Source organism: Hibiscus syriacus, unplaced genomic scaffold (genome assembly GCF_006381635.1).
Source record: "Hibiscus syriacus cultivar Baekdansim isolate YM2019G1 unplaced genomic scaffold, ASM638163v2 tig00110472_pilon, whole genome shotgun sequence".
In the NCBI taxonomy this organism is placed as follows: Eukaryota; Viridiplantae; Streptophyta; class Magnoliopsida; order Malvales; family Malvaceae; genus Hibiscus; species Hibiscus syriacus.
Genome location: NW_024062752.1, coordinates 992,412 through 1,064,500, shown reverse-complemented (window position 1 = coordinate 1,064,500; position 72,089 = coordinate 992,412). Strand labels below are relative to the sequence as shown.

The 72,089-nt window shown below is 34.7% G+C and overlaps 2 protein-coding genes, 1 non-coding gene and 3 pseudogenes across 3 annotated transcripts; 3 read left to right on the top strand and 3 right to left on the bottom strand.

Moving 5' to 3' along the window:
* The first annotated feature begins 28,519 nt into the window (after positions 1-28,519).
* LOC120127692 lies at positions 28,520-30,044 on the top strand. The gene is made up of 4 exons (XM_039145552.1): positions 28,520-28,718; positions 28,964-29,148; positions 29,257-29,456; positions 29,762-30,044. Exons 1-4 carry the CDS (start codon positions 28,546-28,548, stop codon positions 29,948-29,950), a joined length of 747 nt encoding a protein of 248 aa, XP_039001483.1. The 5' UTR covers positions 28,520-28,545; the 3' UTR covers positions 29,951-30,044.
* Positions 30,045-31,323: 1,279 nt separating this feature from the next.
* LOC120127813 lies at positions 31,324-32,190 on the top strand. Its single transcript, XM_039145630.1, has one exon. It carries the CDS (start codon positions 31,443-31,445, stop codon positions 31,905-31,907), a length of 465 nt encoding a protein of 154 aa, XP_039001561.1. The 5' UTR covers positions 31,324-31,442; the 3' UTR covers positions 31,908-32,190.
* Positions 32,191-36,318: 4,128 nt separating this feature from the next.
* Positions 36,319-44,947, bottom strand: LOC120127732 (annotated as a pseudogene).
* Positions 44,948-45,705: 758 nt separating this feature from the next.
* Positions 45,706-50,044, top strand: LOC120127933 (annotated as a pseudogene).
* A 9,301-nt stretch (positions 50,045-59,345) lies between these two features.
* On the bottom strand, positions 59,346-60,703 carry LOC120127731 (annotated as a pseudogene).
* Positions 60,704-61,252: 549 nt separating this feature from the next.
* TRNAM-CAU lies at positions 61,253-61,326 on the bottom strand. Its single transcript has one exon. It is a non-coding gene; the product is annotated as a tRNA-Met (tRNA).
* Between the last annotated feature and the right edge of the window lie 10,763 nt (positions 61,327-72,089).

Here is a 72,089-nt window from a genome sequence, read left to right as displayed (position 1 = left end):
TATTTCGTGTCGTGTCGGGTCGGGTTTCTAATTCATATATTGAATAAAAATAGTTTTTGGTATATTTTTTGGTAACTAATTAACATACTCCGATTGGAATGTATCGAAATATTGCTCTGTCTTTTGGTAACTTATTAACATATTTTGATTGCGATGATTTTAACTTATGATGTTTATTAGCATGATTTTTATAATTTATTGAAATGAATAATCAATCAATAAAATGAAAATTTAATAATTTTTAATTTTTATAATATATTACTACATGTAAATTGTAAAACAAACTGAAATAAAGCAAAAAAACAAGAATGACAATTCTGTCATTTTATATTATTGAAATCAAAATCAACTGACATGTCTGCGAGCCAAACAGAATATGGAATTGGATTCAAATTCCTGACAGATTTCAATTCCTTCACAAATTCTAATTCCTTCAGAAATATTTCAGCGAACCAAACGCCACCTAACTCTTTATGATATTTTTCTTCACCCTGTTTAGATTATGTAAGAATTGTTCCTGGTTTACTTTTATTTTCACAATGTTAGGAGTTTTCGAACTGTTTTTTTTCTTTTGTTGCTAGTGATATAAAAGAATCCGTGCATACAGCTGATTTCTGGGTTATCTGTTTGATATCAGGACTCTATTTTGTTGCTTAGTATATTTAATTCACGCAATAAGTTTTTCTTTTTCCTTTCGATAGTCATATAATTGTGTTGGCGTCGCTTGAGATAATTTTTACACTTCATATGGATTATCGGTTAGGATTAGTGATATCGTTTCGAGTCTAGGTTATGTGTTAATTTTTCATGAAATACTGCAAATAAAATAAAGCTAAAGGTATTAACCTTTAATCATATCAAGCCTAATGTTATAGAGCAAGTGAAGGATCCTTAAGCAAATTTAGATTGCAGATTCCAGAGTCGTATGAAAACCATGGTTTACTTGAATGTTGTCCATGGATTTTGGTTGGTTGGTGTGCAATATATTTTGGCTGGTAAGAGTGCAGGATGGAAAGCATTCTCTACTAATGATAATATAATCGAAGGGGATGTTCTACTTTTCCATTTGGTCAGTTCTTCAAAGTTTAAGGTACTGTTCGTTTTTTTTTTTTGTATTTGTATGAAGAATTCTCTTTATTACCATCTCAAATGAATTTGCTTCTATTATATTTGTATAGGTTTACATAGTTCGAGCATACAAATCAAACTGAGTTGATATCTCTCGAGGAAGGGCTGTTTGAGAGCATTCTCTCGGCTGAGAAGAGAGAGTTTCTGGGAAATATTGGAAATGAAGTGAGAAGAGGCTTAGTTGGACATTTATATACGAGGGACCGGATTGAAAATATGGGATTCTTAAATCCTCTCTGCAGTCCCTCGTATTTTGATTCGCTTCGCAATTCAGCCACCAATTGTAATATGGCCTCTGAATTTCCAATTTAAACAATTTGATCCCTGCTTATATTTTTATATTTTGTGAATTGATCCCCTAACTTTTCTCTCTCTCTTTTACAGTCCATTTTCCATTTATTTCAATTTAATCCTCTATTTTATTTTATCATCATTTTCTCCATATTGTTTTATTGCTTTTAAAATTTAACCCTTTCTTCATTTTACCCTTTTGATTTCTTATTTTATTTACTTCTTTAATATTTATTTTTATTCATCTTTATCCATTTTCTTTAATTTTATTATTATACTAATATTTTCTCTTTCCTTTTCGGTATTCATTCTTTTATTTCAATATAACATTTTTCTTCTTCATTCTCAATAGTAATTTCAATCAATCAAAGGTAATTAATTCGGATTGAATTTTTGAATTTTAATTTAAATTTCAATTTTCGCAAATAAAGACAACCGGAAAATTAATTGGTACCGAAAGGGCGGTTCAAGGGTGCTAATCCTTCCTTGACCGTAACCGACTCCCGAACCCGACACATTTCTGGTACAACGTAGATCAGGTAAGATGGTGCCCGACCCACCTAAATGTTCTTAAAATGGTCGGTGGCGACTCCAATCCATATATTTCAAGTCGAAGCCCAATTCCAGGGCCCAACTGAAAGACGATTGCGACAGCTTGGCGACTCCACTAGGGACAGGTAAGTGAGTCAGGCCATAATTAATTTTTGTTGTCTTTTTTAGCAAAAATTACAAGTTTAAATTTTAATTTATTTATTCGATTCCAATTATTTATCTTGGATTATTTTTTTTCAAGTAAATAGTTGTACTAACCATTTTCTAATGATTTCAGCCCTTAAAGATTTTTCGTCTAAGGCTCTATACCCGAGCTCCGAACCCTATTTAAGTGGGGGTGAAAGCGATGCCTTCGTGTGAATTTATTCACCGTGCGGGCCTAGCAAGTAGCCTTCGGGATTCATATACCTTATGTCTTCGTGTGAATTTAGTCTCCGTATGGGCATAAGGGAATGTTTCCTCTCGAGTTTAACTTAGTCTACACAAGCCTGTGATGGGTTTAGGACTAAGGGTCTGGTAAGCCCAAGGGGGCACCAGCAAGGAGAACTCGGGTACCGTGTTTTAGAACCTAAACTGGGAGACTTTGAAGGAGTTAGAGCCCACCCCAAAACCTCATTTCAAACCCTAGGATGCCGGAATTATTTCCTGCTTTATTTTCTGTTCAAAGCATGCGAACTAGACAAATATGCGGTTAGGATTTGTTTGAAATTAGCATGCGGGATAGAGATCACGTCCGGGTAGGAATAATAAGCATGTGGGGTAGATATCATGTGGGGTAGGACTTTTCATTTTTATCATTTTTTTATTGTTATCCTTATCTCATTAACTTTTTTTTCCTCCTTTCATTTTTGTTCCTTGGCATTTTTTTTATCATTCGCATCATTTAAAAGAGGTGTTGATTCCCCAAAAATGTGTTTGTTAAAACATGAATAATCAGCATTAATGGACAAAGGGGTTGTAATACAAAGAGATGAAAAGTTCAGAAGCCCAGCCGTGGTCAAAGAATACCCAGAGGCAAAGGTTACTGACTCGGACGCTCCTTTCGAAAACTACGAGAACAAGATGGTGAAACCTTAGCAAAGCTAGATGACATTGCTAACGAATTCAAGAAGCAAGCTTCGGATAGTCTCTATCGATGAAGGGCTCAAATGGTGTTGCTGTTAGGGAACATACTCGGCATAGAGTGAAAGACGGGGATGCAGTCATTCGAGACCTTTTTGGGGCAAGCAGCTCGTCATCTGCACAAGTTTAGCCAAAGGAGTCGGAATGGTTTGACAGGATATTCAACCGGTGAAAAAGACGGAAGACGAATCAACTTGTCAGAAGCTGTCATGATATTTTTGTCTCTTAAGAGATAAAACACTTTTGTCCCCAATAAGGATTATTTTTAATAACAGACACATTTTTCGGATCAATGCCTCGAACATTACATGCATCATGCATTCTTGCATATTTCGCATAGTTTTCCTTTTTTTCACTGCATTCACATGAACTAATAAGATATTTTCATAACGGAAGGGTACAAACACTGGACATACCTCCACAAGCCTCGGACACGTGTCATCCTCATTCAAACCGAAAAGAAAATGGAAGCCAGAATTACTCAGATCGAAGAGAACATGTTGAAGCTCCAGAGAGAGTTAGAAGAAAAGATAAATCAGAATAGCCAGAGTACCCTAGATGCAATCACGAAAGGCCAAGAGTCTTTGATCGATCAGATTGTTGCCAAGTTAGTTGGCTTACGTCAGACAAGTGTGCCTGAGGCAGGCTCATCGGAAGGGGTAACCATGCCACCTACCCCGCGAGTGGTTGTCTCACCCAGAATCTTACCAAGACTTCAAGATAATTCAGATAGTTATCACATTCCAAAATTTGAAGAAGATGTCAAAACAACGAGGGTAGAAATTACCATTAACCCAGGAGGTAGAACGGGTGGAAAGACTCCCCTGAAGAAGAAAGAAAGAGAGATCATCAACATTTCAAAGTTGTTTCCAGTCGTACCATTTTGTAGGCAAAAACCAAGGAAGGAAAAAGAGCATTTTGATCTCATTCCCATGACATACAAGAAGCTCTACCAACAACTGTTTGACGCACATGTGGTGTCACCCTATCCCGAGACACCTCTAAAACCCCCATACCCCAGGTGGTATGACAAAAATGCGCACTGTGAATATCATGGCAGTGTTCCAGGGCATACTATCGAAAATTGCCTCCCCTTTAAGAGGGTTATCCAAAGGATGCTCAACAGGGGTTGAATTCATTTTAATAATTCAGAATCACCCCACGTTGCACAGAACCCCCAACCAAATCATAAAGAGAATAAAGAAAGTGCAGTCACCGAGGAAAATGGTAAAAAGGCCAAGACCAGAGTTTCCGAAGTGAAGTCGCCTCTTGCTTGGGTATGGAGGCAAATGATAAATGCGGGGTTTCTTGCACCACATCTTAGCACATCAGATTCCAAAAGTGACAGTTATTGTTGTTATCACAATGAAGATGGACATGATGTACAAGAATGTGCCGAATTTAGAGCATTGATCCAACTAATGATGGACAGGAAAGAGCTGGAATTTTACGATGAAAGCGATGACACTCCTAAAGAAGAAAGAGCCATGGCAAGTGGGGCATCCTGATGAGGCCTTATTCAATTTTGAGACATCCTGTTTGAATTTGTTTTTGATTTTTTTTTTCCATGTTTAGGACTTGTTTTTGAACTTTCTTTGGATATTTGAATAAATTTATGCTACTTTAAAGATTGTAAGCAATGAATCACATTTTCAAACTTGCAATTCTTTGAATATCATTTGAATTAAGAAACTCTGTGAATAGTTCAAAGTTTCGGATCTTTGACAAAGTAACATGTTTTAAAACAAGGACCTTGACCTTACCAGAATATACCCTCAAACACCGTACCCTGCTCTTACAATTAACTAATACAACACTTTCTTTTCATAAGGTGCGGACAACACGGGGCATCATTTGCATATGACAATTACTATGTTTTTTTATTTAAGACGTTCAGTGATGATAATAATCTTCACAGATGGAATAGTCGAGTAAGCAAATCTAGTTTAGGTCAGTTGCTTGGAAACTGAACTCTAAAGATGAGATTCCATGACTTTCAAAAACACCTAGACTATAACAGGTTCTTCTTGACAATCTTAAGAAATTAAATCCGTAAAGCTGAGCTATTCCACTAAGGCAATTGGCCATAGAGGAAACTTGAAGGCCCTGGCCTTATGAGTAGATTACGTTCAAACCATGACATTGCTCGGATACTTGGCAATTCGGTGTTTGCTCCACTGCTCTTGTCAGGCCGAAGACGCTGTGATGAGATGAACCCTTCAGTTAACTTGATAAGAGTGATTATAATATTAAGCTGTCCCACTAAAGCAATTTGTTAAACGCCCCAGTTTTATGGATAATATTCAGCTAACCTGATAAAGGTGTTTACATATTGGGTTGCCCCTCTAGAGAAATTGGTTAAACGCCCCGACTTTATGGATTTAGCTAGCAAGATAATGGCAATATTAAATAAGGAGTTTCGGTAAAAATGGACTAAGGGAGTTAAAGAACACCTGTTATAGTCAACTTCACACGAGCACTCAAGGATTTTATTTTTAGACCGATATTTCTGCACTACCTTTGTTAGATGAGCCTACAAAACTTGAACAAATGGAAGATTCCGGAGAACCGAAATAGAAGATCTAGTAATCGATAATGCTAGTTACGTCATTTTGTCCGCATCCAATTAAAAAGCCAAGCCAAGGAAAAGAGTCTGTTACAATGACCAAGAAAAATGACATTTTTTTTCCTTTTTGCCAGAACCTTAGAAAATATGAGGCTAACCTAAAGCCGACTCATCCCTTTGAACATTTGTCAAAGAACCGTAACTTTGAAATCATAAAAAGAGCTATTGATTCCCTTGATATACTTTGAACTCATGTTTACAATTTGATTCAATGACGAACAATATTTTACAGAATTTTCATCCTTTTCCCTCCTAAAACAAGAAAAAGGAGGAAAAACATTTTCCAACAGGACAGTCTCTGATATGAAAGGTCTGTAAAGCCAAAACCCGGAAAAGAGAATGGGGCACGATCGATTCCAAGAACCAGATTGGCAGACAAAGCACGAGACTCTAGTCCAAGAGATAAAACAGAATTCATTCATGTTGCATGCATCTTAGACATACTTAGGTGCATCACATTCATCATTTTAGCATACATAATTTTTGCAGCTTTTAGAGTCAAGCTTCGACTTCAGGATGAAGGCTACTCGACTTGCAAGCACCTTTAAAGAACGATGGTGGTTGCTTAACTCAGCAGTGAGAAGCTACACCTCAACCGACTTGACTGACACATCTACAGATCTCAGAACCAATTCCAGATAGGTTTGAGAACCAATTCAGATCAAATTCAGTTCAACTCAACAATGAGCAGCATGTTTCCAGTTTATGTTTTCAAGCCAGATTTCAATTCCACAACGAAAGATATTCGGCTGTCAGAATCCATCAGTGGGCTTTTTCGTAAAAGGGGAATCATCCAAATATCGTCTCACTTGGTTCAGACTCGCTAAGAGGAACCACCTGAAGAATCATGACCGGCTTCGACCCGTTAAGGGAAGCCTTTTTAAAAAAAAAAAACAAATCATTTGCAGTACAACTTAAGTCTAGAAGGGTTGTCTGCCAACAAAAGACCTTTGAGTTCGACTACGCTCAGCTCAACGGCACATCATTTGCAGCATAGCTTAAGTCGAGAAGGGCTATCTGCCAAAGACCCCCGAGTTCGATTACACTCAGCTTCGAGGGCATTTCATTCGCAGCATAACTTAAGTCGAGAAGGGTTATCTGCCAACCAAAGACCTTCGAGTTCGACTACGCTCAGCTCCAAGGCATATCATTTGCAGCACAACTTAAGTCTAGAAGGGTTGTCTGGCAATAAAAGACCTTTGAGTTCGACTACGCTCAGCTCAACGGCACATCATTTGCAGTATAGCTTAAGTCGAGAAGGGCTATCTGCCAAAGACCCCCGAGTTCGATTACACTCAGCTTCGAGGGCACATCATTTGCAGCATAACTTAAGTCGAGAAGGGTTATCTGCCAACCAAAGACCTTCGAGTTCGACTACGCTCAGCTCCAAGGCATATCATTTGCAGCACAACTTAAGTCTAGAAGGGTTGTCTGGCTACAAAAGAGCTTTGAGTTCGACTACGCTAAGCTCAACGACACATCATTTGCAGTATAGCTTAAGTCGAGAAGGGCTATCTGCCAAAGACCTTCGAGTTCGATTACACTCAGCTTCGAGGGCACATCATTTGCAGCATAACTTAAGTCGAGAAGGGTTATCTGCCAACCAAAGACCTTTGAGTTCGACTACGTTCAGCTCAACGGCACATCATTTGTAGCATAGCTTAAGTCGAGAAGGGCTATCTGCCAAAGACCCTTAAGTTCGATTACACTCAGCTTCAAGGGCATATCATTTACAGCATAACTCAAGACTAGAAGGGTTATCTGTCAACAAAGACCTTTGAGTTTGATTACACTCAGCTCCAAGGCACATCATTTGCAACATAGCTTAAGTCGAGAAGGGCTATCTGCCAAAGACCCCCGAGTTCGATTACACTCAGCTTCGAGGGCATATCATTTGCAGCACAACTTAAGTCTAGAAGGGTTGTCTGCCAACAAAAGACCTTGGGGTTCGATTACACTCAACTTCGAGGTCATATCATTTATAACATAGCTCAAGGCAAGAAGGGCTATTTGTCAATAAAATTGTCGAGTTCGACTCTATTCAGCTCAATGATACCTCAATCACACTACTGTCCGGCTGCAATCAAGGTTTTCAAGTCGAGAAGAAAACCTGGTTAACCGTGCCTTAGTGACAAGAAACTGTTTTCCGGCATTATAGCTTAAGTCGAGAAAAGCTATATGTCAACGAAGACCTTTCGAGTTCGGTTTCATTCAGCTCGAGGTCCTATCAAACACATGGTGGAGTCAGAGAACTACTTTACAGCTAATTTTTTTTTAACCAAAAAGAAGATCGAAGTTGACTACAATTGGGTAACAAGAAGCCGCATTCCAATTCAAATTTCAAACTACGGTTTCAATTCCATATTATTTCGAGATGGACTCGACTTCGCGACGGAGGGGTCATCCGCAACTCAATTCGACAGGGAGTTATTCTTCAACTCTACCGAGCGAAAATTTGTGTCTTTTTATCTTTGTCCTAAACATACTGCTCATGGTTGAGTTTGTGTCGAACTGGATTTGTTTTGATCTGGTTCTGATATCTGTAAATATGTCAAGTTGGTTGAGGTGTAGCTAAGCAACCACCATCGTTCTTTAAAGGCGCATGCAAATCGAGTATCCTTCAACCTGAAGTTGAAACTTGACTCTAAAAGCTGCAAAAAATCATATATGCTAAAATGATGAATGTGATGCACCTAAGTATGTCTAAGATGCATGCAACATGAATGAATTATGTGTTATTTCTTGGATGGAGTCTCGTGCTTTGTCTGCTAATCTAGTCCCTGGAATCGATCGTGCCCCCATTCTCTTTTCGAGCTTTGGCTTTACAGACCTTTCAAATCTGAGACTGTTCTGTTTGGAAATGTTTTTCTCATTTTTCTTGTTTTATGAGGGAAAAAGATTTCAATTCCACGACGAAAGATATCCGACTCACAAAATTTGGCGAAAGGGGCCATCATTCATTTAAAGGAAATTTACTGCACAACTTAAGTCAAGAAAAGTTGTCTGTCAACAAATAATTTTCCACTTCTAGAGCCAATTTCAACTTCACAACGAAAGATAGTGGACTCCAGACAACACAAGTTCAACTTCACGACGAAGGGACCGTTGGTTGTCAACAAACAACTTCTCAATTTCAGAGCCAATTTCAACTTCACAATGAAGGATATTGGACTCTAGACAACGCAAGTTCAACTTCACGACGAAGGGACCACTGGTTGTCAACAAATAACTTCTCAATTTCAGAGCCAATTTCAACTTCACAGCGAAGGATATTGGACTCCAGACAATGCATGTTCAACTTCACAACGAAGGGACCGTTGGTTGTCAACAAACAACTTCTCAATTTCAGAGCCAATTTCAACTTCACAACGAAGGATATTGGACTCCAGACAACGCAAGTTCAACTTTACGACGAAGGGACCGCTGGTTGTCAATAAATAATTTCCCAATATCAGAGCCAATTTCAACTTCACAGCGAATGATATTGGACTCCAGACAACGCATATTCAACTTCACGACGAAGGGACCGCTGGTTGTCAACAAACAACTTCTCAATTTCAGAGCCAATTTCAACTTCACAACGAAGGATATTGGACTCCAAACAACGCAAGTTCAACTTCACGAAGAAGGGACCGCTGGTTGTCAACAAACAACTTCTCAATTTCAGAGCCAATTTCAACTTCACAACGAAGGATATTGGACTCCAGAAAACACAAGTTCAACTTCACGACGAAGGGACCGCTAGTTGTCAATAAACAATTTCCCAGTTCCAGAACCGATTTCAACTTCACGACGAAGGATATTGGACTCGGAGCAATACAACTTACTTGGATTTCAACTTCATGATGAAGGATATCCAATTCCAAGGCTCAACTTCACAACGAAGGGGCCATATACGGTTTCAACTTCACGACGAAGGGAATCGTGCTCACCATTGTCTCTCTTGAGACAGTTTCCCTTGAAATAAATTTTGTCTCCTTGAGACAGTTTTTCTTGAAACATAAGCATTGAAAACATTTCCCTTGAAATGAATTTTGTCTCTCTTGAGATAGTTTCCCTTGGAATAAATTTTGTCTCCCTTGAGACGATTTCTCTTGAAACATAAAACTTTGAAAACGTTTCCCTTGAAACACAAGATGTTTGAAGCAGTTTCTCTTGAAACAAATTTAGTCTCTCTTGAGACAGTTTCCCTTGAAACAAAATCTTTGAATCTGTTTCTTTGAAACTAATTTCGTCTACCTTGAGACAGTTTCTCTTGAAACAAAATCTTGTCTCCCTTGAGACCGTTTCTCATGAAACAACAAATATCTTTGAGATCGTTTCCCTTGAAACGAATTCTGTCTCTTTCGAGACAATTTCTCTTAAAGCATCATCTGAACCATGTCATTCAGATCGAGGGCCTGTCAATCACATGTTGGAGTCAAAGAACTACTTTCCAGTCAAATTCTTAAACCAAGGTCTTTAAATCAAGAAGAAGACCGAAGTGGACTACAGTTTGGCAATAAGAAGTCACATTCTGATTCAGATTCTGAACTGCGGCTTTAATTCCATTTCAAGATGGACCCAACTTCACGACGAAGAAGTCATCTGCAACACCGAAGTCTTCAGGACAAGTTCCACCTTCACGATGAAGTATCTTGGGCTAGAAGACGATCCATGAGTTACTTTCTAATATTTTGAGTTCGATTTCAACTTCACGACGAAGGATATTGTGCTCGGAAGTTTCCAGTTCAACTCGACCTCACGATGAGGGAGTCATTTCATATTTCAATTCCAATTGACAAACCAGTTTTAGCATTGGATTTCAACTCTATGACAGAGGACATTCGATATAGATGGAAAGTGTGTCTTTAAATCTTTGCCCTATCCCTGTTGCACGACTATGGGCAAAGAGGGGCAGCTGTAGACCCACTTTTTAGTTCACCCAAATAATAGGGCCTAGCAGAGCAAGCCTTTGACAGATTCAACCCGCATGACTCTTGGAGAGCCCCAATTCCGGTGGCAACGTCCTCCGATCTTCCCGGCGTTTGAGGATCATGTGAAGACTGAAGACAAAACAAAGAGTTTTAATCTCAATAGAACTCTAAAACCACACAAAATAGGCTTTTATTTTTGCTATAAATAAAGCTTGTAAATCCTACGATTGGAAAGGGGAGGAGGATTTTGGGGAGAAAAACGTGAAACGAAAATCAGGAGGAGGCACAGACAAAAAGGAAAACGAGGGAAGAACAAATGATTAGAAAACCAGAAAAAATGGTGGCTCGCAAGTTCCTGGTTCGCCACGACGACTCAACATTTAGCGTCGATTATGACACCGACGACGGTTTTGAAGTGTTTCAGTTCCAGCTCTTCTCCCTCACTTCAATTCCTCCCGATGAGCAAGAGATCGCCGGAGAAGAAGATGATGCGACGTCGTTGAAGGAAGATGTCATCGAACAACCTCACCCGCTTGAGCATTCATGGACCTTCTGGTTCGATAACCCACAAGCCAAATTACACTTTCCCAACCATCGAACAACTCTGGAGCCTTTACAATAACATGCATCATCCGAGCAAGTTGGCTGTGAGAGCAGACTTTCATTGTTTCAAACATAAGATCGAGCCTAAGTGGGAAGACTTTGTCTGTGCTAATGGAGGCAGATGGACCGGGACTTTCCAGAAGGGGAAATTAAATACATCTTGGTTGTACACGTTACTTTGAGTATGGTGATGAGATCTGTGGAGCAGTTGTCAACCATGTTACTGAACAGGAAAAGAGCACTGACAGGAGAAGTTGGTTTTTAAATTGAATTGCAAATGCATGAAAAAACTCCTGTACGCATGAAATTAAGCAAAACCCCACATGGTTTAGAACTTTGGCCAAACCCTCCCTTTAGTCCCTCAATTATTTTGGTTTCCTTCCTTTTATTTCGTTTATTTTAAATTTTTTATTATTTATTTGATTTATTTTATCCATTTATTATAATTCTAAACTTATTTTTTTTACCTTGCAGGTTACATTTATTTTATTATGGGCTTTTTCCTTTATTTTATTTTTTATTCTTAATTTATTAAAAAAAATTATTCTCCTTTGATTCATTTTTATTTTTATTTTTACTCTGTAGACTTATTTATTTATTTTTTGTCTAACGTTTTTGACCAATTTTCAGTAATAATCTCAATCGATCAAAGGTAAGTAATTTGAATCGGGTTTTTAAATTTAAATTTAAACTTTTTAATTTTCGCAATTAAGACAATCGACAAATTAATTGGTACCGAAAGGGCAGTTCAAGGGTGCTAACCCTTCCTTGACTGTAAACTCCCGAACCCGACACGTTTCTGGTACAACGCAGATCAGGTAAGATGGTGTCCGACCCACCTAAATTCGTTTTAAAGTGATCGGTGGCGACTCCAATTCGTTTAATCCAATTCTGAGCCCCAACCGAAAGACGATTACGACAGAAAGAACAATAAAAGTTCGTACAAAGTGGACAAAGAAACCCTCTAAGAAAGACAAGTGTTAGCGAAACTTAAAAAGACTACGCGTGAGCTTGATGTCGAGATAGAAACCCTAAAAGCAAATGTCAATAAGCATAAGCTCATGTTTCAGAAAGTGGTTATCGTCATATGGCGATCACTTGCATTCCTCATCGTTTTAAAGTTTTCCCAGGAGATATAGTTTAATGTTCTCCATGAAACGTAAATGTGTATTGGTTCATGTAAGCTTATATATGGAAGTTGTTGTAAAAATAGTTTAAGATCCTATTTATTGAATTAAATGCACCAGCAAGGAGTTTAACTACGTCTTTAACATGTTTGTTGGATATTGAAAATATTAATATGTTTTTGACTTAGTTTGTTATTACAAGTGTTATGATTTGAGTTTGTTTAATGTTATGATTTGAGTTTGCTTGGTGTTATACTTTGAGTTTGTTGATTATAGAAATTACTTTTCATATTATGCACACTTATATATATAAGAATGAGACTTTAAATTTTAATTTGACTTAGTTATAGAATTAAAATATTATAATATATACACACAACTTTATAAAAAATAATTTTATAATAATGAAATTAACATAATAAAAATTAAAAGATAAAAATTTATAATATGTTTTTAATATAATTAAAAAACAAATTTTAAAAAACATTTTCAATAAAAATTACCAAACAACGGAAAATAAATTACACAAAGTCATCCAAACATCATAATATACTTTCTACAATTCATTTTCCATAAATTATAATTAATTTTCTAAAATTTATTTTTTAGAAAAATAATTAATGTGAAACATATAGACCCTAATAAAAATGTAAAAAGAAGGTTTCATTGGAAAACGACAAAGGAAAAGGAAAATTAAAAAATAGGGTAAATTTTATATTTAGTACCTAATTTTATTTTCTCAAAATTGTACTTAATATTAAATTTTAATTCTATTTGATCACTTGTTAAAAAATTAACAGTGATATTGATGTGTCATCATAAAATAATATAACGTAATCATTAAAAAATAAAAGAATATCACTTTATCATTTTTGTTTTTTTAATGATATGTGATCAAAATGAATAATGTAATGTGTTATTTTGAGAAATATAATAGAGTGATTAAAACAAAATAGATTGTTAGTTGGAGGACTATACATGTGATTAACTTATAAAAAACAAAGTGGGATTTGACCGTTTATGACCGGACTGGAGTCCCACCACATGTGTAATATCTTACACGTGTCTAATGAAAATATTTTTGCATTTCCAATGTGAAAAAAATTAAAAAGTAAAATAGTTAATTTGGCATTAATGAAATCAAAATAATCTTAATCGTCGGATGAAAGAAAAATAAAGATGAGACGTTGTGTATGATATGTACCATCAACTAGTGGAGGATACTGAGGTATGAGGAATTTGATAGTTAGGGGTTTATAGAATGTAATATTATTTTTGGGAATAAGATTATTGAAATATTATATTATCTTACATATTATCAATAATGTTATATTATTATGTTTGGTTTGTTTGACAGAAATGTATAATTATAGTATTTGATTAAGGAAATACAAAATTATTAGAATACATATTTTATTAAATTGTCCTTATGATATTTTTTTAACAAGTTGAATTCTAAATATTTAAATGAAAGTATTTATATAAAAATTCATAGAAAATATGTTATTGTATTATTTTCAATTTATATTTTTTTATTAAATTTAAATTCATAAAATTTATATAATTTTTTACAATATTTAAAAGATAAATGGGCATATTAAAAGAGTAAATATACCATATATTCTTTTAAACTTAATTAATATTTAAAAGTTATGATAATTTGTGAAAATAAATTTTTGAAATAAATTTGTGAAAACAAAAGATTATAGCTTTTGAAACGAAAGTAAGGATATTTTTTAAACAAATTTTTTGTTTCAAGAGCATTTTAGTCCAAGTTGAAGAGAAACAAAAAATACATAAGAAAAGCCTGAGATTAACATTCTCGGTAAAAAGAGGAAAATTTTTACTGTTGGGAATATTTTATTACTCACTATTGGGAATATTTCCCATCTAAACGTGAGAATTTGAATATGGAAAAAAAATTCCCACTAGGAATTTTGAATTCCATGATCCAATCACCCCTTAATGTGTGTTTGGTTCACGGAATGTAATATTATTGGCGGGAATCAGATTATTGAAAATATTACATTTTTGTGTTTGATTCATTTAGTAGAAATGTAAGATTACAATATTTGATTAAAGATTATTGGAATGTATATTTTATCAAATTATCTTTATTATATATTTGTTTTTTAACAAGTTGAATTCTACTATAATTAATATATATATATTCTTTAAAAATTTGAAATTCATAAATTTATATAATTTTTTTATAAAATTGAAAAGATAAATAGGTTTAATGAAAAGGTAAAATTTTATTTTAACTCTTAAATTTTATATAAAATTCTAATTATGATTTTTTTATAAATCTAAAATAATTTAAGGATAAATTTATAATTTAATCTCCGTAGAATTTTTTTATTCAATAATATAAGAAGGATATTTAAAAAAAAAATTAAGGACATTTTAGTCTAAAATACTGGGAATGTAACAATACCTAAGGGAAGGAAAAATTATATTTCTGATAATAAATTCCAAAAATACCACTGTTAAAAATAAATAATTATCGAAGATTGAACGATCCAAACGGAAAATGACATTTCATCCCTCACTAATAGAAAATTATCTAAACCAAACGTTTCTTTAGGTCATCGTCATGGGAACAGTCTCTTCCCTAGGGATCATTATCTCAATTATGTTTCCAGTGATAAAATCCAACGGCAGAAATTGCTTTCACTTGCTTCTTCACCGCCATGTAACAACACCTCAATTTAATAGATATTTAAATATGATATTAAATTCTATGGGATTGTAATCCTGACTCATCAATTTAAATTAATTAAATTCAGGCTCTTCAATTCAATTCAATGTTAATTTTTATTTTTTAATCATTTCAATTTAGTCCACTTGCTTATTTTAATTGCTTTTAATTTCAACTTGCAATTTTATATTTATTTTATTTAGTTATAATATAGTTTCTAAACACTTAGATTAATACCCTTAGGTTTAGCTTTATTTTACTTTAATCCTTTAATTAGATTAATTATTCAATTAGGACTAAGAGAGTAATTTAAAATTAATCCCAATTTAAAATTAATTCAATTTGATTAAACTAACTTTATCAATTCATGTATGTATGTTTATGTATGATAGCTATGTATAATTTAAAATTAGCTGCATTTTAATATTACAAAATTTTCACTTTGTTTGTCAGATTTGTTTAGGGAAGTAAACCTGGTCACCGAACGGGAGTTGACTATGATGAGTCTGACCTTGCAGATTAGCAGCAGTTCCATAACATCATTGTTGCTTTTATGCATGTATGTCCAATCCTCATCATTGCATATGGAAAATTTAAGACGTCTTCTTTCAAAGAGACAAATGAACAAACACTCGGGGCCCAATTTTAGAACTCAAAGGATAGCTTGGGTTTGGTCCACTATTTCATTGTCAATGAAAATTCAACGTTTTTTTTTCAGACAGCTTTCTAGTTGCCAACAATCAACAAGCTTCTTTTGCATTCTAGGAACGGCATAATAATAAGGGTGCGTTTGGTTCACGGAATATAAGATTACCAGTGGGAATGTAAGATTACCAAGGAATAGCATTACTGGGAATGTTGTATTTTGTGTTTGGTTGGCTTAGCAGGAATGTAAGATTACCGTGTTTGGTTAAAGGAATAAAAGATTATTGGAATGTATATTTGACCAATTTGTCCTAATTATATATTTGTGTAATATTACAAGTTGGAAAATATTTATATATTTTCTTTAAAAAAATTAAATTCATAATATTTATATATTTTTTACAAAATTAAAAATAAAAAAAAGTTTAATGAAAGGGTAAAAATTTTATTTAAACCCTTGAACTTTATATAAAATTTTAATTATAGATTTTTTTTTTGTAAATCTAAAATAATTTAAGGATAAATTTGTAATTTAACATTCGTAAAATTTTTATTATTCGATGACAGAATAAATATATTTTTGAAAAAAAATAAAAATTTAAGGGCATTTTAGTCCAAAACGCCGGTAATCCAACAATACCTAAGGAAAGGGAGGTAATGACATTCCCGGTAATATACCCCAAAAAATCCACTATTGGTAATCTTACATTACCGGGAATAGGATTCCCGGGCTAACCAAACGGGGGAATGTGGATTCCATTCCCATGGGAATCCCACATTCCCCAATCCAAACACCCCCTAAGAGATTGTCTTAAGGTTTCGTCGAATAATTATAATTTCTTTAATAATTTAAATTTTAATGTTTTATTTTACATATGCATGAATCATTAAAAAATTATTTTTATAATATTTTATGATATCTAATTCGAATTAATAAATTAAAAGTCAATGATTATAAAATTCACATTTGCTTTCGATTAGCACTAGGTTAAACCTTATCTTATTATCACGATTATCCTCAATTACCAATGACTAAAGTTTGTCTAATATAATGACACGCTACAACTTTCTCCAATATCCATCATTTTCACGCATTAATACCCAACTTAGGCTCACTCACACTTTGAAATCATTTGATTGGATTGGATTGAATCGTATTTGAATATTATATTTTTTATTAAATTTATAATGTGGGTGAAAAATATTTTGGATAAAGAATAGATATATCAAAATTTATTCAATAAATGACCATAAGTAATAAAGAATTTGTATATAGATATATTAATTTTGTTTTCAATCATTAAATATTTTATTTAGAAATCAGATTTAAATAAAAATTAATAATAAAAAAAAAATCTCAATGATTGCTTATTCAAAAATGTTTTAGTTGAAAAATTGAAATATTTTCCGTTAATTTGATTATTTAAAAAATTGAAATGTTCAGGCCTAAATTATCAAAGAAAAACATTTTAAACCCCAATTTAAAGTCATAAACTTTGAAAGCTTTTTTTGCCTTTATGCCATTATTTTAGCAACTTTAGTGAATTGTTTGGTATATTTACAAATTGGGGCTTGTAAAACAAAAAAAATTAAATCAGGAAATTTTCAGCCTCTCTAACTAAAACAATCACCACCAGAACAAAGAATCATTGCTCAGAAAATTAAAGAAGGAAAGTTAAAAATCAACAGAAGGACCTACATTTTCTTGATGGTAGGTAATTTCCCCACATTTTTCGAAAATTAATTTTATTATTCGGTTTTTTTTGGGTAGTAGGAGTTGAATTGTGAATAGAACTTATTTCAGTTAAATTGTGCATACAATTCTATTATTTTTGTTGGTTTTGGGTCTTATCCATTTCCGTCTGATTTCATGGATCAAGATCCTAGACAGGTAGTTGTTTATAATTAAGCCACACTGGTTCTTGAATCAAATTTATGAAATTCAATCTGGGTTCTAATTTTGATTGCCAAAATCTTTGTTTTAGGTTTGATTTATTTTCCATTATTTTGTTATTTTGTTGGGTTAAAATAATTCGGTCACATTGGTTTCTGTGATTAAGTTAATGCCTTTTTGTTATCTTAAGGGTTGATGTGGGAAAAAAGTTCCAATACTTGCCACATTTACATTTTGTTAGCAGAATTTTGTTTTTCTGTTTTTTGTTCAAATTGTTAGAAGAATCCAATCACATTGGTTAAAGGGTTTTATTATTATTTTTGCAGTTAGTCGTTAAGTTTGTGTATTATCATGATTTAGAATCTTATTTTAGAAAGCCCCACATAATCTCAGCCTTTTTCACTGTACAAAAAAATTTGGAGAATTGGGTCTAGGCATTTGTTTCTACAATCTGAATCCAAAGTGCATTTATGGAAACAAAGTTATAATCTTTGTCTCAAGTGTTTTAGAGAAATAATTTTCTTACTATTTTTTGCTTTGTTTTTCTTGGCCAACCACATTGGTTTTTGAGGACAATCTGGAAAGGGTAGAGCCCTGAAGAACTATGTAATAGGTATATTGATTCATTGGCCAATATCATAGTGTCCTTTGTCTGTAAACAGATAATTGGGTATTTAGCTTTGCTTCTGAATTGCCATAGCAAAAGAAAAAAAATAACCTTCATGCTATAGTTTTTTGGAAGGAGAATCTTGTGCTCATGAGTGGTTGAGTGAATGATAGGGTGAAAGGAAATGGGTGAGGAGCTTCTTGTTGGACTTGAAATACAATGACTGGAGGGTCACTGGGTCTACGTACAGGGAGTTATGGGGTCCTGCAGAACATCAATGGGGCTTTTGCTTGTGGTGGAATATCTAGATCGTCACGAAAGAGTTCAACCAAGATGCTTTCAGGAATTAGGGAAAAGGAGAGGCCGCTCCTCAATGTTTGCTACCGTTATATAGGTTATCGGAAGGTTTCCATGCTGCTTCTAATTGTCTTTGCACTTTTGGTCCGTGTCTTGGGTTCTTTTGTAGTTAATAAAGGTTTGTTCCTTTTTCTGTTTCTCTGGGTTCTATGTTATAACTTGGTTGTGGGATCCTGATTCTTAACTTCTTAGAGCATTAAGCATTTTTGCTTCTATAGCTTGAAATTAGAATATGCATCTATAATGTGGTAGACATATACTTTGTTTTAGTGGCTCACTTAATGGTTATTTGATTGAGGCAATAACTCGTTTTGTACTGTAAATGAACCAGACAGCAATAGTCCAAATGTTCTTCAACGGATTGGAACCTGGGAATGGTTCCTTATGTAAATGGTGACCATCATGTTGCTTCGCAAATCCTTGGAAAGAAGTATAAGAAGAAAGATGAACATTATGAGATGGAAATATTTTTCAAATTCATGCTTTTAAAGGTGCAATTGTTTTGCCATTTCGCCATCCGTGTGCGAATTTCGCATTTCCTCCTCTTCACCTATTTGTAGGCGGCTTGGACCTCGACGTAAGTTGGATTTCATTCTATGAATTGTATTAAATATTGGAACATGGCCTTCAATGTGATTGTATTAATGTTTTCACATGAATGCATTAAAAGAGGTAGTTTGAAGTAGAAACAAACATATTTGTTAAGAGTAACATTTTAAAGCCGCTGAAAGCCATTGGATTATTCATATCATTTTTTAAGAAAGAATCATAATCTTGGACCCAAAGAAAGGATCCATGCATATAATTATAATAATAAGACTGAAATAACATATTTTCACCTTGTCATGCATGTGTCGATATGTATCATTATCATGGTACTGATTTTATTTTTGGTGACCCCTTTTTCAGCATGTCCAGTATGTTATCTCCATGTGGATCAGACCATAAGTAGCATGTCAAGCTCTCGATCAGCATCTCCAGTGCTTCATAATTTGACATACGTTCTCAATGAAAACCCTATCAAAAGTGAAGCACGATGGCTCTGAATTTGGTGGATATCCATCTTTAAAGCAAAGAAATGATTCATTTGATATAAAAGAGTAAATGACAGTGCATTGTGGGTAGGTTTTACTCTCCTTATCACTTTTTTTAATATATCATAGTCTTTGAGTACATTTCAGGTTGAAACTTATGTGATTCTTATGGTTTATAAGGTGCATGTATATGATTCAATGAATTCTGTCTTCATAAATAAGTTTTATTTATCTGGTTGCTATTTAATAATTGCAATTTGTACGCTTTGTTTGTCAGATTTGTTAAGGGAAGTAAACCTGGTCACCGAACGGGATTTGACTTTGATGAGTCCGACCTTGCAGAGTTGCACAGTTCCATGACATCATTGTTGCATCCGCCATATTTGGTACCGTCAGGAATTCAAGCTTCCACTTGAGCTTCTTGCATTTATGTATGTCCAATCCTCATCATTGCTTTATTTATTTTTCTCCAGGGAACTATGATATACAACAACCCCAAAACATTAGTGAAGAAGCAAAGAAAAATATCCCTTTCTACATGTTTATTGATTAAGAAACAGAAGCATAAATGAAAAATAAAAGTATTTTGAACAGCAGCAAATGGGTGGGCTTGTGGAGAATTGTTGTCATCCACAATGTTCCTTACGGTGATGCAAGACATAACGGGAAGGTCAGCATACTTTGGTTTTGTTTGGTTTAAACTCTTATTTTATCTGATCAAACAGTTGTTGTAATCTGATTCACCTTTGAGCATTTATGAGATACTTGTGTAATACCCCAAACATCGGTCAGTGACTATAATGTAAGGATTTAAAGTTGGTAGTTTTATTTGAATAAATTAAAAAGTACAAGGATTGATTTAAGAAATTGTGTTTAAGATTTTTTAGTAAGAATGGAAGAACAGAGGGGCATTATGGTCAGTTATTGGAGTTTAAAAACATATTTGCCTTGTCAAAGATGTAAATAAGAGATTTGGAGCATTAGAAGTGATTAAAAGCATGTTTGAATTTTGGGTGTGATTTTTAGTTTTAAGTGTTCTTTGGAGATTTTGGATGTTATAAGGAGATTTATGGATGTAAGTTAGTTGGGTTAAGTGATAATGAGTTTATGGCATGGTTGAAGATAAGAGTAAGAGATTTAGGTGAAATTTGGGTAAAAATCGAAGTGAAAGAAGTAAAATCTGAGTAAGGGTATCGGTACTGGAAGAACAGTACCGATACTATAAGGCTCTTAAAGCATTAGTGGCAGAGTTGAATAAGCGGGTTAACGATTTAAAAATGAAGGAAAATGCAGTTCCACGAGGCAGTCTTCTCAAGAAATCTGGATCCGCTGGTGCAGCCTCTTCATCTTACTCCGGTAAGGACAATCGTAAAATTGAGAATGAAAAGGAGAGGACAAGGTTACGGAAACCGCAAAGAAGAGTTTTTACCAGACGCTTGTTGGCCGGATTGAGACAGTTTGGTAACTTCTCTATTCCACCGAATGCTGCTAAGAACGATGTTTTGGCAGCCTTGGCACGTGAGGCGGGTTGGATAGTTGAGTCCGACGGCACCACTTACAGACACTCTCCTTCAACCCAAAATCAACAAAATTCGGGATCATTTTCGGCGAGGTCGGGTGAAAATCCACTATCATCCAGTCCTTTGAAGAAATGCTCACAAGAAGGGAAACATAGGAACGGAAAGCTGTCTTTTGTTCATGCAACACCAACGCTTCCAGTCGCTAATGTTGATCATGGTGGAGCCAAGGAGATCTATTCGAAAGGGTATTCCGATGCAAAATTTTCCGAAGTGGTGGGAAGAAGAAGAAATGGGTTTTATAATCGGTCGAAAGAAGGCCAACCAGATTTTCGCAATGGGTCCATAAAGGATTGTTACACGATTTTTATCGAAAACCTTCCAGAGAAGATCCATTGGAAGAAACTTGGATCCATATTTGGCTCACATGGTCAAGTTATTGATGCCTTCATTCCCAAAAAAAGAAACTCGAATGGGGTTCGTTTTGGGTTTATTCGCTTTGCTACAATTGAAGAAGCAAGGACATCGATTTCTAAGATGAATGGTTATCATATTTACGGCAACAAATTAGAGTCTCTTTGGCTAAACATAAACCCCGACAGTCTTACTGGCGAAAGTCCTCGAAAGTTGTTCATAGTAAGTCGGGGCTGGAAGTTTTTCCGACAATTAAACACTGTGAAGTTGAGGGTGTTGTGGACGCAGATAAACTTCATGTGTTGTCTAACTGTCTTGTGGGGTGGTGCAAGAACTTTATCAAGATTGGTAATCTTGCTAACCAAATACAAGCCAAAGGACTAGCGGGTTTCACGCTTATGAGAGCTGCTGGAAATGTAGTTCTAATGGTTTTTGAAGATTCTAATTCGTTGAGATGCGTGAAGGATGAAAAGTTAGAAACTCTTGCAGAATGGTTTTCCAGAGTGGAAACTTGGTCTGAGAGCCTTGTGGTGGAGAGCCGGCGCGTTTGGCTAGTTTGCGAAGGTATTCCTTTTCACGCTTGGAATTGGGATACTTTCAAAAACATAGCTACTAAGTGGGGCAAGTTAATAGCAATCGATAACAGTTGTGAGTTCCCTTCGTCTTTTGATCGGGCTAAAATCCAAATACTCACAAACGCTCAAGTGAGAATTAATGAGTTGTTGGAGTTGAAGGTCGGGGATCATTTATTCAAAATCTTGGTGCATGAAGTTGATCCTTCCTTCAAACCTAATTCTTGGGTTCCTGAAGATTGCGATATTTCTTTAGATCTTGATCCTCCAATTGGGTTGTGATTGTTCGGCTGCTGTATTCAGAGGCGTTTTTAAGTTTGTGGTTGTAATTGTTGGTTTTTTGTTGTTGTTATGTTATCTTACATCTTGAGGTGATTTAGGGGCTTTTTGGTTGACGATGTAAGATTTCTAGGTGATATGGGTTGTATTGGTGTTTATTCCCGTATGTGGGTTTGGTGTTACCTCATGTACTTAGTATTATATTTAATAAAATATGAGGCACTCTTTTCTCCCTTCCTTGTTCTTCAACATACTTCTAAGTATGTGGAAGAATACGAAGGGAGTTTTTAATGAGACCTCCAACTTCTATCAAAAAAAGGATTCAGATGAACAGTATCGATATCGATTTAAAGAAGTATCGATACTGAGGTGTAGGTATCGATACCAAGGGGAAGGTATTGCTACCGTAATAAAAAATGAAATTCCAGAAAGCAAAAATGGTATCGATACTGAAGTGGGTATCGGTACCATAGAAGAGAAGTATCGATACTATAGCAGAGATACTGATACTAGTCAGTCTAAAATTTCAAGTTAGGATGAATGTTAATAGAATTCGAAATTTATAGTACTTTTGAGTATTATTACTTTGGATAAATGTTAGTAAGTTTACTAACATCATATTTGTATGTGTGATTATGGATACTTGTGTAGATCGTAATCAAACTCCTGAGTCAAACAAACAGAAAGGCAAGGATAAGGTAGCAAAATAATCGGACATCATTAAGGAATAATAGTGAGGCATACAAGGTGAGTGCATTTATTATGTACTTGTATGTTACGAGAATGACTTGCGATGAGTCAACCTCGAATATTTTTATAAAAGCATGCTTTATCGTATTTCGACATATTTTCATAATGAGTTTTGAATTACCGTATCGACACTATATGTGCAACCCATGGAATTCATAATGAGTTTGTGAATTACCGTATCGACACTATGTGTGCAACCCACAGAATTCATAATGAGTTTGTGAATTATCGTATCGGCACTATGTGTGCAACCCACGGAATTCATAATGAGTTTGTGAATTACCGTATCGACACTATGTGTGTAACCCACAGAATTCATAATGAGTTTGTGAATTACCATATCGGCACTATGTGTGCAACCCATAGAATTCATAATGAGTTTGTAAATTTTCATATCGGCACTTAGGTGCAAATTCATGTACCATGCATTCTCATTCAACATACATTGGGCAAATAAAATAATAATTTAGAAAAAAAAATTACTGATTGATAATTATGCTAGGCATACTAAATATTGTTTCGCAGGTTATGTGAAAGAAACTTGGTTTACCAAGCCAGCTTTATATATTATTATGATTTATACGATTTAATTCGTATTTTGATAGTTTATGGATACCTTTATGTTTTGATTTCACCTCATTATTATTATGCCTCACTAAGTGAATACTTAGCGTGTATTGGTTTTACGCGTAGGTATTAGTACAAGCGGAGTAAGGAGTGCAACTGACATCGTCAATTAAAGGTTGCTTCATCAGTAACTGTATGACTATTATTTCTACTTTTGATATTGGCATGTAATAGACTTATGAAAATGCTTTGGAATGTATTTGACTTATGATGATTGTAATATTTAATATGTTAGAACTTTAAGACTATTTTACATACTAAAAGTGAATGAAAGTTTTAATTTTTATTACATTAAAATTTTTTATGTATAGAAATGTAGAAATCGGAGTAATTATCTGTAATTTCTTATTCTTTTCAATATGACAGATTACATATTTATATACAAAATATCTCTCTAAAGTATGAAACTCTAAGAAAGGAAAAATAATAATCTTAGGATATGATCCCTTAAAATAAGAGATTGTAGAAATCTATTTACAAAATCATATCTCTATAGGAATAGTAACAAATCATATCTCTATAGGAATGATAACAAATCATATCTCTATAAGAATGGTAACAAATCATCTCTATAATTCCTACACTCCTCCTCAAGCTGGAGAATATACATTTTATAATCCCAGCTTGAATAGGAATTTATTAAAAACAGGCTTTGGCAAAGCCTTAGTAAGAATTTCTGCAACTTGTTCTTCTAAAGGAATGTATGAAAGTGTGGCTGTCTTTTTGTTAACCTGATCAGCAATAAAATGCCTATCAATCTCAACATGTTTTGTCCGATCATGTTGAACTGGGTTCTTGGCAATTTGAATAGCAGATTGATTATCACACAAAACTTCAAAGTGATATTCTTGATTAGTGACAAGTTCTTTCAGTAGTTTAAGTAGCCAAATTCCTTCGCATATTCTCAATGCTAGTGCTCTAAATTCAGCTTCAGCACTACTTGAAACGACAAATTATTTCTTACTTCTCCAAGTTGTAAGGTTTCCCCAAACAAAGGTGCAGTAGCCACTACTGGATCTCCTTTCAGTAAGGTCTCCGGCCCAACTAGAATCTGTAAAGATCTTAACAGTTCTGTCTTGTGTCTTCTTAAACATTAAACCGTGTCCTGGAGTTTTCTTCAAGTACTTGAGAATTCTATTTGCTGCTGTCATATGCTTTTCAGTAAGATTAGTCATGTGTTGACTTATCACATTTACAGGAAATGCTATATCTGGCCTTGTCAAGGATAAATAAATTAGTTTCCCAACTAATCTTTGAAATTTCTCTTTGTCTACCAAGGACCCATCTTCTTTGTTAAATTTCAAGCTTGCCTCTATTGGTGTATCAATCGGCTTACAACCAAGAAAATCAGTTTCTTTGAGTAAATCAAGTACATATTTTCTTTGGTTGATTACAAGTCATTCTTTTGACCTTGCCACCTCCATTCCTAGGAAAATACCTTAGCTTTTCCAAGTCCTTGGTTTCGAATTCCTTATCTCTTATTCATCATCTCCGGTAAGAATTATGTCGTCCACGTACACAATAAGGATAGTTTTCTTATTTGTAGAATTTACCTTGATGAAAAGAGTGTGATCGGCGAGGGATTGCTTGTAGCCGTTTTTTAGGATGACTTTAGTGAACCTCTCGAACCAAACTCTGGGTGATTGTTTTAACCCGTATAGAGACTTGTTGAGCTTGCACACCTTATTACTTCCTTCAACAAACTTTAAGCCAGGTGACAACTTCATATAGACTTCTTCTTCTAGCTTGTCATTAAGAAAAACGTTTTTTTACATCAAGTTGGTGTAATTTCCAATCGCAATTTACAGCCAAACTTAGGAGTACTCGAACAGTAGTCAGCTTCGCCACAGGTGCAAAAGTTTCTGTGAAATCTATCCCATATGTTTGTGTAAAGCCTCTGGCCACTAGTCTCGCTTTGTATCGTTAGATGCTACCATTTGAGTTATACTTTACAGTAAAGATCCATTTACAGCCAACAACCTTTTTTCCTTGAGGAAGGTCCGTAACAGTCCAGGTAGCATTTTTCTCCAGTGCACAAATTTCCTCTTCAACAACCCTTCATTTTGAATCCTTTAGAGCTTCAGTTATGCTTGTGGGAACCTGTTCTTTATCCAAGTTTGCTGTAAATGCTTGAAAAGACGCCATCAATGAATTATAACCAGCAAATTTTTCAATAGGATGCTTGGTGCACTATCTAACCCCTTTTCTAATAGCAATAGGGAAGTCATCTAGAGTAGAGGAAGTGGACTTACTGATTTCTTCTTCTATTTCGGCAACTGGACCCAAATCCATTTCTCGACAAACATCAGATTGCAAAACAGCCTCAGGAATATGTTTTCTTTTCCTTGTATAGAAACGAAGGTGTTTGATTGGTGTTTTTTGTGGAATATTTTGAATGGGAGTAGGTGTATTTTCAGGAAGGGTACTTAAAGTGGGTATGGATGAAGTAGTGATAGGTACTACCGGTGGATCAATGGGAGTAGTTACAGGTGACAAATCTGTAGGTAAGGACAAAATTGGTGTCAATTCTAAAGGTCGAGAATGAAGAGTAGGAGGAGATACCTGATGTGGCTGAAAATCCTTCCATGTCTCCCCCTGAATTTCAGCCTGAGTGAAATAGGGATCCTGCTCATAAAATGTTATATCCATAGTGGTAAAAAATCTTTTTGAAGGAGGATGATAGCATTTATAACCCTTCTTAAGTGAAGAATACCCAACCAGTACACACTTTAATGATTTAGGATCTAACTTGGACTTATTAGGAGCAATGTTTTGGATAAAAGCAGTACAATCAAATATTTTAAGTGGAAGAATGGAGGAGATAAGTTTAAAATGGGGAAAGTATTGCAAAAATATAGATTGAGGTGTTTGAAGTTGTAAAACCTTACTAGGCATTCGATTGATTAAATATGTGGCAGTTAATAAGGCTTCCCCCCACAAATATTTTGTAATATTAGTGGTAAATAGAAGAGAACGAGTAACTTCAAGGAGGTGTCTATTTTTTCTTTTGGCAATACCGTTTTGTTGTGGGGTGTCAACACAAGAACTAATCTGAACTATGCATTTTTTCCCTGAAAAACGCACCCAAAGACTTAGCGAAAAATTCACTGCCATTATCAGATTTAAAGAGCTGAATTTTAGACCCAAATTGAGTGAGAACCATGTTATAAAATTGGGTAAAAACACATGCAGTTTCAGATTTATCTTTTAGCAAATAAGTCTAAGTTATCCTACTGTGATCATCAATGAAAGTGATAAACCACTTATAATTATCAGCATTCTTCACCCGAGAAGGATCCCAAATATCACTGTGGATCAAAGCAAAAGGGTGAGAAGACTTATATGTAGAAGGAGAATAAGTTGATTTAGTATGTTTGGCAAGAGAGCAAACTTTGCAAGAAAAAGAATTTGACCTTTTATGAATGAATAGAGCAGGAAAAACTTTTGCAAGATAGTGAAAACTAGGATGACCTAAACGGTAGTGCCATAACATAACATTATCAACTTTTTCTAAAGCGGTGAAAGATTTCGAGATTTCGATTTTAGTAGAGGCAGGAAGAATGTAGAGACTATTCTGCAAGCTGGCCTTACCAATCATCTTCTTCAAGTTCAGTGCCTGCAAAGTACAATCAATATCATTAAAAATTGTAGAGCAGTGCAAGTCGGTGGAAAGTTTATTAACGGAAACGAGATTGCAAGCCATATTTGGTACGAAGAGGACATTTTTAAGTACAATCTGGTCATTGGGAATAACAGTGCCATGTCCTTCTATTTTGCACAAAGAACCATCAGCCGTTTTGACAGCTTTACCAAAGTTTGGAAAAAAATTACAAAACAAATCCTTATTACCAGTCATATGATCCGTAGCACCAGAATCGAGGATCCAATTAGGGGACGATTGGGAGGAGAAAAAACTGTAGCATGAGGTTTACCTTCTGGTTCTTTCATGACCAGATTACCTTCTGATTGAGCAGCAGAACCAGAAAAATTTTCTGAATTTGAAGTGATCTCCGGAGTAGGAGAAGAAGTTGTGGACATCATCTAGGTTGGAAAGAAACCGTAACCTAAGCTGATACCATGTAGAAATCAGAGTAAATCTATGTAATTTCTTATTATTTTCAATATGACAGATTACATATTTATATACAAAATATCTCTCTAAAGTAGGAAACTCTAAGAAAGGAAAAATAATAATCCTAGGATATGATCTCTTAAAATAAGGGATTGTAGAAATCTATTTACAAAATCATATCTCTATAGGAATGGTAACAAATCATATCTCAATAGAAATGGTAACAAATCATATCTCTATAAGAATGGTAACAAATCATCTCTATAATTCCTACAAGAAACAAAAATTTTACTGGTTTTCAAAAGGGAAAATGTTTTTAAAAGTCATGTGACATATGTGACTTGTGTACGGAAACGTATACGAGAAAAGGGTGTTACAACTTGAATCTTAGTTTAGCTATTTATTTATTTTCGATATTCCGAGTATGTAAGCAAGAAAGTAGTAATTACTGTTGAGCTGTTTCTTTCTATAGGCTAGAAACTTAACATTCACGGTGTCAGTGTATTTACATTTTACATTTTGCTGTTTTGAAAGTGTGACTGCGACATAGTTTTGTTTGATCGTAATAAACAAACAGGATGAAACACACATCTTTGGTCATTGGTTCTCATCGTTGTTTCTGGTTTTCTTCTTCAAAATGAACCTAGATTTATGTACTTCAATCTACAAAATAAGAGTATACAAGGCTTATATTTGGTGAAAAGTTCAGGGATGGCTGGAGCATTAATCTTTCAGTGTTGTGAGTTTTTTTTGTGTGGATCTGGCGTGAATTTCTGGCTGGTCCCGAAGCTTTTATTACATAGAATTTTCCCAAATGTTCGCTACTCAATATGGATCAATGGAAAGCTACAGCTTGTTGTGGATCCTTATCAAGTTCTTGAGAGGTACCCTGCATTATATGGTTTTATGTATGTGCTGTTGATTTTTGAACTGATTATTACTTTCTTAGATTTTATGATTTCTATTCTGTCCAATGGTTTGCATCTCTAAGTTATAATGAAACATCAAGATCTTTTTGTCATTCTAGAATATTAACCAAATTATTGCTACATAGCTACCTAAATATAAGTTTTACTTTGGTTCAATATTTGATTTTCCCATGATCCCGTTTGATCTTTCTTCTTCTCAGATTCTTGTTGTTTCAAAATGCCAATTTTGCAATCTCGAGACACAGACGATTTGATGTTTTTGTGGAGGCTGAAGCTAATAAAGCTGCAGGAAAATATGAAAATTCCTCTATTGATGAGCAGGTGGATTTTTATAAAAAAGAGGGTTTAACACCACATTCTGTTGCCAAACTTCCAATTACCAGTGGTATGTACAATATCTTATGCTAATACAAATATGTCTTTTCTTTTTACAGTCTTTTAACCATTTTTACATTAACAAATCTAACTTTTTGGTACCGATGGTGTTCTTCAGATGTTCCTGAAGGTTGTGTGCTTATAAAGGAACATATTCCCATTACAAATCTGTTTACCTGCCTGTGGTTCAACGAAGTTGGTCGATTTACATCCAGGGACCAGTTAAGCTTTGCCATGGTAAGGGATAGAATAATGGCAAAACTTGATTGGAGTATCAATATGTTCTTGGATTGTGAAAGGCACAATTTCGTCATACAGGTATATTTTGTGTTAGCATTTTAACTTGATATAGTGTTATGAATTTAGGCAATAAAACCTAAATGTACCCTTTTTTACATTTTTACTGAGAAGACGGGGGATAGCAATCTTTTTTTTATATAGAAATCATTTATATATTCATACATGATATGCTTGGAGGAATTGGGCCTTTTTAGTCTTCAATTTTGTGTTAGATTGTTCCCATAGTCTTTTATTAGATAGTCTCTATGTGCATATGCTTGGATCATGGCATTTTTAGGTTTGATTGGAGAATGTAATCATTGTCTAGTAATTTTTCTTTACAGTCATACCATAGAGATTCGTTGGAGCCACCAGCTGCTGCTGTGGTTCGACCTCCAGCAGCTTTTCCTAATACCCACACACGTGGAAAAACTCCTGGGAAGAGGATTTCTCGACATGGAAGGTATAGAACATCAAGTTCAAGGCGTTGCCTTAGGGCTGTTGTTGGTAACAAAGAAACAAATTTCTTTTAAATGCGGTCTGAGCCAAAAAGATAAGAAGGATTTTAGCTTCTTTCTTTCATTTTCTTTAACAAAGTCAAATTGCTCCTAATTGTCACCATGGAATAGAAGGATGGTTATATAACTTTAGGATCATATAGGGAGTAATTTGGCATTGATATTTTGTCTGAAATTTTGATATCTAATTCTTCTGAATGAGCTATACAAGCTGTTGTCATTTTCCTTGCAATTGCTTGTTCAAGTTCTTAATAGTAATAGCAGCAGTTCATCATTCACCTACGTTACTCAAACTCGGGCTTGCGTCCAAAAATGTCTAAACATGTCTACTCAAATGTTTGTACATGATTGTTATTTGATAGGCTTACGAGCCATGCTACTCGATTAGCATGTGAATGTCGGATAATGGTTATATATCTGACACTGACATTTTCAAATCTTGTAAAATTTTGTATTTCGAGGGTCCTTGGAGATCCAGGTACGCATATGTCATATATGTATAGTTCAAAAAAATGAAAAAACAGAGGATTTAGCCCAAAGCAAGAATGTCTATGCTGATAGAGTTTGGTCAGAATTTAGACAGCAAAATATTACTGTGAAGAGACATGTTTTGTAAAATGAAAACACAGATCCAATTTCCAGATTGTCCATGTGATTTAATATTCATGTTCAAAATTGTTTTAGCATCAAATGAGTCTCCCCTTTATTCTCTGCAGCTGTAAGGTGAGAGAGCTTAGCAATGTGGGTTTCCATAACAAAAGTAAACGTTCTTGGTATGTTGTAAATCATGCAAACCACTCTTCAAACAACCAAAATCAACTCTTTTTTTTTTTATTAAAAAAAACCCCAAATTGCTAAATCTTAAACCCTAAATCTTCACTAATTTGATGGGACAAGATTTGACAAAGTGGAGAAAAGCCAAAGTGAACATAATATGGTGACCCATTATTTTCTATGTAAAAGGACCAATCAACCAACTGCATCTCCTCAATTAAAGACATAAAGTACTTTCTTTTGGGTAGCAAAATTTATTAGGCTGGTCGAGAATATCACTAAAAAGTCTAAAGTTTTGGCCCTACTTAATCTCATTCCATTTATAACAAAGATACCCCATAAACTATAGTCTCAAGCAAAATCATTAATTAATTGAAAAAAGGGGGAAAATTAATATTCACCCATTTCTCTTTGCTGTATGAGGAAGTAACCGAGGAAAAAGCATGGAGTTTTAACGCATGGTGGAGGCTAATGGAAGGAAGCTTTATATTTCTTTAAATAATTAAATCCAAATGAAATTCTCCAATAAAATAGTCAAAAAATATATATTCAATTCATTGTAAAGCTGCCTTGATTTCTCATTGGTACTTGTTTCCCTACTTATAAACTAACTTCCATATCCAAAATCTCAAATCCGGTGGTCAATGTTTTAGATCCAAGTCCTTCTAATAGGAAGATCATGCATCGATCATTGAATCGAATGTTTGAACTTCAATAGCTCATCTTTTGATATATGGTTTTTCTCCATTACCTTCACCGAGCAATGAGCTTACCAGGGTTCTTCATTATATGCATGCTCCATTCCATAGTTGCCATCACTTGTGGAGCTCTAATGGTGTTCTACACCAAGGAAGTCTCGGTTCTTGGTCACGGTTACGAGATCACGAGTAAGCTACAAGGCTCGACACCCCACGATCAACTCTTGATCCAGACATCCGAATCGTTTTCCGGATTGCTTTTGTTCACCATTGGTTTCGTGTTGTTCATGGTGGCATTCGTTAAGGAAAGGGACTTCCAAAGCTTCTTTGCCAAAGGGTGCGTATTGCTTCATGTTTCAATGGCTATTTGGAGAATTAGTTTTGAAGGGAAAGTTGAAGATCTTGGCCATGAATGGCTTAGGCAAGCTCTTGGGGATATCATGTTGGCTCTTTCCTGGGTTTTTCTTCTTGCATATTCATGGAGGGAGAAGTATGATTAAAGGGGTTGAGAAAAACAAGGATGACAAGTTGGGACTTTGTTTTATTTTGGGCAGCAAATTTTTTGGACAACTGATGCACACAGCTGTTTGGTCAGGCCATTGTCTCCTGCTTGAATCTTTCTTAGGAACTTGAACATCATGCTTGAATTCATAGGAAAAGTGAAAATGACAATGTCATATCAGGCTGGCATGTTTTGCTTTCAGTCCAGAGTCGTCTTAATATGCTTTTTAACTTCTAATCTTGATGCTTTAGTTGTAATGTAATAAAATGCCATGTAATTTTTGTCCCAAAAAGCAATCAAAGTTGCAGGAAATTTTTTTTGGTTGCCTAGTTCTTTTTGCAGGAATGGGTACAAATCAAACCTTGACATGAATTGAGGAAGTAATATTCCTAGAACATAGTTTTTCACAATTTAAATAAGGATAAAATAGTTTCGGAAAAATCTAAAATATATAATTGTTGAAGGAGTTGATGAACCCCAATATAATCTCTGAGATTTGATCATAACGTCTGTGTCGGATCTAAAAGGTTATCTGATCTATCTGTTTTCTAAGTTGTACTCTGTAAGTTCTGTGATTTTAACTCTGTTAATGACTTGAACTGCTTTGATATATGAGACTGCCATTTTTGAACCTTGAAAGGCTGGATTAGTTTTTAATATCTCTCGGTAACCTAGTCTATAATTTGCTGCTACACCAAGAATATCATACTTTTAGAATCAAAACATAGAAAAATAGTTATTCTAATAGTAATTCATTATTTTTATCTCTTAGCCATTACAGCACTGTAAAGGTGACACAGACAGACTTGAAATCACACAAAAACAGCAACGAAAGAACCGAATTTCATTATTTTTAGGTCCCAACTTTCCCATGGACTGGAACATAATTGACTTTATGTTAGCTTAATGACCACATGTGCAGTTTGTGCAGGTGCAGTTAGCTCCGCACTTGCAGTCGTTCTCCGCCAGAACCTCAGTCGCCACGGTGTTGATGTAGCTGCAACAAAATAGCACAACAGTTTATAATTTAGCACATGTTTAATGAAATTCAGGTATGGTTCTTTGAAGATGTCATTGCTTGAAGAGTTTAAAGCATACCACTTCTCAGTCTCAATGATCATGGTGTTTCCCTTCTTGCTGTAAGCATAAAAAAAGCCATTAAAAACACTTAAATTCATGGTGCAAGTTACCAAGAAACATTAACATAATCTAAAACCAAACACAAACTATGAACAACTCAGTCTATGATGGATGGGTGATTGTTTGATTACTTACACGCACTGGCTCTTGTCGCTGCAGTCGCAGTTGCCGCACTTGTCCGACATGTTGAAGGTTTTTGAAGACTCTGAAGTTGTAATTAGCTAGATTGCAATGGGATTGCTATGCTTTGCAGCATGAGCATGCATTGTATTTATAGATGAAGAAAGCAAAGGGCATGATGGAGAGAACACGTCTCTCGAAAAAGAGTCGGAGTCGAGTCGAAAGGAATCTTTTTGATAGTGGTGGGCGGACATTGCCACTTTTGGCTTGACTTGCTATCCTCCTCTCATGTCCATATCATTTCTCCCTTTTTCCAAAGGGAGATTATTCCTATACATGCATATAGTATTTATCTTTACTCGTGTCTGCTGAACATTAAAAGGAACCCAAGTTAATGGAATTAAGCGAATTTAATACTTTCCTTCAGTTTTTCTAAAATCCATATCTTTTAATAATTTAATCGGTAAATTTCATGAGTTATCCATATATATATTTCACATTTTTAAAAATATATATTTCTTTTATGTAAAAGAAATTTTATCGTTAAACATATATTTATAGAGATATTATTTTAGATTAACAGTAAATATGCCAAATTGATTTAAAATTTATATGCATAATAATTACAATGATATTGATCAATCAAACGGTTGGATTGTTACAAATATCAATTGTAGAAAAAACTTATGAAAGTATAAAAAATCCACTTAATTTTACACTAGTCTAAGTGAATCTATCTTTATTGATTTTATATAAAATCTACTTAATTTTAGGTAATAATTAATAATTTGTCTCTTGGTTTTTAGTTGTCCTTCCGATTTTCAAGAATTCGATTTGACTAATATTATTTTTTCTTTGTAGAGTGAATTTAAATGAAATTTGATTATTCCTATAAGTAAAAAAAGATTTCCCTGATTAAAGGAGAGGTTAATATATGTTTTTATTTAGTTTTTGATACACATGATTATTGTATATATAAATTAAAATATATTAAACTATTTTAATATTTAGTTTTAAAATTTTAGTTATATCTCTCAAAAAAGTATACTATAATGACACTTTTTTTAAATTATTAAAAGTAAAACATGTATAGTTGACATGATAATTTTATATTTTTAAATATATTATTGAAGATAATATAAATAAATAATAAATTATCCTTTTTAAGTGATTTGAATGTAACTTTAAACTTAATGGGTAAATTGTTTACTTTTGAAATCAAAATCTAAAAGTAAATATAGTATAAATGTTTAATTTTTTAAAACAACTCTATTATAGTGGTATATAAAATTAAATTTAAATGGTATAAACTAAAAATATAAAATATTATTCGTTTACCTCAAATCATAAGATTACTTTTGATAATATATTAAATTTTTTTCTTTGAATAAATATGATTGAAGATAATATATGATTTTAAGATTTTCATCCACAATTATAGCAATAAAAAAATATTGTCATTAGTTTTTTTCTTCATCTAATTTTCTCTTATTAATAAATCGTTTATCTCTTTTCTTTTATCTTTGTTGATCGATGACGGCATTAACTTTAATATTGATTATTAATTGTTATTATTCTTTATTGTCCTTTTATTTTATTTTATTTTTTATTTTTAATAAGTCTGTTTTATAGTACGTTTTCCTCTACCTTTATGACATATTTTCTTCTGGCTTTTAATATGTTTTTCAGTCGTTTCATTATTGTTTTCTCTCTTTTTTTTTCATAAGAGTTGATTAGACATCGCCATGACTGATCAAGATGATACTTATTTATTATATTGTTGATATTCCCTACTTTGGACATTGAAATTGGATTTGGATACCCATTGTGCATTCGTGGATGACATGTGATCTTAAATTGTTAGTTTTGTTTAAATGATTATATTAAATTATCATAATTATGTGTTTAATTTAAGATTATGATTGTAAATCTTTATTATAATTTAAGATATTTTAAATAAAATTAGTGATTTCTTAAAAAAACAATTTGCCATTATTAAATTCAGGAGCAATTTATAACTATGGCAACAGAAAAAATATTTAAGATTAAACTCAAAATTTAATATCAATTGAGAATTAATCAATAGCGTGTTTAAGTTTGAACATGACTCTTTTATTAAAAAATTGAACTGCGATGTAATTTATAAAAAAATCGATTTAATTATGATCATTAACGGATCTAAATTTTTGTTTTATAATGTATATATATTAATAACAAGAAGTTTTTATATGAGAATGATACAAATAAAATTTTAAAATTCACACCACTAATAAAATAAATAATTAATATAAAAAATTATATTTCAAAATAGATACATATTCGTCCTGAATAACACTTTGATCCGTAAGTGACCATGATCATAATTATTTATCGGGCCAATGATAATTGGCCCATTTCCTACTTACTGTTAGGGATGGGTATGGGTTGGGTTGGATCAAGTTTTTGGTCCACCCGACCGATCCGAGATCAAGGAATCCTCCACCAAAGATCTGACCCGACCCAACCAAAACAAGATTTCACCCGATCCGATATATAACTTAAAAACCCGACCTGATCCGAAATAATAATAAAAATAATATTTTTATTTAATAAAAATAGCGACTTAATTGAAAAAATAATATATAAAGGAGTATTATTGTAATTATTCCTAAATATATAAGGTAAAATTATTAAAAAAAATCGCGTCGGTTATTTTTCACCCTTAACCCGAACCCAACCCTGAATTTAAAAAAATCAACTCAATCAGATCGGGTCGAGTCATAACCCGTCGGATTTGAGTGTGATGTCCATCCTTAATTACTGCTTTATTTATTCGACCTAAAAAATGTTTATTATGATATCTTCATTATTCATTTCCACGTCAGCAATATTTACTCTTATTATTTAGGGTAAACTACTTCAATGGTCATTAATTTTTGTGTAAGTTTTTGTTTTCACCACTGATGTTTCAAAAGTCACAAATTAGTCACTAACGTTATCGTTTATTTCAAATTGGTTACTCGTAGTTAACAGACGTGACGGAAAACGCACTGGCCTGTTAACAATAGTTAACAGACTTACCTGGATGGTATAACTACACAAATAGTCCATGTTATTTATATGTTCTTTCAATTTGATCATAGTTTTAATAAATTAAAATATATTTATTTTTAATTCTTATAAATAATGATATCAGTGGCAATCAAAACCCATGTTTTGCCAGTCCGGAAGTCATTAACAACATTTTCATTCAAATTATAAGATGTCAGGACCAAGTAAATTTAAAAATTAGAATTCTTCTGTTGGTGCAGGCGGTAAACAAAACAAGAACGAATCCCACATGGTTAATAAGCATGGAAATAGCCTTTACCTGTATTTCAGATAATTCGGAATGGATGACACTAACTATAATATTATCAAATTTCAGCTCTTCATACAGTTCCTTCGCCCCTTTTTTGCTTTGGACAAAGATCAAAACCGGTGGATCCAATTTCAACTGCAAAGCATTTTAGAATACAAAAGCAAGAATAGGGTTAAGACATATTCCAGATGAAAAACATCTAAATGGATACCAAGAAAAGAAAATGGATTTTTTATGCTCATATCCTCCACAACTTCAACCAAAATATTGCTAATGCAATAAATAAAACAAGGTATATTGGTACAACCTATGTTACTCAGAGGTGTGTACGAGTGTCGGAAACAGGTATGGTTGGACTTTTCTTAGGTTTCCATGTATTTGAAGGATGCTTATCCCCATATCCATGGGTCAGATACTAGTCCATGAACAAGATAACCGAACACAATTTCTAAGGGTAATAAGGTGGATTGTCTATGATATATCAGAATGATAGGAAGTGACCATAATTGCAAGAGAAATTGCATTCTCAACATCCATTTAAGCGGCATACCTCTTGAAAACTCTGACGAAGTGCAAGGAGTTTCCCTTCTTCAGTTCCAGCAAAACTAAATTTTGATTAACAGAATCAGAGGCTGTATTCCTGGATAAATATCAAAAAGTTGAAGTATGTCAAAGAGGATTCATCTTCACTGTTGAGAGATAATAATCCTGAACTTACTTTCGTCCAATAATAACTCGAACAACATCATGCATTATGGTGCGTGCAAGTTCCTCAACAGAATCAGGTAAAGTAGCACTAAATAATGAGCGTATTATTGAAGGATTAAAACATGCATTGACCACAGCATCAATCTGCTTTACCAAGCCAAGCTTAAACAGTTTGTCAGACTCATCCAGGGCAAGATATTCAACCCTGAAGAGAGAGAAATTTTGTATCAAGAAAGCAGTTTAGATTCAAAATTAATGTTCAACCTTGAAACATTCAGACTGTTCTATCCATTCTGATAAAAACAAGATGTTCAAAGCATAGTTTTCCCAAAAATCATGAGCACTAAAAAACATTCAAATAAATAGTTATAATAGACCAGAAATAATCAAATAATTAGTGGTGTCGAAAGAGCTTTTAACATCCCCTTTCCTACATATTCATCCTATTGGTCTCTCTACAATCTAAAATGAGAAAATAAATGTTCTGGCAAGACAATTTATAGCCCTAACCTGCTCAAATCAAGTTTCTTTTTCTTGATAGCTGAACGCAAGCGAAGTGGTGTGGATATAAGTATATCACAATGAAGCTTTGATAAATCCCCACTTCTTATGAACTTTTTAGTCAATAATTTGATATAAAACTTATTGCCTTCAGTTGATGCATGCTGATAGATGAAGAAAACTGATCAGAAAACTTGGCAATAACTTCCGCAAAAAATTACTAAAATTTATTCGAAGGAAAGATACCTTGAATTTCATAAGCATGGGTGATAGTGATACAAAAGCCAAGGTTTTTCCAGATTCAGTTGGAACAAAAGCAAAGCATTCTCGGCCCTTCATAAACAATGACAAAAGTGTTCCAGTTTTCAGCCAATAAGAGACTTTACTGAATATATATAAAGCAAAAACAGTCAAATACTAATATTTTTACTACATAGCCCAATTGCCAACAAAAAATAAAAAATGAAAGGAATAAAAGTATCAGTATGTTGTGGAATTCGAGTTAATTTCCACCAATAATAATAAATTCACCTTGAAAACTATTATCTAGGTGACTAGTGTGAAAACGATTGTACTAAAAATCACACCAAGGTAGATTCTTAGGAAAGAGGAGGGGTCACAATGGTCCCTCTTAAAACCCACTTTCCTTAGACAGAACTACCAAGACAAGTAATTTTAATAGGACAATAATTAACAACAACTATGTCCGACAATAGCTATTAAATAGACATAACGAGAACACCAAATTTAACGAGGTTAGACCAAAATTATGCCTACCTCATCGAACACTACTAAAATAATATTTCACTAATAGAGGAAATATTACAAAGAGAAAGAAAGAATACAAATAGCCTTTAATATAGAAGAAGACTTATATTTGTGGGATGCTTAACTAAGGAGGAGAATGACTCTATTTATAACAAAAGAATTTCCCCTCCTCCTTATACACAACCAATGTGGGACTTTGCCAAAAAACCAACACAGTAGGTAAATAAAAGAACATACATATAGAAGAATCGGGATAACCTGCCGTTGAATTGGTGTTGGCTCTTTAAATATTGAGGACTCATTTGAGTTTTGGGTTTGATTATATTGCATACATGTGTTTAAATTTGTAGGTTACATATTCTATTCTGATTCTTAAACCATGTCAAATCCTAAACGACCTAGGACATTGTCTAGTCGCTCAAGTTAAAACCGACCTCTTATTCCTCCACCCAATCCAAATAACCTAAATATGACCATTTTGAACTTTTGTTTCACGTACCTGGTCATAGACAAGATCTATAACATAGGTACCATACTTGTTTTGAGTCATACAAAATCCGGGAAGAACGTATCCCTTCGATCCAAGCTATAGAAGATATGGACTTCCAATATCTTCCTACTCTTAAATCCTAGAAGTTTGATAAACTCTTTAAACTCAAACCTTTGGTTTGTCATCAATTAGTCCGTATTTTTCTATTCCAATGTGGTATGTGTCCAAAACGAGCGCCGATCTGAAATTATAGGAATTTGATCCTATCTTTTAGAACAATTCATTTTTATTGACTCTAGAACAATCGCTGCCCATTTTGGACTAGATAAATCGGGTTTAATGAAAAAGAGACTATGGATTCACCCTATAAGTCTAAGGATAGTGAGAGTACCCTAAGAACTCATCGTGATAAATTCCTTCATTATTTGATCTCTTGGTGGTTTAGACCATCCGGAGGTAGGTACTCCTCCCTTAGGAACATAGATATATGGTAGATATACTGTATCCAACATAAAAAGAAGATTAATCTTCCATAGATCATCTTTAGTGAGTTTCCATAAACACTATTCCTTCCAAGAATATAGAAACCTTGGTTTATGGTTGTCTCCTTAGTAATTTGTTTATCAAACTCGATCTTAGGGTCTCTTCTGATATTCCTATCCCTCTTCAAAACCAAATCAATCTTACTTTCTTGAAGAAAGCAAGATGGAAAAAGGATAAGGAAACGGGCCAATGGATTTACCATCCCGAACTCAGAACTTTGAATTTTGAAACATTTTGATGTTCATGGATTGTTTTATTTTGGATGTTTGAATTTGTTGGATAATTGGATATTTGAACTTACATGCTTATATATTTGGTTTGGTTTTAACTTTCATTTTGAGCTTAATGTTTATTTTTGCATCATTTACATATTAGTTGCATTATGACCAATTTTTGTCATTTCACATTATTTATGAATATTGAATTATGGAACTAATGACTAATCTTTCTCTTGATTATGATCTTAGCAGCTTACGTTATATTTAGTTATCAATTGCCTAATTGTTTTTCAAAAACTTGTTTAAAATCTTTTAAAGGTCTTTCTGATTTAACAAAAAGGGGGAGAAATATTAAAGTGATTTTTAAAGGGGAGAAGTGCTAGAGTAAGGGGTAGTAATTTCAAAATTTGATTTCAAAATCTTAAAATTACTAAAATGTTTTGTTATATCAAAAAGGGGGAGATTGTTGAAAACATTTTGATATTTCGATATAACAATTAAGATAAATGAATTTTAAGATTTTCCAAAAAGATTTTCTAAGTATATTCGATATAATTATTCGAATATCAAAATATTACTCCAAATCTTTCAAATGTCATTTTTAATCCTTACTCAAGTGTAAAATTAAGTTTTAATCTTAAAATAATTTCAAAACAATTTTACAAAGTATTTCAAACCGTTTCAAAGCCAAAAATTCCAGATTGTCCAGAGGGAACCGATTCCCCCCCCCAAGGGTACCGATTCCCCCTGAATGGTTTGGCTCCGAGAATTCCAGTATGCTCGGAGGGAACCGATTCCCCCCAGGGGTACCGATTCCCCCACTGTTCAACGGCCGAATATTTTAATTTTACACTTAGGGAACCGATTCCCCATAAGGGGTACCGATTCCCCCACGCTCCAAGCAGAAATATTAATTGTTTTCACACTTAAACTACTCCAATAACTTCATTAATGATCCCCAACATTCAGAAGTGATTCAAGGTGTATTTAAGCAAGCTTAGAAGCCATTGATCAAGAACAAGAAACATCAAGCAACTAGAATCAAGAGAGAATCAAAGAGAAAGCATCAAACCTCAAGTTTGAGCATTTCAAGCCTATTTTTCATTCAATATTCATTTTGCTTTCAAGAACACTTATTGTGCTCAATTGTATTTATTCTTGAGTGTTCTTTCTTTGTTTTAGAATTGTGCAAACATATTTGCCTTGTGAGGTTTTTCTTGTAAGTTTGCAAATTTGTAATCTTCTCTTTGAGAAAAGAGTGTTCTCAAGAATTGGGGTATATTCTTGAGGGAGTTGTAAGGTTATCTCTTTGGCCTCAAAAGTAAGAACAAATTAGTGAATTTATTGGGAAATCCTTAGTGTGGATAGCTAAGGTAGTGGACGTAGACTTTGGTTGATAAAGTCGAACAACTCTAAATCGTTGTGCAATCACTTTCAATTTTCTACAAAAGCTTCCAAAAAATTTTAATTGCCAATTCACCCCCTCTTGGCCGATTCCGTCAATCGATTAACTCAACAATAAACTTGTCAAATCGCTTGTATCACTGCCTTGGAGATTGCTTCAATCCGTACAGCGATTTTTCTAATTTGCACATCATCTCTTCTTTTTCAAAAACTTTGAATCCATCTGGCTGAGTCATGTAGATTTCCTTATCCAAGTCTCCATGTAAAAATGTAGTTTTTACATCCATCTGAACTAGTTCCAAATCCAACTGTGCAACCAAAGCCAACAAAATTCTGATGGAGGAATGTTTTACAACTGGAGAAAATACTTCATTATAATCAACTCCCTCCGTTTGAGCGTAGCCTTTAGCCACCAATCTTTGTTTGTAGCGGATGTTATTCTTGTCATGAAATCTATCTTTCTTTGCATATACCCACTTGCACCCAATTGCCTTCTTTCTCTTCGGAAGACTAGCTAGTTTCTACACCTGATTCTTTTGAAGGGATTGCATTTCTTCATTCATGGCGATCATCCACTTTTTATGTTTTGAACTTTGGACTGCTTCATTAAAAGTGGCAGGAACGTCATCAATTGCAATTGGTGATGCAAAAGAGACCATATCAACATAACGAGCAAGTTGTCTAATGGTACTCTTTCCCTTTCTGAGTGCAATTGATTCATGTTGTTGTGGAGGTTCTTGGGTCTGAACCTCTTCTTCATCTAATTCTTCTTCTACCATATGAGAGTCATCATCAGTTTCTTTACTGGCTGGGTCAATTCTGCTTCCTTCAAACTCCACCTGTTTGGGAGTTCCATCTGTCTGCTCTAATTTTTCTGAAGTCACCTTTCTCAACATGGTAGATTCATCAAAGGTAACATCCCTGCTGAAGATTATTTTCTTTGTTTCTGGACTCCAAAGACGATAGCCTTTCACACCAGAGGTGATCCCCATAAAGATTGTCTTCTTTGCTCTTGTATCCAGCTTTGACTCCTTAACATGGTAGTATGCAGTGGAACCAAACACATGTATGGAATCATAATCTGTAGCAGGTACTCCAAACCATTTCTCTAATGGTGTTTTACCACCAATAACAGTCAATGGTAAGCGGTTGATAAGGTGACAAGCATAGACCAAAGCCTCAGCCCAAAATTCTTTGCCTAACCCAACATTAGACAACATACACCGAACCTTCTCCACTAATGTCCGGTTCATTCGCTCTGCCACCCCATTTTGTTGTGGTGTAGATCTGACAGTGAAGTGCTTGACAATACATTCTTCTTCATAGACTTTTAGAAATGGATCATTTTTGTACTCTCCACCATTGTCTGTACGGAGACGTTTGATTTTTCTACCTGTTTGAGTCTCCACCATCTTTTTCCATTTAAGGAAAAATCCTAGCACCTCATTCTTTGTCTTCATTGTATACACCCAAACTCTACGGGAAAAATCATCAACAAAGGTGACATAATAGTGTGTTCCTCCCAATGAAGTTGTCTTGGAAGGCCCCCATACATCTGAATGAACATAATCTAAAATACCTTTAGTATCATGGATTGTTGTTCCAAATTTCACCCTCGTCTTCTTCCCTTTGATGCAATGCTCACAAAAAGATAATTTGCAAGCCCGAGCACCCTTCATTAATCCTTGATCTATTAGAAATTTCAAGGATTTTTCACCAACATGCCCCAAGCGCATATGCCATAACCTGGTTGCTTCTGACTTCTGTTCATCAGTAGAAGCTGCCACTGCTGTTGTCCTAACAATTGTACTACCTAGAAAGTAATACACATTGTTTCTTTTCCGGGTTCCCTTCATTATCGCCAGTGCACCAAAGATAATCCTCATAATCCCGTCTTTTGCCCTCACTTCTAAACCTTTTGACTCTAAGGTTCCCACAGAGATGAGATTTCTCATTAAATCTGGTACATAATGGACACCTATTAAGGTTCTGATTGATCCATCCTGATTCCTCAAGTGAATTGAACCAATCCCAAGTGTGTCAAGAGGGGAATTATTTGCTATGTAAACAATTCCACCTTTTAGTTCTTTAAAATCAAAGAACCATTCTCTATTGGGGGTCATATGGTGGCTACAAGCTGAATCTAACAGCCATGAACTGGAACAGCTGGTTGATGGCGTAGCAGCGAATGCGAAATTTGAATCTGTATCATTATACTCGACCACATTTGATTCTGAGACAACCTTTCCCCTTTCAGGTTTGCCTTTATTCTTTAGCCTGTGACATTCTTTCTTCCAATGCCCTTTTTCTTGACAAAAGACACATTCATCTTTGCTCAATCTGGACTTTGACTTCGATCTCCCTCTCCTTCCTTTATTCTGACTCTTTGAATGGCCTCTAACAACAAGAGCTTCTGCTTCAACACTTGTATTTTCTTGTTTGTATTTCTTTCTCAATTCATAAATATACACGGCAGCAGTTACTTCAATGAGAGACATATCAATCTTCCCATGAAGTAGAGTAGTTTCAAGATACTCAAACTTATCAGGAAGTGATCCCATCAACATCAGAGCCAGATCTTCGTCTTCAAAAGTCACATCCATATTCATCAGATCAGTCACCAGCTGATTAAAGCTAGTAATGTGATCATTCATAGTGGTACCTGATACATAGTTGAAGTGGAACAATCTTTTTTTCATGTAGAGCTTGTTCTGACCGCTTTTCTTCAAAAATTTCTCCTCCAGTGCCTTCCACAATTTACTTGCAGAAGTTTCCTTAGAAAATGCATACTTCTGCTCTCTAGAAAGACACGATCGAATAGTACCACATGTCAATCTATTGATCCTCATCCATTCTTTCTCCTCAACATCATCTGGTTTCTATCCTTCAATAGCAATGTCTAGACCCTGCTGAAATAGGGCATCTAGAACCTCACTTTGCCATATGCCGAAATGACCGGTGCCATAAAAAATCTCCACTGCAAATCTAACATTTGTCACAACATTTCTTGCGGATGTTTTTATGTCGTCTGCCATTTCTGCTACAAATTCTATTTAATAGCTGTCAATGTGGAATGTCAATTACCCCAAGGAATTTTTTTTCTGATGTGGAAGATCAACCTAAGCCGTAACCACAGAGCATATTAAAATAAACCAAGAGCGCTGATACTAATTGTTATGGAATTCGGGTTAATTTCCACCAATAATAATAAATTCACCTTGAAAACTATTATCTAGGTGACTAGTGTGAAAATGATTGTACTAAAAATCACACCAAGGTAGATTCTCAGGAAAGAGGAGGGGTCACAATGGTCCCTCTTAAAACCCACTTTCCTTAGACAGAACTATCAAGACAAGTAAGTTTAATAGGACAATAATTAACAACAACTATACCCAACAATAGCTATTAAATAGACATAAAGAGAACACCAAAATTTAACGAGGTTAGACCAAAATTATGCCTACCTCTTCGAACACTACTAAAATAATATTTCACTAATAGAGGAAATATTACAAAGAGAAAGAAATAATACAAATAACCTTTAATATAGAAGAAGACTTATATTTGTAGGATGCTTAACTAAGGAGGAGAATGACTCTATTTATAACAAAAGAATTTCCCCTCCTCCTTATACACAACTAATGTGGGACTTTGCCAAAAAACCAACACAGTAGGTAAATAAAAGAACATACATATAGAAGAATCGGGATAACCTGTCGTTGAATTGGTGTTGGCTCTTTAAATCCAAGTTTAGCAAAATTCTGCAATAAGTAAGATTCACATCCATATCTGCATAATTCAAGAAAATATCATCTCATGCAACCAAAAGACAAGGTCAATGTCAACTAATATTTTAAACAGAATACAAATGAGCACATGCAACCAAAAAACATTAATGACGAGTTTGGGTAAGTTTAAAAGTAGTTTACCCTAACATTAAAAAAAGTTAATTTTTTTGTTTTTATAACTAATTTTTTATTTCCTTTTTTTAAATCCATTGGACTTAAACATTTAATTATTTTGTATAATATATCACTATTTATAAGAATAGAAAATAAATATATTTTAATTTATTAAAAATATGATCAAATTAAAAGAATATATAAATAACATGGACTATTTGTATAATTTAACAGGCCATGTGTGTTTTTCGTCACGCATGTTAATAACGAGTGACCAATTTGTAACAAAAGATAATGTTAGTAACCGATTTGTGACTTTTGAAACATCAGTGGTGAAAACGAAACTTACCCAAATATTAGTGACCATTGGAGTAGTTTACCCTATTATTTATCTCCTAACTTTTCGAAATCTCATCCGTCCACGTTTCGAGAAAACTTATCAAACGGGTCAAAATCCTCGATACCGTCAATGTTTCAGTCATCTCCACACTGTCTTACACGGGAAGCTTTGACCTTTGATCCTCTATATCCAATTATACGGAAGCTTCTCACTGTCGTTAAAATTCATGCCACGTAAGAAAAAAAATTGAATGGTAAAATGGTAATTCGAGCATACAGGAGCTGATTATATAATTTACTCACAGACTAGGCGCGAAGCCACAGAGCTAGAAGAACCGATCTCTTCTGTTCTATTTAGTAATGTCGTCTATGAAGCCACTGCCACCATCGCCGCCGTTGACTCTACAAGCTTATTATGACACGCGAAATTCCAAGTCTCATCTCTTATATATATATCGTTGATTGTTTTAAACTATTAAAAATAAATAGAATTTGAGCGTCCTTTGCGGCTTCCTTTGATGATTTTTCTCTCACTTTCTCTCCTTACTTTCTCACTGTCCAAACAGGAAACGATTGATTCCCTCTACTCCGACTTCCAGTTTCTTAATGGACCCCGAACTGATTGAGATCCCTCCTCCGCTTCCTAGCACTTTTAAGTCTAGCAAGAAAAAACAGGTAACCATTCACTTATTTTTCTTTTAAGAAATATTTATTATCGCTTTTTTAACGTATTCTTGAAGAAGTGTTTTTTTAGTTATGAATTCGATTAAATACAATGATCGTTTGGTTGTCACTGTTTTTAATAGAATTTTGATTGATCGGTTTATTGTGGAACTTGGTTGTTTTTTTGGGATCATTTAGTATCGTTTTTTAGGGTTTAAAGGAGTTAAATTTGAACTTCTACAGCGAAAACTTATGATTTCACTTATAACTGTGTGTTGGGGACTTGGGGGGTGCGACTACGTTCTTCCAAGTTCCAATCATGATAGTTTAAAGTTACCAAATATTGTTGGTGCTGAATTGTGGCCTTTGAAATGATAATAGAAGGGAGTTGTGACAATTGTTGTGACTGTTAGATGCCCTCCCCTTGTTAGGGTGCTATTGCTTGCAGGGTCCCGAAGGTGGACAGTTTGGGACGATGGGTCCTTTCTTTTACACTGTCTCTGGGATTTGAAATAAGCAGACATTGCCCTTGTAATAGTCGTGCTTGGTAAAGTAGGTGATGATTAATGAGCACGTGTTCTTGGTTGAAATTTTATTTATCCATGCACCTTAACTATTTTTGGGTACTGTTTATGAGTTCTTTGGTTAGTAAGCTTGTAATAGTTTCAAATGGAGGGCTTTGAAGATTCATCTTCCTTTTGGTGTGGATTGTCTGATTTTTATACCCTTTTTATGCAATTAATAGAGAATTGCTGTTTGTTGGAGGGGTATAAAAATGACTTATTGTTAGTAGATGGTAGTACTAAGCATTTAAACAGGTGTTAAACTCTCTACCTGCTAATGTCTAAGGAAAATGTTCAATAATTGTTAAAATTTGGAACAGTCTAGTAACATTGACATTGGCCATGATCCGTGTGTTACTGGAATGGGAAAGAAAGACACCAGTTGGTCGTTTTTTTTTCATGTAGTGTGGCCATGGATTGGGAAAGCATTGTGGCCAACTCTACCCTTGAAGTTAAGGGTGACTTCATGCAATTGAGTGTTTTTAGACAAACAAACTCCAAGTCTAGCAATTTGGCACTAAGAAAGTATGCCTTACTTGCTTCCTCTCTAGAAATAGACACGAGTGCATGGTAGGCAAAGCCTTACATTCATTATCAAGTTATTGTGTTTTAAACTTTTTTCTCAGTCAATCTTGTGACTCTTTAGAAAAATCTTATCTCATGGTTAAGTAGAAAACTTCTGTTCCATATCTTGGTAGGTTGTTATCCATGAAGAAATTGATGTTGATAATGATGGAGATTCAAGTGATGTAATGATCCTTGATGAGATGGTTGATGTAAGGAACAAAGGGAAGGCAGTAAAAGGTAGCTCTGGCGTTTATAGTGCTATTCAAGCTGAGGTATGTCAGAGATTGAAGTGTTCTTTCTGTAGTTGCTTTTGTCTGTTCCTAACATCAAATGTGCGGGTGTTTGGACCTATTATTTTTTCGTTTACTTTTTCCTGATTTCTCTACAGGAATTTGTGGATAAGCCTCTTGGTTTGATAAACAAGGTTGAACCTTCTAAGCATTCTACGCAAGGATCACACAATGTATATAACCTCGAGGGTGATTTGGCCTATGATGATGATTTACTTGATAGCTCTCACATTAGTGATTTCTGGGATGTTGACGAGTATGCCATGTTGCAAGCACATTTTGATAATTTTGATATTCCTGCTGGAGTAGAGGCATCTGTCCCTTGGTTTCCTAACTTTTTAGAGAGCCAAAAGAATACTCCTCATGAGAACACTCAATCAAGTGTTAATGGGAATGACCAAACTCATTCGACTTGGTTTTCAGAGCCTGCTCATGTGAACAAGAAGCCGGCTTCAGTTAGTAGTTCAAGTTTCCTGACCCCAGTGGATCCTACAAGTCATTCTCCTGGAGGAGCAGGTGTTCTTCCTTCAACATTTTATTTCCACAAGGTTCACAAAGTAAGAAGTCAGCTACTTCACAACATAAATTGACTAGCCAAAATCTTCCAGGTTGGAATTCATTTCATTCTTACCAGGTCAGTGGTTCAACTGCCGGTAGTGACGAGGGTCACTCTGATTCAATGACACTCCCTCATGCAGTTAATCCAACTTATTGGAATCACTTCAGTTCTGCTGCAAAGAAGCATATTAGTGCTGGTAGTTTTATGCCTATAGAGGCATTTACTGACACCGTAGTTACTGAACCATCCATGTCTTGGTTGCCACCCCCTTTGAAACCAAAATATAATCTCAATAAGCATAATGTCTATTCAAGTTTTGCTGATCCAGTAGATGGTGCTTATATTACTCCTCAAGAACTGGCAGATATTAGAAACCAGAGAAATGTAAATGAAGCAGATATCCTCAGTAAGTTCCAACATTTTAAACAATTTGATACTGTTGAAGATTTTTCAGACCATCACTATGCTGTCAGTGGATCTTCAACAAAGCAGGTGAGTAGGCTTTCAAGATATATTATGGTCTTCCTTTTTCCGTAGTTATGTTATTGAGTTTTCAACCAGTAAACTTTGTTTTTGTGAATTCTCTTTGTGTCAGCCACCGAAGAACTGGGCAAAGAAGATTCAGGAGGAGTGGAGAGTCCTTGAGAAGGATTTGCCAGGTGCGTTTTAAGTTTTGCATGAAATGTTAATAGCTGAGATCTTCCACTTTGCTTCTGACAATTCCCTTTTACTGATGGAATGTATAAATAATATTGTTTCTTACTCAATATCATTTCTACTGTTTCAACAGGTACTATTTTTGTTAGGGTGTATGAATCAAGAATGGATCTCTTAAGGGCTGTGATTATAGGAGCAGAGGGAACTCCTTACCATGATGGTCTCTTCTTCTTTGATGTTTTCTTCCCTGCTAGCTATCCTAAAGGCCCACCAGTATGTAATTGTGGTTTATAAACTTGATTGCATCTTGTATGATCATATTTTCTGGTATATATATTTGGTCTGATTAGTAGGAATTCCTTGGCAGCATGTGTACTACCACTCTGGTGGACTCAGACTGAATCCAAATTTGTATGGTTGTGGAAAAGTATGCCTTAGTCTCCTTAACACTTGGTCTGGTGATAAGAACGAGAAGTGGATACCTGGTATGTCTACAATGCTCCAAGTTCTGGTATCCATTCAGGCTCTAATCTTGAATCAGGATCCGTACTTTAACGAGCCCGGTTGGGCTCATCGTAGAGGCACACAACAAGGTGAATTATTGTCCCAACAATACAATGAGGATACATTCATTTTGTCACTGAAGACAATGGTCTATTCAATGAGGAGGCCGCCAAAGGTAAGCTGAAGGAATTATTTTTTTGATGTTTTCAGTAGTGTATAAGCTGGAACGCTGTCAACTTGAATGAAAGCATTTATGTTGACTATAATATAGGGACTTTTTAGTACAGAATTTGAGTTGGAATGCATAATATACTACCCATTTCTTCTCTTCGGCTTATGATTCTAATGAATCCGTGTTTGGCTGCAGCATTTTGAGGATTTTGTCGTAGGCCATTTCTATCGGCATGGTCAAAATATTCTTGTGGCATGTAAAGCATATATGGATGGTGCTCAGGTAGGCTGCCTGGCAGAATGCGGCATTCAAGATGTCGATGAAGGCAGCAAGAGCTGCTCAAAGAAGTTCAGGGACTCTGTTGCTGGATGTGTAAATATGCTCGTTAAAGAATTTACAGTACTCGGAGTAAACGATTGTGAGAAATTCCTTACGGTCCCCAAAAGTCTAAATAACCGAGTTCGCAAGGTTTCAGTATTATGAACTACTTTTTAAAATTAAAATTTTGAAACTTGAGTAAAACGGTGTCATTTATAGATATGCATAGTAGTAGTTTAACTCGAGTTCATAGCAAGTAATTTAGAATTTAAGTGAGCAGTGCCATATGCTTTCCTTCATAGGATGCTCACATAGTCTCTGAGGTTGTAAATTGATGCATATATGGATGGGGGTATTGGTTCTTTACTGGATTTTCAATCTGTTAACAGTTTGAGCTTAGCATATTATTTTTCCTTACACATCCTAGTTGACCGAACCGAGCTTAATTCGCACCCTACTCGGATATTCTTGACCGAGGAGTATTGTATTCTCTTCTCAATTCGATATATCGAAAGATAGCCATACACCCTTTCATTTTCCATTATTATTATATATATACAATTTGTCAATATTGGATGAGTTGCTTTCAAGCCAATTCCACAGAAACCTCCATGGCATATATTAAAATTATTTACCAGCAGAAAACAAACAAGTGTTTCAGACAAGGTGACAATGCAGGCTGTTAAAGAAAAGCATCTAAGGTGAAAAATCCATTCCACTTGGTGGAGACTTTCTGAATTTTTCATGCTGTCTTTATCCATTATGTAATAAAAAAATATTTTGATTTTGGATGACTCAACTATTAACATGTATTCTAGAAGTGACAAATTCAATAAAATTCATTTATACATCAAAAACTGATTGTTCCTTGTTTGAAATTACAAGGGCAATGAATCTTTCAATGTTTCCATGGCTGTGTGCACTAAAATTTTCCTTTATGTTAATTAGTCTCTCAATTAAACCTGTCTAATCACTTGTAGGATCTTACTCAAAACACTGTTATTCGATTGTTCCGGAGTCGGTCCACAACTCCGAACCTTCGAATTTTGAGTTTGGTCCATTTGGTTGTCACAATTTCAATGAAGAAAATAATATAATTGGGGATTTTAGAAATGAAGAAAGTTGAAGAAGAATTGCATTGAAATCTCAACATAATTCTCAATTACAATTCTGTTGCATATATTTAATAACAACATCCAATTATTTGTTTATAGCTGTCACTGCATTTGTCTTGTAGTCTAACTGCTTGCTTCCTGCTAGATTCTTTTAACATATTTCTTCTTGAGCTTCACGGTTGGGCTGCCATCACCCACTGGTCTTCAATAGTTGTAGTTACTTGGGTCTCTCTTTCAGCCCGCTCCAATTCCACATCCCCGTCAGATTTGTTATCTCCCTTGGCCTGTTCCAAGACCACATTTCCATCAGGTAAATTAATCGATTCCTCTTTCTCCCAAATCCCTAGCCTCCGAGTTCCTAATTCCCTGAACCCTAATTCCATCTCCCCCCAAATCTCTTCTCCATTTCACCTGCCACCATGACAATACCCCACCTTCAGTCGATCCTTGACCCCAAGGATCAAACCCTTGAAACTGTGTTCGCAAAACAGTGTAGTCTTCCCATGTTGCATCTTCTTTTCCCAGATTCGTCCATTGAATTAGGAATTGGGTAACGTCCTGATTAAACGAGGATCAAACGAGGTAATCTTTTGTTCACCAACCTTTTTCTTTAAGAGACTAACATGGAAAACATGATGGATTTTCGAATGATCGGACAATTTTAATTTATATGCTACTGACCCACTTGTTCAATCACTGTGTAGGGTCTAAAAAATTGAGCAGTCAATTTGAGGTTCTTGAGAAATGCTAAGGACGTTTGTAGATACGGTTGGAGTTTGAGGTAAACACTATCCTTCCTTATCTGTACGCTTCTTGTCTGCATATGCTTTCATTCTTGTTTGAACCTTCTGTAGTTGTTCTTGTAAAATTTTGTTCATGAAATCTCTCTGTTCCAATAACTCCTGTACTATATACAACATTGACTGACCACCCCAAGATAAAACTTGAGGTTTATAACCATACATAGCTTCAAATGGAGTTATACCTAAGAGAGTGTGATTGTTGGTGTTATACCACCATTCTGCTTGTGGTAACCAATCAACCCATATAGTAGGTTTAATAAAACAAATACTCCTCAAGTACTGCTCAACACACTGATTTACTCTTTCAGTTTGGCCATCAGTTTCTGGATGATAGGCAGTGCTGAAGTGAGTTTCTGTGCCAACTTGTTTCATAAATTCCTTCCAAAAAACACTTGTAAATAACTTGTCTCTATCTGACACAATGGACTTAGGATGCCCATGTAGTTTATAAATCTGAGCTAAATAGAGCTTTGCCAAATCAGCTACTGTGCAGGGATGTTTTAAAAGAATGAAATGGTCATATTTAGTAAACATGTCAACAATTACCCAAATGCAAGTAAATTTATTTGAAGGTGGCAAACCTTCAATGAAATCCATAGAAATCATATCCCAAGCCTGGTGTGGAACTTGTAGTGGGTGTAAGAGACCAGCCTTGTGAGAATGGTCAACTTTAGTTATCTGGCAGACCTCACACTGAGCAATAAAGTCTTTGATCTATTTTTTTAATTTTGGCCAATAAAAATAAAGTTGAACTCTATAGATAGTAGCCTGAACTCCTGAATGTTCTCCCAAAGGAGATGCATGTAAAAGGGTCAAGATTTGTTGCCTCAATCCTCCAGTTTCACCAACATAAACCTTCTTATTAAATCTCAAAACTCCTTGAGTAAAAGTCTATTGACTGTTAACATCTGTGCAGATACTTAATTATGCAATTTTAGTCTTAGCAAAGTCATATTTTGTATAGCTTTTTTAAAGATCTTGAACCAATTGTGGAATAATAGCTATTACAATCTGCTGTTGTAATTCAACTTTATTTTTTCTAGATAAAGCATCAACAGCCAAATTGCTTCTTCCCTTTCTGTAAAGAATTGTATAATCCAACCCCAAAAGTTTTGTAAGTCCTTTATTTTGGATAGAAGTAGTGAGTCTTTGTTCCAAAAGATGTTTAAGTGCTTCATGATCTGTTTTGATGACAAATTGAACTCCTTCAAACTAATGTCTCCATTTAGTTACTACCATAAGAATAACTAAATATTCCCTTTCATAGACAGACATATCAGAATGTTTAGGACTTAAGGCCTTACTTAAACAGGCTATAGGACGTCCATCTTGAGAAAACAATAGCTCCAATACTAGTAGAACTCGCATCTTCTTCCAAACATAATGGTTTAGTAAAATCAGGCAAAGCAATAACAGGGGCCTGAGACATGGCTAATTTAAGTGTCTCAAAAGCTGCCCTAGATTCAGGTGTCCATGTGAAATTATTCTTTTTTAGCATATCAGTCAATGGTCTACTAATAATTCCATAATTGCGTATAAACTTCCTGTAATAGCCTGTAAGACCCAAAAATCCTCTGAGAGACTTCAAATTTTTAGGCATCTTCCAAGTCCTCATAGCCTCTATCTTGGAAAAATCAGTAGCCACACCTTGAGCTGAAATTACATAACCCAAATATTCCACCTGAGTTTGTCCAAAAAAACACTTACTTCGCTTAGCAAACAACTGGTGCCTCCTCAAAGTCTCCAAAACAATTTTTAAATGTGTCTTGTGTTCTACCATAGACTTACTATATATAAGAATGTCATCGAAAAATACTAGGACAAATTTCCTCAAATATGGTCCAAAAACTTCATTCATAAGTGTTTGAAAGGTTGCTGGTGCATTTGTTAAACCAAATGGCATGACTTTGAACTCAAAGTGGCCATGGTGAGTTCTAAAAGTAGTCTTCTCAATATCATCAGGTCTTATTCGAATATGCCAATACCCTGATCTAAGATCAATTTTAGAAAAATACTGAGATCCAGCCAATTCATCCAAAAGATCTTCTACCACTGGTATAGGAAATTTGTTTTTAACAGTCATAGAATTCAATTGTTTATAATCAACACAAAGCCTCCATGAACTATCTTTCTTCTTAACCAACAAACAAGGAGAGGCAAAAGGACTCTCACTTGTTTGTATAATGGAAGAGGCTAACATCTCCTTAATCTGTCTCTCAACTTCTCTTTTTGATGGTGAGGAAATCTGTATGGACGTAGATTGACAGGTTGAGCTCATTCTTCAAGTATAATTGCATGGTCCTGACCTCTTTCAGGCGATATACCATCATGTTCAGCAAATATATATGCATACTGTTGTAAAATTGGTTGTAAATCTGTTGAAATTGAAAAATTGTCTTCTTTTGTAATCATCAAATAGAATTCACCAGCAAAAGCAACAACTTTAGCAACCATTTTTTGTAATTTATTCTCAGAAAATAATTTAATGGTTGTCATCCTTTTCTCTCCTTGTAATAAAATTTGTTGTCCATCCTTTTGGAATGTCAATGTCAGTTTAGTAAAATCCATCAAAATGGGACTGTACTTTTGCATCCAATCAACCCCTAGAACCATATCACTCCCTCCCAGCTGCAAGACTCTGAAATCATGTTCAAAGAGATGTCCTTGCATTTTCCATTGGAGTTCTTTACTGGTGAGTGTGCTGTAAAGTTTCTTTCCATTTGCTATAGTGATTGAAAGATGTCTAGTAGAAATAACCTCTGCTCATTCTTTAGCCCAACCTGCAATTATAAAACTATTTGTACTGCCACTGTCAATCAAGATATTTAAGGGTCTTCCTTTTATAATCCCTTGAATTCTCAAATTTGAAAAACTAGCATGTCCATTTAAAGCATTCATAGAAATTTTGAAATCTTTGGCTCTTGCAATTTGAGTAACAAAATCTGGTAATTCAGTCTCCTGAATATTCTCCTCTTGAATATCTTCAACAAATTCACCTTCATTCATACAATTCAACTGCTTCTGTTTACATTGGTGTCCCGAAGCAAACTTGTCTCCACACTTATAACAGAGATTGTTAGCTCTTCGATAATCTAAAAGACTCTTCTTAGTGTTGTTGTTAAGTTAATCGATCGTTGGAATCGGCCAAGAGGGGGTGAATTGGCAATTAAAAGTTGGTGGAAGCTTTTGCAGAAAATTGAAAGTAATTGTACATCGATTTAAAGTGGTTCGACTTTCTCAACCAAAGTCTACATCCACTACCTTAGCTATCCACACTAAGGATTTTCCAATAAATTCACTAATTTGTTCTTTCTTTTGAGGACAAAGAGTAACCTTACAACTCCCTCAAGAATTATACCCCAATTCTCGAGCACACTCTTTTTCAAAGAGAAATACACAAAATTGCAAACTTACAAGGAAAACCTCACAAGGCAATATGTTTGCACAATTCTAGAACAAGATAAGAATACTCAAAGATGATTACAAATGAGCACAAATTGTGTTCTTGAAAGCAAAATGAATATTGAAAGGAAAATTGGCTTGAATTGCACAAACTTGGTGTTTGATGTTTTCTCTCTTGTTTCTCAATGATTTCTTGTTGATCAATGGCTTCAGAACTTGCTTAAATACTCCTTCAATTGATTCTGAACGTTGGAGATGATTAGTGGAGTCAATGGAGCCGTTTAAGTGTGAAAACAATTAATAAAACAGCTTGGAGCGTGGGGGGTATCCGTACCCCTTCATAGGGTATCGGTACCTACAGTGTAAAATGCAAATATTTCGACCGTTATATGCCTTAGGGCATCGGTACCACCTTAGGGGTATTGGTACCATTGCATGGGGGTATCTGTAACACCCCAATTTAGGGGCTAAATTTTAGAAATTATAAAGTATTAGATTTAATTAGTATTTTGAAAGAAACGGAGGATTAAATTATAAAATTTCAAAGTTTGTAGACCGTTTTAAGAAGTGCAGGAAATTCAGTGGCTAAACACATGGTTTACCCATTTTTATTATGAGTTGAATTATAAACCCCCCGTGCGCAGGTTTGTGCAGAATGTTTTCTCAGATTTCCTCTCCAACAACCCTCCTTTCAACCCCGATCTACTCACCGTCCGATCTCCAATCGATGAACCGAAACCACCAACGTGTTCGTTGTCGACCGAGAAACAAAACCCCTCAAACCTTTTGTCGTGAATCGTCGCCGTTCGTCGTTAATTTCAGTCGAAAGTATCGTTGGTAATGACACGATTTCAGTTAATTTTTCGTTGCTTCACGATGACTAATATAAGAGATTGAGGAATTGTTAGAATTAAATTATAAGTTTGTGATTAGTGATAAAGAAATCAGCTCTAGATTTGTAACTTATATTTTATATCATCAAAGGTTAAATGTTAAAGGTACTTGGCTGGGAAATTATGAGAATACTTCGATATGATAAAATTACAAAAATACCCTTATATTGTAAGATGACAAGAATTGTCCCTGGAAGTTGGTTAATAACCCTGAAAAGACATATTGATTCGGTAAAATTTCATATGTGCATAAGAAATGCTAGTTTTGCTTAGGAAATATAGATAACTGGTTTTTAAACCCAAGAGGGTTTGTGCAAGATACTAGAAGTCGGTTAAAGAATTATTTCAAGATCAAAGAATGTTCGGGAAATCAATTAACCATTGGATCTCTAAAGTATAACTATTTTCGTTAAGAGTTAATACCGAAATTATCTGGTTAAGAAATTATAAAAATGCCCTTGAGAGGTAAAAATAGTCCAAGTTGACTCTGAATGAGGAAGTAACATGAGAATTTGTTTTTAAATCAATAAATTACTGATTTGATTGTTGAGATCCTATTTTTGTATGGAAAATTCTGATAATCCTTTAGTAACATCTGAGAAGGCATTTAACCTGGAAATCTTTGACTTGAGTAAGTACATGAAGAATAATAATTTATCGATGGTGATATTTTGTCAGAATAGTTCAAAGGGACTGACATAAATGATAAGTTTGAATTTGATAATAAGATCAGACTGAAGGAAATGATTGTATTACGTTGGATCTATAAAATGACTAAAATACCCCTGGAATGGAAATGACTCAAGAGTATCACCAAGCCCAAGAATGAATGGATATCTTCAAGCTTTGAAATGAATGGAAAAACATTGAACACCAAAATAACCAAAATACCCTTATGTCCTAGACTAAGTAAATATCTTGGATTATTTAAGAAATACAAATAAACATGGAAGTTGTACTGCTTTTAAAGGTTATGGAACACAACTTAAGCCGGTCAACCAATACTAGTGATGTATCAGTACTTGAATGGCATATGAACCACTTGAATGCTTGTTCGTTTCCTCAAGTTTGAATTGATGATAATTTTATAATTACGCAGCTCAGCTCAACGCTAGAGCACTTTCGATAGTAAAAAATGGGTATCCGTAAGATAAATCCACCATGAATATCAAAATGATTATTATATGACTAAATTGAACTGAAAGAAAGTACAATATTTATCCAAAATTCAGAAACGTCTGAATTACTCTGGAAAACTCTGAAGTAACTGGGATAGAGTTGCTTACTAAACGAACTAAGTAACCACAATGACTGGGGATTAAATAGGCGATTAGATGAGTTTGGAAACACTGTTGAACTTACATGATGAATTGTCCTTATGGGTTATGAACCATGAATCAAGTACGTCTCTATTTCCTGATATCGTTGAAATGTGGAAATGAAATAAAGACCGTTGGAAGATCTATTCAACGATGATTATGGGGATGATCTATGGATATGCATTATGTTATTAAAGAGTGAATACACTGGAAGGATAATGAATTGACTTTTTGACATGCATCAGTTTGAGAGCTATGTAACTCGAGTTGTTTGATAATACGGTCGATAGTCATAGATTGTAAATGACTTGAATCTTCGATTCTATATTTTCATCTAAAATCACTTTGGTCATGTTTGAAAACACAAGTAACGCAGAAGGAAAAGATTCGGAATACCTCATTTGGTTCAATTGGGCTAAAATCCTATGAATTTAAAGTATATTCCTGAATACCCCTGATTGTTTGGGTAATGGAATCACTCGCAGTAAATCTGAATTTAGAATTATTATGTATAAAGGTTCCTGAACGTTTTCCTAATGCACATAGAAACTTAGTGGAATTCTAAAGTATCAATCCGAAATGCCTGATTAGATCAGTTAGAAATCGATTCTCTTCAATAAGATCTTATTACTGGAATCCGATCAAATTGCACAGGTTCATGTTATCCATATTAATAACTACAAAATGCATCTGAAAAATATTTGGATTCTTTAGTGTGTTCCTTATATTTTGAAAAATTATTTTATTATTTTAACATGTGGTACAATGAAATCTATGGTTACTGTTTTATAGATGCACCAACTTAACGATGATGGCTTATGGATTTGTATCATTATATAAACTGTATCTTGGAGATACAGATTTGTAAAGTACAGCTCTGATCAAGTTGGAAAATTTTTATGGACCTAATGTGACTCTTAGGTAGGCTCTACGGCCCTGAGATCATTTTCGGGTAGGCCTTGCAGCCCTAAGATGTGTTCTTAGGTAGGCCCCATGGCCCCGAAATCTATCTTGGGTAGGCTCTCAGGCCCTAAAATGTTCCCTTAGGTTAACTCTTTGTAAGATGGTTTTAAAATACGAGTTTAAAAAGCTCCACTATAATATGGTTTATGGGATTTTACTGAACTATCATTTGATTAGTGTACCTATTATGGTTTTATCGTACTGATGGAACACACTAGGCATCCTATTCGACCTCATGAAAACGTGATAGTATGAAAGGTTTCTTATGAACTGAGATTAATGGCTTCTACTCGGTGAACTTCTTAGGGAACTCCAAATTATTCCGCCCACTGGTATACGTATGATTCAATAAGGAAATTATTGCTTCCAATTTATATGCATGTCATGTAGCATCATCTGGTAATTCTGTATTACTGAGCTTTTCAAATCTAACTCTATTATTCACCATTGCATGTTAAAAGATTGTACCAGTACAACTATCAACATCAGTAAGGGAGTTCTTCCGACGTTGCTTGCAGAGTATGGTACATGTGATTTGGAGGGCATATAGATTATATATTTTTTATATCTGAGTTTGAAAAACCTATCTTATTTCTGAATAATAATAAATCATTTTATGTTTTTATATGTTTTAAGAAAAGTTTTAAATTTTTCGCTATTTTTACGGTGGGTCGCTCCGGTGGCCCTAATGTGACACTCCAGATCGGATCGGGCTATCTGCATCGGTCTGAGTGGGTTACATTTAGTTGTATCAGAGCTATGGTTTGAGTCATAATTTTCATGACAGACCGGCCGGTCGAATGTCAAAAGATGTCTGATCAGTACATGCCCCTAGACTACAATCGTACCTCTCTGAGCCGAAACTCCAGAGCTGAGTCCCTATCTGTAACGAGTAAATCAAAGTTTCTATCCATTAAGGTTATATTTGTACAAAAAGGAATACCAGTAACATCTATTTAAACGCTGTAAAGTACCTCACGAGCCATGTGAAAGTTACTCATCTGAGAAATTTTGACTCGACTCCGAAAATGAAATTGGGATATGCTACTTCTCTATGAGTCTATTCTCACGACCAAGATTGAATTGATTACTCAAGGAAATTTCTGTTCAGATTCTTCTATTGAAATGAGAGAGAGTTCTGATAAGAATATATACTCAACTGTTTAAGGATAACCCTAAGGGGTTGCGGGTTTTTTTCTACCAATTGGAGCCCTCCCCTTCATCGCCCCCATGGGGATGGTCTACAGGGTTCATAACTACTCCTCTTACTACAGGACGCTTACCTAGCCAACATTTAGATCCGGCTCTACCCAAACTTTTCTGGTTCACCCCAACATTCCCCACCTGTCCGACTGTTGCTGAGCAGTTTTTGGATATCAAACGGACCTCCCCAGAAGGTAATTTTAATGTGGCCGATTTCCCCTCTTTTGCAATCAGTTTCGCTACAGCACCCGCTGCTCTAGCTAATTGTCCACCCCTTCCAAGTGTGATTTCTATGTTATGTATGGTCGTGCCTAAGGGCATATCGGTTGAAGTAGATTCTTCTTTTTGATCGATCAATCAAAACCTCTTCCCAAACTGTACAAGTTTCTTCCAAAGCATACGACTTTCCAGATGTAGATGATGATATCTATACAGATGGATATATATCGTATAATTCTTATCGTATAATTCTTATATATATTGTACAATGAAGTACCACATGAGTGGATATATAGGAATCCAAATCTGTCGAACCACTCATGTTATGATCTTCTACATCCTAGGTCTTCCCGTTCCGTTATCTGGCTTATGTTCTTCATATAGCATTCAGACCGAATGACTCTATGAAATTACGTTGATACTTCCACATATTATGGGTAACGTAGGAGACATCTCTATTTTCCCCTGGGGAATCTTTAGAATTACCACTGCTTAGCTTTCAATTCACCTCTGACCATCAAATGAAATGTGAATAACCCGTCCTCCTCTCTTTGAAACAAGGGGCGCTTCTGGTTCTGTCGTTGCTTGAAACAATTTTGTCTTCTCCATATTACTATATCTCTAGAGTCAATAATTTTATATGAGGAACTACTGAACTCAATCACTTGCTGTCGTTACTCTTCAGTTTTCTGTTGAGGTATATCCTGTAGAGGTACTCAAATTGGATCAGTGATCGATTTTTAGGTTTCGTCATAAACCTAATTGGTTACTTCCAATTACGTAAATCAATAGTTCAAACCGCACTCAAAGGTAGGGCATTTCCCATTTTTATAGGAACTTCTGTACCAAAAACAATGGTATCTCCAATTATAGCCCCTCTAGGATGTAAAATATATCTCTTCTCACCATCCCTATAGTATATGAGACAAATGTATGTATTTCGATTAGGGTCGTATTCTATAGTTACGATTCTACCATATATGTCTTTTTCATTTCATCGAAAATCAATTTTACGGTATAGACGCTTATGACCTCCCCCTCTATGCCTTGCGGTAATGATTCCTCTGGCATTACGACCTTTACCACAACGATGCTGTCCATAAATCAAATTATTTCATGGATTGGATTTCACTTGACTGTCTACGGCTCCGTTGCGTGTGCCCGGGGTAAAAGTTTTGTATAAATGTATCGCCATGCTATTAAGTATTTTGATTTAAGTTCTTTTCGTTCTAAGAGGTGGAATAGAATAACCCGGTTGAAGCGTAATGATCATACGCCTGTAATGTATTGTATGTCCCATAATAGGTCCCATTCTTCTACTCTTTCCGGGGAGTCGATGACTATTAATAGCTATTACCTTGACACCAAAGAAGAGTTCGACCCAATGCTTTATTTCTGTCCTAGTTGATCCTGATTCGACATTAGAAGTATATTGATTTTTCACCAATAACCGAATACTTTTGTCTGTAACTACTACATATTTGATTCCATCCATAAATCTATTTTCTTCCCTATGAGTTCGAGTCTCAATAAGAATGCTAGTTCTTACTGTTCATATGTTATGATATAAATATACCATGCCAATTCGTTATGTATAGATGATGAGATTCCATTGATACAGAGCCAATTCCAATAGACTTATTGGAGGGTCCCATTGGCGTGCATCCAGTAGGAATTGAACCTACGAATTCGCCAATTATGAGTTGGGCGCTTTAACCATTCAGCCATGGATGCTTAGCGGGGTGAATAACCAAATTCCAATTGAAATGAAATCTTTAGGATAAATCAATGCAATTTAGGAGGAATCAATGAAAGGACATCAATTCAAATCCTGGATTTTCGAATTGAGAGAGATATTGAGAGAGATCAAGAATTCTCACTATTTCTTAGATTCATGGACCCAATTCAATTCAGTGGGATCTTTCATTCACATTTTTTCCACCACGAACGTTTTATAAAACTCTTGGACCCCCGAATTTGGAGTATCCTACTTTCACGCAATTCACAGGGTTCAACAATTGATATTTCACGATCAATGATGTAGTACTATTTGTAGTAGCGGTCCTTATATATCGTATTAACAATCGAAATATGGTCGAAAGAAAAAATCTCTATTTGACAGGGCTTCTTCCTATACCTAGGAATTCCATTGGACCCAGAAATGATACATTGGAAGAATCTTTTAGGTTTCCAATATCAATAGGTTGATTGTTTCGCTCATGTATCTTCCAAAAGGAAAAAAGACCTCTTAGAGTTGTTTCCTGGATCCGAAAGAGAGTACTTGGGTTCTCCCAATAACTAAAAAGTGTATCATGTCTGAATCTAACTGGGGTTCGCGGTGGTGGAGGAACTGGATCGGAAAAAGAGGGATTCTAGTTGTAAGATATCTAATGAAACCGTCGCTGGAATTGAGATCTCATTCAAAGAGAAAGATATCAAATATCTGGAGTTTTTTTTGTATATTATATGGATGATTCGATCCGCAAGGACCATGATTGGGAATTGTTTGATCGTATTTCTCCGAGTAAGAGGCGAAACATAATTAACTTGAACTCGGGACAACTATTCGAAATCTTAGTGAAAGACTGGATTTGTTATCTCATGTTTGCTTTTCGTGAAAAAATACCAATTGAAGCGGAGGGTTTCTTCAAACAACAAGGAGCTGGGTCAACTATTCAATCAAATGATATTGAGCATGTTTCCCATCTCTTCTCGAGAGGCAAGTGGGTTATTTCTTTGCAAAATTGTGCTCAATTTCATATGTGGCAATTCCGCCAAGATCTCTTCGTTAGTTGGGGGAAGAATCCGCACAAATCGGATTTTTTGAGGAACATATCGAGAGAGAATTGGATTTGGTTAGACAATGTATGGTTGGTAAACAGGGATCGATTTTTTAGCAAGATACGGAATGTATCATCGAATATTCAATATGATTCCACAAGATCTAGTTTCGTTCAAGTAACGGATTCTAGCCAATTGAAAGGATCTTCTAATCAATCCAGAGATCGTTTCGATTCCATTAGTAATGAGGATTTGGAATATCACACATTGATCAATCAAAGAGAGATTTAATAACTAAAAGAAAGATCGATTCTTAGGGATCCTTCCTTTCTTCAAACGGAACGAACGGAGATAGAATCAGACTGATTCCCTAAATGCCTTTCTGGATATTCCTCAATGTCCCGGCTATTCACGAAACGTGAGATATGAAAGAACTGATGGAAGTTTCATTTCTGCAATAATGTGATATGAATGAATTTCGAGGACGAAATTCTTTTAAGGAGGGGAGAATTGTAACACCCCAATTTAGGGGATAAATTTTAGAAATGATAAAGTATTGTATTTAATTGGTATTTTGAAAGAAACGAGGGATTAAATTGTAAAATTTCAAAGTTGGCATACCGTTTTAAGAAGTACAGGAAATTCAGTGGCTAAACTCATGGTTTACTCATTATTATTATGAATTGAACCCGTGCGCAGGTTTGTGCAGAATGTTTTCTCAGATTTCCTCTCCAACAACCCTCCTTTCAACTCCGATCTACTTGCCGTCCGACCTCTAATCGACGAACCGAAACCACCATCGTGTTCGTTGTCGACTGAGGAACAAAACCCCTCAAACCTTTTATCGTGAATCATCGCCGTTCGTCGTTAATTTCAGTCGAAAGTATCATCGGTAATAACATGATTTCAGTTAGTTTTTCGTTGATTCACGGCGATCTGATCATCCGTTTACGACACCTCCTGCACCATCGTGTTCCTTACATCATTTCGAGTCCACCGGTGTTCTCTGTTTCTCCGTCGTCGCCGATGCGTGGAGGGGTGAGACTGTCAAAGTTTCTGACGTTTCAGAATCGAGCTCTCCGCCGTTCAAAATTATGAACTGAGCTTTGTAAGTGCCTCAAAATCGCTTAAAATAATTTTTAGGAATTTTTCCAGGAATTTACCAACACCGAGTTACTGTTCACGCACCGCACACGCCACCCCCTGAGAGTGGGCATCGTCTGGGTGATAATTTTGTAATTAATTTCTGTTTGGGAGCTATTTGTGTAAAATTTGGGTGTTAGTTTAGTAAATATTTACAGAATGTTGCTAATTTGGTAATTAATTTCTGTTAGGGTGATATTTGTGTAAAATGGTCGAGTGTTGACCGTTGACCGGCTTTGACCGGGCATTAAACGACCTTTGACTTTGACCAAGTATATCTATCCTGACATTTTTCGACGTTCCAAATCCGGTTCCTCAGTCTGTTTTTCGAAATTCGGACTCGAAGGCCTCAAAATTACCAGTCAAACCCGTTGAATTTGACTTTGACATAAAATCCAAGATTTTTGAAAAGTTATATTTTATGTTTTCGACGTCCTGAATCCGAATCTGAAGTCCGTTTTGCCAAATTCGAACCCGATAAGTTGTTTTTCCCTGATTTATCATCCGATTCGATCCGTTTTTCAGAATTAAGCTCCGTTTTTTATGTAATTTCTGTTGATATGGTTCTGAGGAAATATTGGAAGATGATTTCAAGATCGAGGACGTTTGAATGAAATTTAATGGTCGATCAGTATTGCACAGAAATCAAGGTAATACTTTACTACCTCTTTATGCTTTATGGAATATGTTGATATTGGTAAATGCATGAAAAAGATAATGTTGATCACTTTTGTGGAGTTGATTAATTTATACACTCGATATAAATGTGGTAGAAATTCTGTAACTGAATACGGATCGAATGACTAATATAAAAGATTGAGGAATTGTTAGAATTAAATTACAAGTTTGTGATTTGTGATAAAGAAATCAACTCTAGATTTGTAACTTATATTTTATATCATCAAAAGTTAAATGTTAAAGGTACTTGGATGGGAAATTATGAGAATACTTCGGTAGGATAAAATTACAAAAATACCCTTATATTGTAAGATTATAAGAATTGTCCCTGGAAGTTGGTTAATAACTCTGAAAAGACATATTGATTCGGTAAAATTTCATATGTGCATAAGAAATGCTAGTTTTGCTTAGGAAATACGGATAACTGGTTTTTAAACCTAAGAGGGTTTGTGCAAGCTACTAGAAGTCGGTTAAAGAATCATTTCAAGATCAAAGAATGTTCGGGAAAGCAATTAACCATTGGATCTCTAAAGTATAATTATTTTCGTTAAGAGTTAATATCGAAATTATCTGGTTAAGAAATTACGAAAATGCCCTTGAGAGGTAAAAATAGTCCAAGTTGACTCTGAATGAGGAAGTAACATGAGAATTTGTTTTTAAACCAATAAATTATTGATTTGATTATTGAGATCCTATTTTTGCATGAAAAATTCTGATAATCCGTTAGTAACATCTGAGAAGGCATTTAACCTGGAAATCTCCGACTTGAGTAAGTGCATGAAGAAGAATAATTTATCGATGGTGATATTTTGTCAGAATAGTTCAAAGGGACTGACATAAATGATAAGTTTGAATTTGATAATAAGATCAGACTGAAGGAAATGATTGCATTACGTTGGATCTATAAAATGACTAAAATACCCCTATAATGGAAATGACTCAAGAGTATCACCAAGCCCAGGAATGAATGGATATCCTCAAGCTTTGAAATGAATGGAAAAACATTGAATGCCAAAATAATCAAAATACCCTTATGTCCTAGACTAAGTAAATGTCTTGGATTATTTAAGAAATACAAATAAACATGGAAGTTGTATTGCTTTTAAAGGTTGTGGAACGCAACTTAAGTCGGTCAACCAATGTTAGTATTGTATTAGTACTTGAATGTCATATGAACCACTTGAATGCTTATTCGTTTCCTCATGTTTGAATTGATGATAATTTTGGAATTACCTAGCTCAGCTCAACGCTAGAGCACTTTCGATAGTAAGAAATGGGTATCCGTGAAATAAATCCACCACGAATATCAGAATGATTATTATATGACTAAATTGAACTGAAAGAAAGTACAATATTTATTCGAAATTCAGAAACGTCTGAATTACTCTGGAAAACTCTAAAGTAACTGGGATAGACTTGCTTACTAAACGAACTAAGTAACCTCAATGACTGAGGATTAAATAGGCGATTGGATGAGTTTGGAAACACTGTTGAACTTACATGATGAATTGTCCTTATAGGTTATGAACCATGAATCAAGTACGTCCGTATTTCCTGATATTGTTGAAATGTGGAAATGAAATAAAGACCGTTGGAAGATCTATTCAGCGATGATTATGGGGATGATCTATGGATATGTATTATGGTATTAAAGAGTGAATACATTGGAAGTTTAATGAATTAACTTGTTGACATGCATCAGTTTGAGAGTTGTATAACTCGAGTTGTTTGATAATACGGTCGATAGTCATAGATTGTAAATGACTTGAATCTTCGATTCTATATTTTCATCTAAAATCACTTCGGTCATGTTTGAAAACGCAAGTAACGTAGAAGGAAAATATTCGGAATACCTCATTTGGTTCAATTAGGCTGAAATCCTATGAATTCAAAGTATATTCCTGAATACCCCTGATTGTTTGGGTAATGGAATCACTCGCGGTAAATGTGAATTTAGAATTATTATGTATAAAGGTTCCTGAACGTTTTCCTGATGCACATAGAAACTTAGTGGAATTCTAAAGTATCAATCTGAAATGCCTGATTAGATCAGTTAGAAATCGATTCTCTTCAATAAGATCTTAATACTGGAATCCGATCAAATTGCACAAGTTCATGTTATTCATATTGATAACTACAAAATGCATCTGAAAAAATATTTGGATTCTCTAGTGTGTTCCTTATATTTTGAAAAATTGTTTTATTGTTTTAACATGTGGTACACTGAAATCTATGGTTACTATTTTATGGATGCACCGACTTAACGGTGATGGCTTATGGATTTGTATCATTGTATAAACTGTATCTTGGAGATACAGATTTGTAAAGTACAGCTCTGATCAAGCTGAAAAATTTTTATGGACCTAATGTGACTCTTAGGTAGGCTCTACGACCCTGAGATCATTTTTGGGTAGGCCCTGGGGCCCTAAGATATGTTCTTAGGTAGGCCCCATGGCCCCAAAATCTATCTTGGATAGGCTCTCAGGCCCTAAGATGTTCCCTTTGGTTAACTCTTTGTAAGATGATTTTAAAATACGAGTTTAAAAAGCTCCACTACAGTATGGTTTATGAGATTTTACTGAACTATCATTTGATTAGTGTACCTATTATGGTTTTATCGTACTGATGGAACACACTAGGCATCCTATTCAACCTCATGAAAACGTGATAATATGAAAGGTTTCTTATGAACTGAGATTCATGGCTTCTACTCGGTGAACTTCTTAGGGAACCCCAAATTATTCTGCCCACTGGTATACGTATGATTCAATAAGGAAATTATGGCTTCCAATTTATCTGCATGTCATGTAGCATCATCTGGTAATTCTGTATTACTGAGCTTTTCGAATCTCACTCTATTACTCACCATTGCAGGTTAAAAGATTGTACCAGTACAGCTATCAACATTAGTAAGGGAGTTATTCTGGCAGAGTATGGTACATGTGATTTGGGGGGCATGTAGATTGTATTTTGTTTTATATCTGAGTTTGAAAAACCTATCTTATTTCTGAATAATAATAAATCATTTTATGTTTTTATATGTTTTAAGAAAAGTTTTAAATTTTCCGCTATTTTTATGGTAGGTCGCTCCGGTGGTCCTAATGTGACACTCTAGATCGGATCGGGCTATCTGCATCGGTCTGAGGTGGTTACAGTATCGATACCTATGGAGGGGTATCGATACCATTCGAGCATTCTGTTATTTCTCGGAACCAAAATGTTCACAGAGGTATTGGTACCCTATAGGGGGTATCGACACCATACTAAATAATTTTTATTTTTGGCTCGAATATGGCTCGAAATACTTTGTAAAAATTGTTTCAAAAATATTTTAAGATTGAAACTTATTTTTTACACTTGAGTAAGGATTGAAATAGACTTTTGAAAACTTGGAGTAATAATTTTTATATTCAAATAATTTAATCGAAAATAATTCAATAAAAAATCTTAAAATTAATTAACCCTTAATTTGTTATATCGAAACATCAAAATGTTTTCAACAATCTCCACCTTTTTGATATAACAAAAAATTTTAGTAATTTTAAGATTTTCTAATTGAAAATCATTTTTGAAAAATTTGAAAAAAAATTTACTTACTCCCATTTACTTTAACACTTATCCACGACTCTAAAAATAAAAGCTTATAAAACAAGTTTTTGCCAATTGATATTAATTAAATAAAGCTTAAGCTACTAAGATCAAAATCAAAAGAAATGTTAACCATTAGTTCCAAAATTCAATATTCATAAATAAATGTGCAATGGAAATTGGTCATAACTAAAATGATGCAAAAATAAAGAGACATTTAAGTTCAATATTCAAATAAAAACAATTACCAAACATCCAAAATATAAATCCAAACAAACTCAAAGTAAAACAATCCAAAAGCATTCAAAATGTTTTAACAATTAAAGTTCTAAGTTGATCCAAAACAAAAACAAAGCAAGGTCTACTCGTCCATAGAAGGATCGGGAGGAGGAGGAAATTGTGCAAGCATACGTAGTTTGCAGTTAAATGGGATTTGATGGAAGCAAGCCGTAGATCAAATGTCTCCAAAAAACGAACGGAAATATGGAGCACTTGATCCTCTTGTTATGCTGGATCGTCGTCCGCTCCCATACGTGCAAGCATCTCCCTCTGGTCGTCAATATCTTACATTAGTTGTTGAAGCTCTGGATCGTCGTCCGCTCCTGGTGGAGCTCATGAAGAACTAGCTCCCGGAGTTCCTAAGAGGATCGAACCCATTCACCAGTATCCTTATCCTTTGTCCATCCCGATCTCGTTAAGGAAAGAAAATTAATTTGGTTTTTGAGAGGGATGGCTACATCAAGTTGTACCCTAAGCTCGCTTTCTTAAACAATTTACTCAGTAGACAACCGTAAACTAGACTTGGACAAGTTTTCTTATTAGGAACGAGATTCACGGTGTCAACGAGAATTGAAAAGATGATATGAGGAAGGTTAATTTTCATATTATTTTGGATACAATGTATCTACCACAAATCTAAGGCTCTAAGAGTGGAGTATTTTCCTCCGGATGATCTAAACCACCAAGAGATCATAAGATGAAGAAATCGATCGTGATGATCTAAGATACTTGCACTCGATCTAACTTTGTAACAGGAACCTACGATTTGTTTTTCATCGTATAATTCATTATCATCTAAGCCAAAAGCATTAGCTATATACTAAGAATCAATGTGAATGAATTGACCTAGAAGATAGGATCGGATCCCTATGGTTGTGGTTTGTTTTATATTTTGAATGCAAACGGCATTGGAATAGAAAATTCGAACAAGTTGTCGGTAAACAATTGGTTTGAGTTGACAGAGTTTATCAAATTTTCAATCTAATAGGGTAGGTATATATCTAAAGTTCATATCTACCATAGCTTGAAGGGACAGGATGCGTTCTTCACAAATTTTATATGACTCAAAATAATGAGAATACCTATAGTAGAGATCTTGCCTACGTCCAGGTTCATTAAAGCACGAATTACCTATAGTCATACTGGAATCAGGAATATGAGGAGGAATTAGAGGATTTGGATTTGGAGGTGGGTTTTGAGGTCCGTTAGAACGACTAGAGGAGGACCTAGGTCGTTTGTGAGACATGGATTATGAAATTGGAATAGAATGGATAACCTGCAAGTTTGAAAACACATGTATGCAAAATATCAATATATTCCAAAACTCAAATGAGTCCTCAATATTTCAAGGTTCTCTAAAACAATCCTAATGGGCAAGGTTTTGAAAATTATTTTGAAAATAATGTTTGAGAACCATAATACGTATGATTTTCATGAAATTAACATAATTGAATAAAAAACATCAATTAAACCCATGATTTTCGAAAATAATAAAAATTTTATATTTTGATTTTTTTTGAAAAATATTGTATTTTTGATGAAATTAGTTGTAGAATCTAGTTTAGAAATAACATGTGATCAATGCCTAATAATTATTTCAACCTAGAACTAATCTAAACTAGTCCTAAGTTCAAAAATTTGATAAAATAGAGGTTTTTGGAAAAATACCTTAAAAATTTTGGATTACGTGGAATTTGATGTTGTTTGCACAAATTAATGATTGAAACAGGATTGGGATTTGATATACAACCGAATTTCGACTAAAAATCAATGTTTTGAAGGAACGTAGGAATTTAGGGAGATGGAGAGAGAGCACGACGGCAAAGCTAAAGAAGATAGGGTTTTGAGAGAATGAGGTTTTTAGGGTGTTTATTAACAGACCATGTGGAGGGTATCGATACTATCAGGGGTATCGATACCCATTCAAAGATGTTATTGATACCTATTGCAGGGGTATCGATACCTATTCAAAGAGGGTATCGATACCAGTCTTAGGGGTATCGATACTCTATGCACAAAAATGTCAAAAATCCGTTTTAAACACTCAAAATGCTAAATTAATTAGCTCTAGTGGTATTGGCAACTCATATATTGAAAATTAATCATGTTCAATCAATCAATTTTAATCCTTAAACTATATTTGAACATAAAATTAATTTTCTCCAAAGAACATAAACTTCCCCTAACTAATAGCAAAGAATGCAATAAAAAATTTATTATCATAAACATTTTTCATTTATTCATAAAAGTGCTAAAAATTAATTTAAACACTAAGTGAAGAAAGGTCAGTTAAACCTAATTTTCTCCTAAGTGTCCAAAATATTTCTTTATCTAAAGGTTTTGTAAAGATATCCGCTAATTGGTGCAAAGTATCAACAAATTCTAGAACTACATCTTCCTTAGCAACATGGTATCTAATGAAGTGATGTCTTATTTCACTGTGCTTAGTTCTAGAGTGTTGGATGGGATTTTTAGTGAGACAAATAGCACTAGTATTGTCACACTTGATAGGTACAATTCCATAATCAAAAAGTTGTTGTTTCATCCATAAAACTTGTGCACAACAACTACCGGCTGAAATGTATTCCGCTTAAGTGGTAGATAATGCAACACAATTTTGTTTCTTTGAAAACCAAGAAATTAACATATTTCCAAGGAATTGGCAAGTACCGGAGGTGCTTTTTCTATCTAATTTGCATCCTCCATAAGTCCTAAACTAGGAGTTTCCTTAAGGTATCTAAAGATTCTCTTAACATCTAGTAAATGTGATTCTTTAGGGCATGATTCAAAACTAGCACATAAGCAAACATTAAACATAATGTTCGGTTTACTTGCGGTTAAATAAAGCAAAGAGGCAATCATTGACCTATATAATTTAACATCCACACATTTACCTCTTTCATCCAAGTCAAGCTTTGTAGAAGAACTCATTGGAGTGGCATAAGGTTTCCCATTTTCCAATCCAAATTTCTTGAGCATATCATTGACGTACTTAGCTTGATTGATGAATATGCCATATTTGTTTGCTTGATTTGGAGTCCCAAGAAAAATGAGAGCTCCTCCATCATGCTCATCTCGAATTCACTTTGCATTAGCTTAGAAAATTCTTGGCAAAGAACATCATTAATAGAACCAAATATTATATAATCAACATAAATTTGAACTACTAATAAATCTTTACCTTTATGCTTTAAAAACATTGTAGTGTCAACCTTCTCTTTTGAAAAGCCTTTTTCAATTAAAAAATTCGACAATCTTTCATACCAAGCTCTAGGAGCTTATTTTAAACCATAAAGTGCTTTTGTCAATTTAAGAACATGATCCAAAAATTTTGAATCTTCAAAACTTGGAGGTTGTTCCACATACACTTCTTCTTTTATAAAACCATTTAAAAATGCACTTTTAACATCCATTTGATATAATTTAAATTCATGAAAACATGCAAATGCTAATAACATTCTAATTTCTTCCATCCTAGTTACGGGAGCGTATGTTTCATCATAGTCTATATCCTCTTCTTGAGTATACCCTTGAGCAACAAGTCTAGCCTTGTTTCTCACTATATTTCCACTTTCGTCAAGCTTATTCCTAAATACCCATCTAGTACCTACAGTAGATTTATTACTAGGCCTTTCAACTATTGTCCATACTTTACTTCTCTCAAATTGATTTAACTCTTCTTGCATAGCCATAATCCAATGTTCATCATTTAATGCTTCTTTAATATTCTTAGGCTCTATGCATGAGATAAATGCAACATAATTACAAATATTTCTAAGAGAAGATCGAGTTGTTACCCCTTTAGATGGATCACCTATAATTTCACCATCCTTGACATAGTTGTACTCTCTTGGGTAAGATACTTCTATTTCTTCAATGGTTGGATTCTCGAGAGGATCATGAATTTCCTCATCTTTTTGTTTATTCCTTTGATGATGGTTCTCCAACGTCACGTCTAACGTCATTTGTATTTAAAATACCTACATCATCATTCAAACAAAAATCCTTCTTTGGAAGGGGGTTATCAT

Excerpts from the sequence above, each read along its gene's own strand:
- LOC120127692 (XM_039145552.1), top strand. The coding sequence starts at position 28,546 with ATGGCTGGAGCATTAATCTTTCAGTGTTGTGAGTTTTTTTTGTGTGGA. Across the intron at positions 28,719-28,963 it reads CCTTATCAAGTTCTTGAGAG|ATTCTTGTTGTTTCAAAATG; the intron begins GTACCCTGCATT and ends TCTTCTTCTCAG. Across the intron at positions 29,149-29,256 it reads CAAACTTCCAATTACCAGTG|ATGTTCCTGAAGGTTGTGTG; the intron begins GTATGTACAATA and ends GGTGTTCTTCAG.
- LOC120127813 (XM_039145630.1), top strand. The coding sequence starts at position 31,443 with ATGGTTTTTCTCCATTACCTTCACCGAGCAATGAGCTTACCAGGGTTC.